The 71,926-nt window shown below is 39.4% G+C and overlaps 4 protein-coding genes across 5 annotated transcripts in view; all 4 read left to right on the top strand.

Moving 5' to 3' along the window:
• The first annotated feature begins 1,466 nt into the window (after positions 1 to 1,466).
• On the top strand, positions 1,467 to 22,996 carry gab3 (GRB2 associated binding protein 3). Its single transcript, XM_037687494.1, has 10 exons — positions 1,467 to 1,615; positions 5,087 to 5,387; positions 10,486 to 10,642; positions 10,730 to 11,169; positions 11,336 to 11,385; positions 13,996 to 14,242; positions 16,055 to 16,145; positions 16,531 to 16,615; positions 17,353 to 17,472; positions 22,701 to 22,996. The coding sequence occupies exons 1-10, from the start codon at positions 1,544 to 1,546 to the stop codon at positions 22,815 to 22,817; spliced, it is 1,680 nt and encodes a 559-aa protein (XP_037543422.1). The 5' UTR covers positions 1,467 to 1,543; the 3' UTR covers positions 22,818 to 22,996.
• A 768-nt stretch (positions 22,997 to 23,764) lies between these two features.
• On the top strand, positions 23,765 to 31,538 carry amer1 (APC membrane recruitment protein 1). Its single transcript, XM_037687495.1, has 2 exons — positions 23,765 to 23,796; positions 28,027 to 31,538. Exon 2 carries the CDS (start codon positions 28,123 to 28,125, stop codon positions 31,069 to 31,071), a length of 2,949 nt encoding a protein of 982 aa, XP_037543423.1. The 5' UTR covers positions 23,765 to 23,796; positions 28,027 to 28,122; the 3' UTR covers positions 31,072 to 31,538.
• Positions 31,539 to 36,872: 5,334 nt separating this feature from the next.
• zc3h12b (zinc finger CCCH-type containing 12B) lies at positions 36,873 to 40,210 on the top strand. Its single transcript, XM_037687497.1, has 5 exons — positions 36,873 to 37,637; positions 37,744 to 37,883; positions 38,024 to 38,258; positions 38,583 to 38,689; positions 38,770 to 40,210. Exons 1-5 carry the CDS (start codon positions 37,006 to 37,008, stop codon positions 40,191 to 40,193), a joined length of 2,538 nt encoding a protein of 845 aa, XP_037543425.1. The 5' UTR covers positions 36,873 to 37,005; the 3' UTR covers positions 40,194 to 40,210.
• Positions 40,211 to 56,150: 15,940 nt separating this feature from the next.
• msna (moesin a) overlaps positions 56,151 to 71,926 on the top strand; it is a 26,279-nt gene continuing 10,503 nt past the window's right edge. The window contains exons 1-2 of one of the 2 annotated variants that reach the window (XM_037687498.1): positions 56,151 to 56,403; positions 69,529 to 69,612. In XM_037687498.1, coding sequence (XP_037543426.1) covers positions 56,392 to 56,403; positions 69,529 to 69,612 — 96 coding nt within the window. In that variant the 5' untranslated portion in view covers positions 56,151 to 56,391. Of the gene's footprint in view, positions 56,404 to 69,528; positions 69,613 to 71,926 lie in introns of those variants that run through there. The other variant, XM_037687499.1, reaches the window with a different exon arrangement.

A 71,926-nucleotide genomic window follows, 5' to 3' on the forward strand; every position in this document is an offset into this window, starting at 1 on the left:
AGCTGCTGTTCAACTAGCCAAACATGGCCAACAAAGAGCCAGAGAAAACTTTTGTTTTTAATGCTGCGATGTGAGCGAGAGGAGGAAAGAGCATGAGAAGTGGCACAAGCTGAAGGAATAAGCCAAGCAGATGTGGATGATGAGGTTCTGGGGGGGTGGGGGGTGCTACACTGGAGACTTTGTACAATGACCACTCAGGAAGTGGCTGAGGGATCCATTCAGAGAAATCAGCTACTAAGATTTGGAGAAAAAAAACCTTCAGCACAATTGCTGAGGTACCTGTTTCGTTATAAGTCGTTGGTATGTTGCAAGTTAATCAAATCACACGATTTACTATGGCAGCAGCCATCTTGGATTTTGATCTGGCAACCCAATCTTCAAAAGGAAGCTTTCTCATGCTTAAATGTTGCCACACACCAAAATGGAAGCTGGCACCTCACTTATTTTTCAAGTTATCATGCTCATCAAAGCATGCAGGCCGGATGGAAGGACACAGATGGAAAAACGGAAGGACAGACGTATGGACGAAGGGTATTTCCAATTCCCCCTTTTCACCCTGACATGGTAAACTAACTGCAGCATGAGCTGTTTGAGGACAGCAGCAAACCACTTTAATCAGTCAGAACACAACTCTACTTGTTCAAACTGTCTAAAGAGCTATCTACAACAGGTAAGATATTGTTCGATGGGAATATCCATAGAACCCAACTTTTGAAGATAAGAACTATCCTTTTAATCATAAAGCCACTTTCTGAAACCCTCAGAAAAATAATAAAAGAGTTTCCTCTGGTGGAAGATGAATATTTAAATAATATTAAACAACATATGAACATAATGCAGACATTAGACACACTCTGACTTACTGAAGCTACTTTTTAAAATTTGATTACATGCATAAACCTGCAGCATTAATGCAAACAGTCTCCGAGGAGTTTAACGAGCGCTTTTGTTTTGTCACCTGTTTACACAGGAGCGAGATATTTTACTCTGGAAATCTGCTCAGTAAATAATTCAATCGTGCGTTATCTTTTAACAAGGGTCAAGCAAAGGAACGAAATAAAGCAGATCTACTGAGACTGTCCTAAAGCTCCAGCCACTTCGCCTTTTTCTTTTTTTTCAGTTAATATTTAAGCATGGCCCGAGAAGCCGTCTGACATTTAAATCAGCAAGAAAACCACTTCTTTTTTTCTGCAGAGCTTGAAGAACTGCAGTGAGTGTGCAGAGGACAGTGTCTGAACAGAAAAGTGTCGTCCTCATAATGCAGCATGGCTTCAGATGACACGCGAGCCTCTAAATCTATCAAAACTGAACATCTGTATCTGTTTCTCCTCTCCCTCAGGCTCCATCTAAACACTTCTCTTTCTCTCCCCCCTCCTCTCTCAGTCTCTCTCTCTCTCTCTCCTCCTCTCTGTCAGTGCGTTGTTTCTTTTACTTCCTTCTTTCTGTCTGTGCTGAATACCAGAACACACAGGATGTGCTTCACAGTGCTCTCAGTTTCACAGCAGCAGCAGCAGCAGCTGGACTGAGGACACTCTGCAGCAACATGAGCGCCGGGGTGGTGGTGTGCACCGGCTGGCTCGTCAAATCCCCCCCGGAGAAGAAACTCAAGAGATTTGTGAGTATAAGCAGACATCAGACACTTGTTTTGTGGACCCTCTGTTAGGACGGTGAGGCAGATTGAGGGTTTAGGGTTCTCCAGATTATTATTCTGGGATTATTTACCTCCCAGAACTGAAACTGCGTTAGAACCATGATTAGAGCTGAGGGCTCCAACTCAAGGAGCAAGTATGAAGAGCATCAGGCCCTCATTGTTGTGTGTGGTAGTTGTTGTGTGTGTGTGTGTGGGGGGGGGGGGGTGTCATGTGATAATGTGAGGCTGCTCTGTCCATCCCTACGTGTGATGAGTGCATGGATTGTGAAACATGGGAAGTAATGTCAGCAGCAGGCAGACGCTGCAGCAGCTTTATGACGGCTGTTTGCACTTCCTCTGCACGACTGAAGGAGGTGTGTGCGTGCGTGTGTGCGTGCATGGGGAGGGGGGTTGTGTTCTAACAGGCAGTGCAAGGAAAAGAGTGGGTGTTTGTGTTAATGAAGGTTATGCTGTAGGTTCAGGGCTGGAAGTAGAAACTTATTCTAGCAGACTATGCAAATCCTGCTGATGTGTGTGGGTGTGTGTGTGGGGGGTTGCCTCATTCAAATGTGAGCTGCTGGCACATGAGGGCATGAAAATGTGAATTTTCCTCATCAGAGCAACACTTGTGCGCTGCTTTACGTTCCAACTCCACCCTCTGTTGAACGTTTCGGTTTCTGGGATGAAGATTTTAAATTAGTTGGAGGCGTGATGTCAGATTTGATCCAAACGAGACGGTTTTAGGATTAAATGGGACTAGCATTTCCTGTCCGAGATTTAAACTTGTGATGAGAAAAGGAAACATGATGTGAACTCTCACCTTCAGGGTGTGTGTCATGTGTGACTCTCAGTTACCACCACAGCCAATTTGAGCTCATCGGTTATAAACCTGACTGGATTATGACTGTGTGCTTGTTGTTGGTCTGGGCTGACTCCAACAGCTGTAGATGTACATCTAATCGTTACTTTCATTGAATTTCACCAAGCTGATCACAAGATATTTTGCTAACAGACAAGCCTTGAGCTTGAACAGAATCAGTTTGCTCGCAGCAGAGGTTCAACCTGCGCTCAGATGTTTTAATCCGTCGGTGAGTGAGTCATTTGTGCTAATGTATAAATGACTGGTCACCACGGACGACCAGACGTTATAATTTTAACCGACTGGTCACGTGACGGCAGCACAGAAGACGCAGGTGTGTCAGAATCACCAGCTGTGGGTGAAACTCTTAAAGTTCAACATCTTTTTGTTTTAATGGAACAAATATGAGCTTTGTTTTTATTAAAGTAAACTTTGAACATTCAATAAAAGATATGTTCTCCTTGGCTCTATTTTCTGAGAAAGCAAAACTCTTCTTAACCTTAACTTCTCTGACACACAGAACAATGTTTGTTTGTTGGCGTTAAACTTTGCATGATGGGAACACCTATAGGAGGTGACAGCTGTAGTTTTGTTTTCCTCTCAGACCTGTGGAGGGTTTTATCAGCAGAAGTCTGGCAGGTCTACACATTTCCTGGTTTAAAAAATGACTGGCTTGTGGAGCAGATCAGCAACATGCTGCTAAAAAACAGCAAGATTTCACACAAGACACACAAAGATGATGCTTCTGTTAAGCTCGCCCACATTACTTGCTTGATTTTAATATTGCTGATAATTAATGTGAAAGTTTTTAAATCATTCTCACTATCGAGAAAGTTTTTCTTCCATACGTTGTTCAGCACGTAACTCATTCAGCAGTTTTTGTTGTACGTCAACAATTCACCAATCAAAACCTTCAGCTCATTCAGGACTTTCACGCTGTGACTGAGTTTTTGTGTTTGTGCAGCTTTTACTTTTTGAAATATTTATCTTCGTCGTCCATGTTTTCCTCATTGAAAATGAATGGAGCTCTCTCCACATCCTTCAAACACTTCAAGCTGTTAGAAACCTTTTACTGCTCATTTTAGCTTTTGTTCTGGTTCAGCTTCTTTCAGCTAATTTCAGCTAATTTCTTTGTTTTATGCTCTATTCCAAAGGTGGGCAAGACTTTTTTTCCCAAAGGGCCACATCAAGACGTTTAAAGCAATCAAAGGGCCACATAGAGAATTGGAAAACAAATTTTCTTTATGACAAATAATCTAGATTTTTCAGTCTTTGTCTCATTGTAGCATAGTTAGCATGCTTTATAAAACATGTCTTTCCAATATCTTTTAGGAATACAGTATAAGATATATTCTGTAAAATGGCTCTTGTGACAATATTATACACGTTAACTTAACATGTTATACATGTTAGCAGAAATATGCAAAACAAACATATATATTTGTATTTCTGTCTTTAAGGTTCAGTGTAGTTCTGGAAACATGGTGACTTAAAAATGTTATTTTTGTAAAGTTTTGCATAAAATGTTTACATTTCTTTAAGTCTTGTTGATAAATTGATGTTTTTTTTTTTTTAATCAATCTCTTTTCTTCTTTTTTTTTAACTAAGGGTATTGGGGGCCTGATGGAAATTGTCCAAGCACCACTTTTGGCCCTGGGCCCTTAGTTGCCTATGTCTGCTCTGTTCGGTATCTTTCAGAAAAATGTAGTGTTGTTCTGTTTTTTCAGCTGCTTTTGTAATGTTTTTCTGCTAATTTTAGCCTTTTTTGTTGTGCTGGTTTCACCTTTTGTGCATCTTTCTAATAATTTCAACATTTCATGCTTCTTTCAGACTCTTTCTACTAATTTCAGCAATTTTTTTTCTTTTTCAGCTACTTTTTTGTAATTTCAACTTTTTTCTGTTGATTTCATTTTTTTGTTTTGCAATTTTCATTACTTTTGTAACCTGTTCAGGCTCTCATTTCCTATTTCAGCTTATTCTGCTACATTTATGCTCTATTCATCTTTTTTCTACACATTTTTGCTGTTTTTCTGCTGCTTTCAGCAAATGTCAGCTGTTTAAATTCAACTGGCGTTAACAGTTCAGCGCTGAAAACTTTTCAGCAGCTTTCAGCAATATTCACTCAGAAATAAGCGTTTGCGCTGCATTTTCACAGGAAATACAATTTCTCTGTTTAAATCTTGAACTGTCTTTCTGTGACTTGGACGACCCCTTGGAGGTTTTATGAAGTATTTATTACGAGGTGATCTTTCAAAGTGTAAACAGAGCAAGTGTTGTGTTTTTCAGCTTGTTTTCAGTGTAAGGCTGTGACCAAAAGTTGTATAAATAACTCTTTCGTTAGACATTTTCTGCTAAATACAGTGAACTTCCTCTTCTCTGTACTTCTGGGAAACAGAAGTTGAGGTTCCTCTTAGTGACCAAAACAAAAGCCAAAAAAAAAAAAGTTTGCTGTTTGGTTCCAGAGTTTTAATCTGTCAGTTTACGACCTCCAGCTTAATTGGGTGTTTTAATTAGTTCTACAAAAAGCCGTCCAGTTCACGAAGTTGTAATGTGTTTAAATAAACCTGAAACAATAAAACGGACTCTGTCACCTGCAGGCATGGCGCAAACGTTGGTTTGTTCTCCGAACCGGTCGCATGTGTGGGAATCCAGATGTGCTGGAGTACTACCAGAGCAAGAACTCCAAGAAGCCCATCCGAACCATCGACCTGAAGGAGTGCGAGGTGGAGATGCTCAACGGGCAGCTCCGGATCAAACGGGACTTTCACGGGAAGCACCTCTTTGTAGTGAAAACGTCCTCTCGGATCTTCTACCTGGTGGCCAAAACCGAGGAGGAGATGAACAGCTGGATCAGGAACATCAGTCAAATCTGCCATTTTAGGAGTCTGGAGGAGGCAGGTAGAGACACACGTTTAGCTCTTTTCTGCTTTGAAACGGCACAGAAGACATTTATTGTGTGAACGTTTATGAAGTATCACAATATTGTGATCCATGTTTCTTCTGTACATTTTTCAGCATCTTTCTCGTTCCACAGTTTTTGTGCTATTTCAACAAATCAAATGTCAAAACATTCAGCTTGTTCACGAGAAGGGTGCTATGACTTTTGGTATTGGTGCAGCTTTAGCTGTTTGAAATATTTAGTGTTCTTTTCTGACACTTTTCCTCATAGAAAATGAATTGAGCTCATTTTACATCCTTCAAATCTTTAAACATTTTTTTCAGCTACTTTCATCTAATTTTGGCTGTTTTTTCTGTTGTTTTGTGCTCCATTCTGATTCTTTCTGCTAACTACAACATTTTTGTGCTTCTTCCAACTTCTGCTCATTTAAGCTTGTTCCTTTTCAGCTAACTTTTTAGCATTTTTTAGCTAATGTCAGCTGTTTTCAGATAAACTCAAGATTTTTGTGGTAATTTCTGTGACTTTCAGCCTAATTAACTTCTTTCTAGTAATTTCAGCTTGTTATGCTTTCAGCTTGCTAGTTTCAGTTTTTCTGCTATTTTAGCTACTATTTAGCTATTTTGTACTAAATTTAGATTTTTCAGCTAATTCCACATTTTTTAAGCTTCTTCCACTTCCTTCTAGTAGTTTAAGCATCTTTCTGCCTTTGCAGCTAATTTTAGATAATTTCAGCTTTTTAGTGAATTTCCAAATTTTTGTGACAATTTCTGCTTATTTAAACCAAATTCAGCAAATATGTGTTCTTCCTGCTTTCGTCTGCTAACTTGCTCTTCAATTTCAGCTACATTTCAGCATGTTTTAGCTCATTTCAGCTGTTTTTCAGCAAGTTCTTCAACAATAAACACAATTTCTCTAGTTCTGCTTTGTTTGTGTCCAAGTAAAAAAATAATAACTGGGGCACCTTCTGAAGTTGAGCCATGCTCATGAAAAATGGTGACAGATACACAAATAAACCTTTTATTTTCAAATCTGTCAGTTTATATCGTATTCAGTCAGTCGCAGTTTTAGTTTGTTTTAACTTTTATTTAAAAAAAGATGTTTCTATGCACAAAGTGCAGAGGAAATTAGTGAGCCTGCTCTCTGAGTACAACCATTAGAACATGGTGCTGTTTTTTATTTTTTCAACTGGAACAACATTATAAGTTAAGTTCTTTGGTATATCGTTAGTTGCTAAATACACTTGTTCAAAAAAAAAAAAAAAAAAAAGCTCCGGCACTCTAACAACTTTGTTTCAACAAAGGAAGTGATGCACGAGGTCAGAACGGCTCATCTGCTGATTTTGTTGGTTTGTTTTTCAGCTTACAGCTAAAAGGGCTGGTCATGTTTCCACTGTAGTTCAAACATATTAGACGTGCAGCTTTAAATGAAACACCCGTGCCCACAGCTGCAGTGATCACTGCAGACTTATTTGTTCAAGATGTGTTCACACAAGTACCAGCTTTGGTCAACATTCAGACGACTACAAGGGCACAGAGTTCAGGCCTGCGCCAAGGTTAGCTTTCTGATTCGCAGAAAGATCCAGACCTGCAGCAAGTCGTGACTTCTACTCCAAGTTTCACCAAATTCATCTGGGTGTCGTCGTACAATCATGCCGAAAACAAAGAGACGCACGGACTGACCAATGGGGTCTAGATGTGCAGTAAAATAATTTAAAAAATTGCCTCAACACTGAAAATAAAACTGAAAAGTCTAAAAGTATTGCAAAGCCATGAAGACTGGTTTAAAGAAAATGTATAAAGACACAAAATATGCACAATAGTTTCCTCAAATCAGTGGTTAATGTGTCTTAAAATTAAAAATGATGTGTTTACTTACAGAAACAGTCAAATTGACTGAAAACAGTTTAACAGTGGTGGCATCCACGGAAGAGCCATTTGCGATAGAGAAGTCCAACAATGTTGCTGTGTTAGTACATATTTATACTTAGATTTGTTGAGTAAAGTATACAGATTATAAAAAACCAGCAAACTCACTGGTTTGAAGACATTTTGCAAAAACTGAGTTTGAGTGTCGAGCTCTCTCTTCATGGCGCTCCACTGCCCTGCTTGATCCCAGATATTTATTCTTCATTTCTTTTCCTTTATTTAACCACGTTAAATCCATACTGAGATCACCAGCTCATTTACGAGGGGGATCTGGAGAAAACGTGAATAACGCACATCATAAAAGTTACAGAAATCAAACATAATTAAAGGACAATTTGAACAATTCAAACATTCATAAAATACAGAAACTATAAGAACAAAATAACATTATTTAAATTAAAAACACTGGCACTGAATGGATTCATGATGCTTTTGTCTGTTCTAAATAATTAAAAAAAAAACATTAGATCTGATATATCTTTAAATATTCTTGGCCCCCTTCTTCTCCCTTTTTTGCATTTAGCAGCAGATTCACTTTTTATTTCTGTTTCTATTTGCTCAGTTTCTGCACTTGTCTCGTTCCGCCATGATTGTTTATCTATTCTGCAGGGAGCTTTTTTGCCCTCCATCACAGCGTGAAGAGGGGACTTGGAAACTCCCTCCGTCCATCCGTTCATCTTGTGAACTGGATAGATTAACAAATAAGTGAGGCGCTGACTTTCATTTTGCTGTGTGGCTGCATCTAAGTGTAAAAAAAGGTCCTTATAAAAAAGATTGGTTCACATCAAAATCCAAGATGGCCACCACCATAAATAGATGTAAAAACCGGCCACCCTGATCATTTGAGGAAACTATGCGTTCTACTTTTTATATTGCTTAAATATATAATTTTTTTAATGATTGGGGTGGTCGCTGGGGTGGTCGAAGATTACGCTATGGCGGGCAAGGCCACCATCGGCCACCCCCCGGCTCCACCATTGCGCCTGGGTGCGGAAAAATGCGTCCCTCTGTGCCGCTTCAGACAACAACAAAAATCTACCTCTGTTCTTCTCCACAGTGTAACTCCTACCCACTTGAATATCTTGCACCAAAAACATTAAGGTCAAATTCTCTGTTCAATTCCTGTCCAAAAAAACCACTCATCTCAAAACCTACAAACATTCACTACTCAAATCCCTCAGCGACGGGGGGAGTTCGTACCCACATTTCAGAATTGCATGTCTGGAAAACTCCTGCTGACTCTTTCAAACTGCACCATATAATTCAGTATAAACTCTTGTTAATGTTTTATTTTATAGATTGCATCGAGTAGCTTTAATTCAAGAAAGATCTGCAGACCTGAGCCGTGTGTCACCTGGTTAATTTTACCACATCGAGCCGACCACAGCGCTGATATCAGATCTGTAAAACAGGATTTCCCTCGATATGAGCTCTTAAACTTTCATGCAGTTGTGGGTAAAAACCGCAAGATGCATATCACGCCTCTCTGCAGCGACATTTTGTTCTATGTTAAAACTAACCTTTAACTATTTCCAACGACTTGTTTTTATTTCTCAGCACAGTATTTATTTATTCATTTACTGAACTAAATTTAAATGCGTGAAGCAGAGAAGCAAAACTTAATTGACGAAGCGCGGCCTCACATTATCAGCTGGTTGTTTGTGTAAAGATGTTCCCAACAGTTAAAAATGATTTACAAGTTGCAAGATGACAGAGAGACAAACTTATGTGTAAATTTATTTCTAAATGCCTCTGATGCATGGCTATTCAAATGGCGCCCCGGAGGCCAAATCAGGCTCACTGGTGACCTCAGTTTGGCCCACCAATGGCAGTGTTGTATAAAGTACCTAAAAGTGGTATTTCAGTGAAAGTACCTTACCATAAAACCATGTACTTAAAGTAAGAGTATTAAGTAAAAGTGATTGGTTAGAGTTTCCAAAACAACATTTATTGGTGCAGTATCCAATTACAAAACTTGGACAGTTTGAAGTGAACAATGAAAGATTTCCTCTCTAATAGTCTGTCACTGTTAGAAACCTCCATCATGGTGGTCACGTCCATAATGAGACTAGCCTCGGCAGCGCTTGCTCTATGGTTGGCTTGGCGGAACGATCTAGACTGCTACTTCCGTTGGTTGCCCTTGACAACAAACATGCAATTTTCTTCTAATTCTATATTGTAGGAACAAGTAACAAAGATAGTTAAGGGAGATGCATCAGAGTAAAAGTACACATTTTACTGAGTAAACATAGTGGAGTAAAAGTGAAAGTCGCTAGAAACGTCAATAACGAAGTAAAGATACGTCAAAATTCTAATTAAGTACAGTAACAAAGTATTTCTACTTTTTTACATTACACTGACCAATGGGTTCATTTTTAAATAAAACTAGATTTTAAACCATAAACAAAGTTGCTTATTGACAATAACTGGTGGATGTCCGGCCCCTGAGCAGTTGAGTTAAATAGTCCTGATCTAATGCACCGTGGGGTAAACGCTTGAATCTATAGCCGCTTCACCGTTTCCTTAAGTGAAAGTTCAACGAGTGCATTTTTATAAAAAGAGATCTTAAGGCCAGTCTGTTAGAACTGTTCGTCTGCATGAAAGAGATACAACAACAGCACCAAGCTGCTGATACTCTGCTTTTTATGTCCCCGTGAGTCCCGAGCAGAATCAGAAAAGTCGACAGTTGTAGCGTGAACTGATAATGCTGAACACAGATATGTGTTTGTCTTTTATCTGTTGCTGCAGCTTTTTTCTCCCAACAGTGTGAAGCACAAAAAGATTACATCTAAATTTCAAGTTTTAACTTTTGCAAAGAGTTGTTGTTTTTTTTTTACCCATAAGAAAACATAAAACATCAATGCTTCCTGAGGACATTTAGGAGATTTTTTTTTTTCTTTTTGGTGATAGGAGGCTGTGCAGAGACGGCCTTGACTCGAAGGTCTGGAGTGAAATGGAATGAAAGAAATTTCTGATGGAGAGCCAAACTGACTAAAACAGAGACAGAATATCCAAACAAAGGAGAAGAAAAGGGACGTAGAAGTGTGTCTGCCTTCAGTGCCTGTTTAAAAAAAAACACTTAAAGCAAAGCGAGCTGAAGTGTTTTTGAGTACAGATTGATTTGATACGTTAAATACCTTCTATATGTCTGTGTCTGCTTGTTTGGGATCAGAGAGCACCGAGGAGGGATTCTCTTTGACGCCCACCTCAAACCAGCCGTCAGTGGACAGCTCTGACCGAGCGTCCGTAGCAAGCCAGCCAGATTCAGGCCACCCACGAGATTACCTCTTCCTGTCACAGTGTGAGACGGGGAGCGTAAGCACCAGTAGGTATGTGCAGCCTGATCTGTAAAGCGTTTGACCCATTGCAGCCAGCTGGTTGTGTTGATCTAACGTGTTCCCTTTACGTATCCGTAGACACGACAGCTTCTCAACCTCTGACATCTCTTTGGAGCAGAGGTTATCAGACGATGCAGCCAAAGACCTCCTCCTCGAGTCCTCCTCATCTTCCGTCTCTTACCCGAGTCCATCTCTTATACCCCACGTGCTGCTGAGCAACCCTCCCTTCAGCGCTCCCTACACCTTCACGGCCTTACCCTCGTCCGCCTCCTCGCCGTTGCGCCACTGCGTCGCCAACGTCTTCCAGTTCGACAAACCCTACCCTTCCAGCTTGTTCGAGGCAACTGGCGATGCGCAAACGCCACCTCCACTACCGCCCAAACCGAATCACCTGGCAGAGCTGCTGAATGAAGACAGAGGTCAAAGGTCGAGGACACTGTGCGCTCAGCATTTTCAAGCCGGGGCGCCGTTATTCTCCCGGAGAACCTCACTGTCGAGCTTGGACCATTTCAGCATAGGTCAGTGTTTAATGTAATGTCCACAACGCACAAAAATGGATAAATCTGCTATTATCAAGATAAAATACACACCTGCTGGTTATTATTTTAGGGCTACATGTGGATTCAAACCTAAACCAGCTGTGACAGCTGAAAAAAATTATGATAATCTGTGTGTGTTTTTTAGGCAACACTGACAGCAGATTAACAAGAAACAGAAGACAAAGTGTCAATCTGGTAAGAGTTGCTGAAAATGGACACGTTTCAAGTCTTTTATTTGAACAGTTTGAAAGTAAGATGACTCTTGTGTTTGTGCAGTAAAAGGGTTAACTTTGTAGCCTTAGAATTAGCTGCAGGTTTTCTCAGCGTAGCACAAAACCCCCTACAGCAAACTGTTAGCCTGGCTTTGTCCCCATACGATAAAAATCTGCTAACATCATGTTCAGAGTTTGTTGATTATAATCTTTATTTAGGGAAAACAAACAGAAAAAAGATCTGAATGTTGTCATTTTTCAGAGATCCTTAGTCTGCACTTTTTAAATGTCCAAACGTATTCACAATGAATAAAGAGTTGGGTTATTTTAGAGCAGATTTACCTACAAACCTCATATTATCTTATGTAGCAGAACAACTACCAGCAAACCCAGTGTTTTTTAGTACAAACACACCAAAAAGTAGCTGTATGCGAACTTTGTGGTGTGTTAACATTCTTTGGATTGTATGAAAAGAAAAAGTCCTTTCTAGCTCAATCCCTGTGTGGTCATTAAATGTGTGAATTTAAATAAAATCTAAAATTTTAACTGGACTTTTCAGCCACGTCTTCCTCTGACAAACCAATCAGGAAGTAAATAAATATATGAAGGTAAACAATGTTGCTAATTTAGCAACAACACTGTTAGTAAAACTGTACAGAGAAGACCGTGTACACAACTCGAAGACAAATTCAGTTTCAAACGTAAACTTTTTAAAAACTCAGAAATTGTCACAAGGACAAAGCCTAGCTAGATGTTAGTTAGCTAAATGGAGCTAACTAGCTTCTGTTAACAGAGAGGTAGAGGATAGATGTCCAAGTGTTCCTGAAAGCAATAGTTCAGATGTTTAAAATCAAGGTTCTGTCAAAAGGTTATACATACAAAAAAAACACTTTCTGTTTAACAAAAAGGGGGGTTTCGTTCTGACCAGACAAAGAAGCTAAGTGCTAATCTGACCAAAATATTGCTGTTGTCTTAAAATAGCTACAATAAAATGATAAAAACTGCATAGCCATCATGCAAAAGAGTTATTTTATAAATCCTTACATTCCTGTTGATTTGCTTTTGCATGTTTTTCCCAGCAGAAATATGATGCTCGTGTTTTAGGAGCCCAAGATGCTCCAGAAGTGCTACAGCTAGCTGCTTCTGCTTTTTGTGCTCGTGAGTTACCACAGAATTCTGGGTAAAAAGAAAGTTTGATCAAGATACTCGTCCAAGTATTTGCACAATGACAAGTTGAAAACAAAAGACGGCACGTCGTGGGAAGTGAATTTACACGCATAACCGTGCAATGGCATTTAATGTTATTTTATGTTTTTATTTTTTAGCTTTAACCTAAAAAACAAAGTACCACATAGCCATAAGATTCTCCTTATAAGTTAGATAATCCAATCAATTATATATCATTAAATAGATCTAACAATATTTATTTTATATTGGTACACACGAAGAGCAATGTAACTACGTTTTGGAGCCTTTTTTCTCAAGTATGTTGTGTTTACTAATTCACATTTTACTCCTGGCCAAGGTTGCACAAAATTGTAAAACAGTGCAATTGCTAATTGATGAATATTGCAACAACAATAAATCCACATATTCCTCGTTCAGTTTTTTTTCTAGTGCCATTGTGGCCCATAACACGCTTTAGTGTTGCTTTAGCATTGCTTTAGCATTTAGCTTTAGCATTTCAGCCACGCTCTTCTAAATCAGCCGTGGGCATTTAAGATAGTGAGGATGGTGGCTGTTCTTGCAATGTGTTGTGTGTCGTTTGAGATGTCCTGATGGTGACGTAAAGGTTTTTTAAAACAGTGTTTGCATGAACCACTCTGATTTTTTTAGAATGAAATTGTTTTAAGATGGCAGCAATCCACTTTAGCTGTATTTTGACCTCATGCTAACCATTAGCTTATAAATCAGATCAGAACTCAACTTGTTTTTTCAAACTAAGGTTTAAAATACTATTTACGTACATAAAGGTGCATAAGTTATTTTTGCCGTACAGCACTTTGATTGACCTTGTTGTTGTTTTAAGTGCTTTATAAATAAAGTGGTATGGTATGGTATAATAAATAAGGTATTTTTAGTTTGTAGCCTTTCCACAGAAACCAACTACAAAATGTCTGAACTACAGCTCCTGTAATTTTTTTTTACAAACGCAGAGATAAAAAATATTAAAAGGTTAGCAAAGCCATGTGAAATCAACCACAAGGCAGCCCTGCAAAAAAACTTTATGTTTTTTCTCTAAATGCAGACAGAGTTTGTAATAAAGCGATAAAATTATGAGTGTTGTTATTTTATCACTGACTCTTATGCGGTCAGACCTCATGAATAGTTTCTTGTTTAGCACCAGATCCTGTGGAATGCAGGTTTTAACCCCGAGGAGTGTATGTACTGTATATTTCAGATACAATCATGTTGTTTTGCTCAAACTATTTGTGCCCCAAAGTGGGGGGAAGTTTTCTTTTCATAAAACAAACCAAGGAATTGTGATTTTTTTTTAAAAATGTAGCAAACATTAGCTTTATAAACTCTTTCAGCTGGACATTAGATCTGCTTTAATTCACCTGTGTGATCACGTGGTACTTTGGTCTTGCAGCCTTGTTTAAACAACAGACAAGTTCAAAGCTACCAGGATGACTCGTATGTCCCCATGGCATCGCCCTCTCCCTCTGGAACGTCTGTCCAGTGTGACAGTTATATCCCCATGAGCCCCAGGACCTTCAGCTTCCTCGGTACGAACGGCAGCGCTGAGTCTTCCTCATCGCTCAGCTCGCCAACGTGCCAAACTGGAGATCCTGCACCGCCTCCAATTCATCGGCACCTCAAGCCACGCTTAAGGAGAGGTGAGATTCCTATCAGTCCTGAGCAGCTTGTTAGAACTTTTCTAAAAGTGGGGTTGTGTGGAGTTGTTGTACGTAGTATCTTACCTGCAACATGACAAAGTCAGACTAACAGCTAGTCATGGTGTATGTGCATCATCTAAAGCCACTCATATGTTTTTAATTGTTGAGCAAAGTAAGTTTGTTAGCATGTTAGCATAGCATGTCTAAAAATATCTCACCAATCACTGACTGGACTTCAATGAAAATCTCAGAAATTGATCTACAACTGATTCACTTTCGGAGTCAAACCAATTCAAGATGGCTGCCTCAGCTAACTGAGGCCGTAGCAAACACAAAAATTGCTATGACTGTCAGTTTTAGAAATACTGAGGTAAAACTTGGTGTGGTAGTAGCTAAGAGTTACCCCAAACACATAGTCTGAGCACTAAGTGATTGTTTAAGCTTTGCCATTACGGGAGTCAACTGTTAGCCAAATATCTCATGAGCCAGAGGCCAGATTTCAAGGAAACTCAGAAAGTATTCACTTGACATGCATCTAAAACTTATAAACCTTTAACCAAGTCAACATTGCCACCACAGCCATTACTGTAGCAAACACAAACGTTGCTGTAATGCAGGCAGTTTTACAGATGATGAGCTGAAAGTTAGTGTGGTAGTAGCTGAGCCATCCCCAACTCATACTCTAAAGGCACTAGATGTTTATATATTTTGCAGTAACTATTAAAAGCAACTTTTGTTGGCCAAACACCTCATGAATCCTGAAGATCTACAACTGACTGACTCTTAGAATCAACCCAATTCAAGATGTCCGCCACAGCTAAGTGACCTTAGCCAACAGAAAATGCCTAGAAGTTTTACAAATATTGGGCTGAAATGGAATGTGGTAGTAACTGAGTCATTCATAACATCCTCCGAGTGCCAGCGGAAATCCTGTACAATGTTGTATTCATGGTTTGACCAAATGTCTGTAACTCCATCCCTTCACAACATTGAGTGATGCGAGTTGAAAACTCAAATATTTCATCGAGGAATGCTCAGCCTTCAACTAAACTTTGTTCCTTTTGCATCAGACAAGTGTTTGCATTGTTGCTATTTTTCTAACGTTTGTGTTGCTATGTGCAACTGCGTGCACATTGGCTGCTGAACTTTTCACGTCACCGATCAGCTGAGTTGATCTGAGTCTCTGTATGAACGGGCTCGTACAGATGGCCTCTTATCCTCTGAGACAAAGGCAACGGAGCTTTTAAAAACTCTCACGTTCGCTGATTGAGTTTTGAGTTGAAACGGGCAGCAATTTGAGACATATCTACCGGTAATTCGTGAACGCAGCACATAGCAACACGGACGTTTGAGTATGAAAATAGTGTCAACATAAACAACAGCTTAATGTAAAAATACTTCATGATGCACTTCCCTCTGTTTGGAAAAATTTGAGTTGGAGTTAGTTCAGACAGCAGATGTTTGCTTCTGAATGGCTCTGATTAGCCGTTAGCTCGGCTCCCCTTTAAGAATTTCTTCCTGTTTCTTCAAACCAAGTCTAATCTGATATTTACTTACGCATAACTCGACACTACCCCCTAATTCCAACTAACTCTGATATTATCTTTAACTGGAAGCTGTCAGTCTGTTGCACGTATGTAATCTGTAATGTATCTTATACACAAAAACTCACACATGCACTGTTGATTTATGAAAAACGTCAGTTCATGATTTGAATAGATGTTTGATACACATTTTATATCTCTTATCTGACTTTCTTGTGCAAAGTTTCCAAATTTCCAAGCAATACATTTCCTTTATCTTGATCCACAGCTCGGCCCCCACCTCTGGACTTGAGAGGCCTCTCTACAATCACCGAATGTCCCACTCATATTCCTTTAAGCAAAGCAATTACTGAATTATGGTGAGAAGAAACACATTGATGCACTTTAAACCATGAATGACACAACCACCTTGATTAGATTCAAACAAGGCTTCCATTCTTATTTTGTATGATTCAAATATAGTGTTAAAATTATAACTTAAACCTTGTTTTAGAAGGTTTATATTGAAAAAATTATAAACAGTATCTTACCTGTTGTAGATAGCTTTTGACAGCATTTTTGATAGTCAGTTTCTGGTCTAGAAGTGGAAGCAGTCGCAGGATTGTTGCAAGATTATACATTTGTTAGGGTCGTATGGAATAATTAAAATGTTCTTTGCTTTTTTAAGACATTCAGTTGTTTATCACGTGTACATTTTACATTTAGATTCCTTTGTAACTTCAGTGTGTCTTTGTGTCCCTGTAGCTTCCCAGCAAACCCCTCACCTCTTGACAGAAGGCTTGAGAATGGGGACAGTTCAAGCAATGAAGTGACAAACTGCTCTGCTTTGGTAAGATCTGAAATTAAAGACGTTTTTGTACAATATATTTGTAGTTTACAGACTGTGACTCAACCAGGCAATTAAACAAAAGATATCAGCTCACACCTTGAGTGTTTAATTCAGGGGTTCCCAACCATGGTCCTTGAGGAACGCCATCCTGCATGTTTTAGTTGTTTCCCTGTTCCAACACACCTAATCAGCGATTTTATTATTTCCTGAAGTTCTGCCAAAGCCTGTTAAGCACCCATTCATTCAAATCAGGTGTGTCAAAGCAGGGAAACAACTAAAACATGCAGGACTGGGCTCCTCGAGGACCAGGGTTGGGAACCACTGATTTGATTTATACATCAAAATATGATGCCACCTGATCTGAAAAGTTAAACTTAACTTTAGGTCAAAGTAAAATAAAGTTAGTTTGTACAATCTTATATTATGAGCCAGATTCAGGTCAATATAAACTTCAGTTTTTCTTCTTTTTTTGTATAAAACAAGAATCTATGACCATCTGTTAATGGATAGTGTTCTGAAATGTCACATACCTTGACAAAAACATGAAAAGGAACAAATAAATTTGTAATGACTCTTTTAGTCTAAATTTATTTGTGTATTTATAAAAGTGGGATGTTATTTTGCAATTGATTTTGTCCACATTTGTCAAATCTTTTAATGAAATAATCAATAATTGGACATTTTGTTCATCCCCTAAAGAGAAAAGCTCAGTAACACCTATTTGCTTTCTCTGGCAGGAATCGAGGCCCTTGTCCTGTCTCACCTTTGATGGAACCGTTCAGCCCTGGACCAGAAGCTCGAACTTGGATTATTTGTCACTGGATTTCAACTCTGCATCCCCCTCGCCTGTACAAAAGGTATGCTTTGGTGAACAATGCATGAGAAGAAGTAATCAAATAACATTTTAATTTTTTTAAAACGGCAAACTATACAGCATATATGTTTTCTTTTGGCAATGAAAAATGCATATTCTGCAAAGAAAGCCAGATCCAGTGAGTCAGAATCAGAGGTCAAAACATTTTGTGCACAGGCATCATTTTATCTGAGAACAGTCAGTTGTTTAGTTTCAATAAAGTTGAACAAATTCTTAATTTCAGGATCAATAACTTCTAAATAGACTCTCAGCTCACTGTAAAATCACAATCACCTCACCTCTATGACAGAAAAGTGGATTATCATTCAACAGTTTAATATAAATCAAAACAAGTTTAGCACCAAGAATGGCGAATGTTTAGGGACCGTCAACAAAAGTCACGAGGATTAAAATTCACTAGAATGAAACAAACGCTCATATTTCTAACCGTTAGTATGACTTTAACAGGAAACAAATGGGTGATTCAGAAGGGATTTACATGACACCACAAACAACATTACTGTTATTAGTGAATATTTTAACTTACTGTTGATGTATAGACAGTCCCTAAACTCGTTTTTCCTCTTGTGGTGTGTTTGTTTAAGCCAGTTTTGCACTGATCTGTGATAGTTGGCAACAAATTTGGAAGTGAATTTTCAAAATATTGACAATTCTCAGTTTCCTGTAGTGAGTTGCAGGGCCTTGCTCTTGTGCTGTCTCAAACTTTGTGAGTCAGAGAGGACAAGTAATTTGAGATTACTTTGTGAGGAGTTGGTTAAATTGTGATAAAAATCAATTACTGATAGTAGCAACAGGAAAAAAAGATGTGCTGCAGGTGAGCCTGATCTTCATCCATCAGCTTTAACACTTCTTCTCATTCATGATAAAGTGATTGCTGAACTAGGAAGAGGTCCAGTATTCATAATACCCAGACTTTTCAGAACAGTCGTGTCACTGTTGTGTGACATTCTTGCAACTGTCGAGCAGTACTTGTGACAAAAATTTGTAGTTTGGTTTGGTTGCAAAGATGCCAAAAACCAGTCACTAAGGAGTACAAGTCAGTCTTGTGCCGGTTCCAAGCCTGGGTAAATGGTGAGGGTTGTGTCAGGAAGGGTATCTGGCAAATTAGTTTTAGCAAAAGTGTTTTACGTCAGTTTATCAAATGACACCATTACAGATCGGTCGAGGCCCGGGTTAACAACAACCACCACTGGTGCTGATGACAAACAGGGTGCCGGTGGAAATTGTGCCACTGTTTGTTGAAGACAATGAGGAGGGAAGTGTGTCGGGAGACAAAGGAAGAAGAGGAAAGTCAGGAATGTAGGACTGAAGGTGGCAACTCTAAATGTGGGGGCAATAACAGGCAAAGGTAGAGAGTTGGCTGACATGATGCAGAGAAGGAAGGTAGATGTTTTGTGTGTCCAAGAGACTAAGTGAAAGGGCAGCAAGGCTCGCAGCATTGGAGCAGGGTTTAAACTGTTTCACCATGGTGTGAATAGAAAGAAAAATGAAGTAGGGATGATCCTGAAGGAGGAGTTGGCAAAGAATGTAGTAGAGGAGAAGAGGGGGTGATGTGCCTGAAGGTAGAAGTAGAAGGTCTGATGCTAAACATGTCAGTGGTTTTGCGCCACATGTTGGATGTGATATAGAGGATAAAGAGAAATTTTTGAAGGATCTGGATGAAGTGATAGAGTATTCCCAAGAAAGGGAAAGTGGTAATAAGAACAGACCTGAATAGACATGTAGGTGAAGGAAACAGAGGGGATGAGGAAGTAATGGGTAGGTTTGGTGTCAAAAAAAGAAACCAGGAAGGACAGATGGTGGTGGATTTTGCCAAGAGAATGGAAATGACTGTAGTCAACACATTTTCAAAAGAGGGAGGAACACAGAGTGACCTATAAGAGTGGAGGCAGGAGAACGCATGTCGACTACATTCTGTGTAGAAGAGGAAACCTGAGGGAGATCGGGGACTGTGGCATCAGGTTGTGGCAGGGGAGAATGTGGCCAGATAGCATTGGATGGTTGTGTGTAGCATGACTGTTGTTGTGAAGAAGAGAAAAAGAGAAAAATCAGAGAAGACCAAATGGTGGATGCTGAGGAAGGAAGTGTGATAGAACGTAAAAATGTATTTAATAAGCAAACTTTTATAGTCACATGGGAAAATGAAGGGTTCACTGGAAGCTCAGGTTGATAAGAGTTTCTTCACGAACCTCCTTTACTCCTTAAGAGTACTGACTGACCTTAGGTATCTCGAATCCTTCATCCTCCCTGTTCATTAAAAATAATGATGACTTGGCTGTTTTCCTGATTTAAACCTTAAATCTCAGGCTGCATCTTTTCACCTGTTTTCTTAAGAACTCCTGTACCAATGCAGACATGTTCCTGTTTTTAGTTTTCTACATTCGCCTTAGAATCTAGCTGTTTTTTTGTTGTTGTTGTTGCCTTTTCCTTTTAGCCATCCTATTTGTAAAAAAAAAAACAAAAAAAAAAACTGCAGTATGACTTTTTATAATTGTTTATTGTTGTTGCTGTTGTCCATTGTTGTCATCTTTCTTTGTTGAAATCAGGTCTCTCTTGTAAATGAGTCCTCGAGGCTCAATGGGATTTAACTGTCTAAATAAAGGTTGATTGATTGATATTAGGAAATGTGTGTGTGTAACTGAAAGGTCTATAAAAGGTCAGTTAATTGTTCGTTCGGGGCTTCACTTTTGCACTGCAGGCAGACGGAGCCTTCGGATGCTTGTTTAAGCCTCTGAAATAAAGACACTTGCAAGATCAGATCTGATCTCTTGATTTAGCTCAGCAACTTACTTCTCACTGTTTGTTAAAGTTTCCACAACAGAAGACTGTTGTGAGGAGTTTAGAGAGGAGCTGTTAAAGGCTCTGGATGGTAAGAAAGCGCTTCCAGATGACTGGACTAGTACAGCAACAGTAATTACTGTAGAGAGAGAAGTAGAAAGGTACTTGGTGTGTCATCTGGACAAAGAATGGATGATAAGGAAGCCTAGTGGTGGAATAGTGAAGTGCAGGAAGCTATTCAAAGAAAGCGGTTAGCCAAGAAGAAATATGACAGTGAGAGGACTGAAGAGAGGAGACAGGAATATAAGGAGATGGAATGTAGAGTAAAGAGGGAGGTAGCTACGGCTAAGCAGAAAGCATATGATGAGTTGTATGGGAGGCTGGATACTAAAGTGGGCAGGAAGGACTTGTAGCGATTGGCAAGACAGAGGGATCAGGCTGGAAAGGATGTGCAGCAGGTTAGGCTTGTTAAAGATAGGACTGTAATGTTCTAACAAGTGAGGAGAGTGTGATATGAAGCTAGAAGGAGTACTTTGAGGAGCTAATGAATGAAGAGAATGAAAGAGAAAGAAGAGTAGAGGTCATAGAGACTGTGGACCAGGAAATGGAAAAGATTGGAGAGGGTTAAATTCGGAAAGCTCTGAAAAGACGGAAGAAGGGAAAAGCAGTAGAACCTGATGACATACCAGTGGAGGTTTGGAAATGTCTTAGACAGATGGCAGTGAGCTTTTTGACTCATATATTCAATGGCATATTTGAGGGCGAGAAAAAGCCTGAGGAATGGAGAAGTGCGCTGGTGCCCATTTTTAAGAACAAGGGTGGTGTACAGAGTTGTAGCAACTACAGGGGAATTAAGTTGATGAGCCACACGATGAAGATCTGGGAGAGAATTGTGGAAGCTAGAGCTAGACAAGAGGTGAATATTTGTGAGCAGCAGTATGGTTTCATGCCAAGAAAGAGCACAACAGACACCATCTTTGTTTTGAGGATGCTGATGAAGTACAGAGGGTGTCAGAAAGAACTCCATTGTGTCTTTGTGGATTTAGAAAAAGCATATGACAGGACGCCAAAGGAGGAGGTGTAGTGTTGCATGAGGAACACTGGAGTGGCAGAGAAGTATGTTAGACTGGTACAGGACATGTATGAAGACAGCAGGATAGTGGTTAAATGTGTTGTAGGAGTGACAGATAGCTTCAAGGTGGTGGTGGGATTGCATCAAGGATCAACTCCGAGTCCCTTCTTATTTGCTCTGGTGATGGACAAACTAACCTGCTCTTCATTCTCACCACAGATCACAATGTCATCTACAAACATCATAGTCCGCGAGGATTCCTGCCTGACCTCATCTGTTTGCAGATGACATTGTGATCTGTGGTGAGAACAAAGAGCAGGTGGAAGAGAATTTGGAGAGGTGCAGGTATGCACTTGAAAGAAGAAAGTCAGCCTTAGTGAGACAGAGTTCATATGTGTGAATGAGAGGAAGGCTGGTGGAACAGTGAGGCTACAAGAAGCAGATGTCACAAAGGTGCAGGACTTCAAGTACTTGGGGTCCACTGTTCAGGAAACGGGGAGTGTGGTAAAGAGGTGAAAAATAGAGTCCAGGCAGGATGGAGTGGATGGAGAAAGGTTTCAGGAGTAATTGTGATAAAAGAGTGGCAGCAAAGGTCAAAGGAAACGTTTACAAGACATTTTGTGAAACCAGCTATGTTGTATGGTCTGGAGACAGAGGCATGGACAAAAAGACAGGAGAAAGAACTGGAAGTGGCAGAAATGAAGATGTTGAGGTTCTCCTTAGGGGTGACAAGGATGGATAATATTAAGAATGAGATCATCAGAGGTACAGCACAAGTTGAAAAACTGGGAGATAAAGTTAAAGAGACTAGACTGAGATGGTTTGGACATGTCCAGAGGAGGAACAGTGGGTATATTGGTAGAAGGATGTTAGAAATGCAGCTGCCAGGAAAAAGACAGAGGAGATACATGGATGCAGATAGAGAGGACATGGAGGTAGATGGAGTGAAGACAGAGAATGCAGAGGACAGAGTGAGATGGAGGAGTGTGGCACTGTGGCAACCCCTGAAGAAGTAGAAGTTTGCATAAATGCCAGATATAGCGGTGTAAAATACATGCAAACTGGCAGTTTTTGGCTCAAAGTTGTACTTTAGTTTAAACATGAATGTTAGATTTACTGCCTCAGCTTTACGTTTAAACAACACAACATGTGCTGCACAAAGACCCCAGTATCATTACAAAATCTATGCACAACTTTAATAAACAGAAGGAAGAATTTTTTTTAGTACCTCTGATACCTCTGGATAGCTCTTTGAACAACCTCGGTTTTTCAGTTTATTTCTGACATGATTGACAAGCTAACAAATCTGAATTAATTCTCACAGTATTGTCTTCTGTTCTGTGACTCCTCGTGTCTCCCAGAAGCCATTCCTGTCTGACGAGTACAAGGTGGACTACGTGCAGGTGGACGAGAAGAAGACTCAGGCCCTTCAAAACACCAAGATGGAGTGGACAGATGTGCGTCAGTCAAAAACATAAACACAACACATCTGATTGCACAAATATGGGTAAAGAAAAACAATAACGAACGCTCACGGAGGATCAACCGCCATGTGAAAGCACTTTGAAGGACAACACTGAAGTAAAACAGCAAGAGCAAAGAAGCAATTAGATGTTTTTTTATTTGTTTGTTTTGTTTTTTGTAGAGAACACACAACATTTGCACTGGTTAAGAGCTGAACTGTATATACTACTCAGTTATGCAACAATCACTGTGATTTTTCTGCTCATTGTAGCCCAAAAGGTTCAATCAGTTTTATTAAGATAGAAAAAAAACCTGTAAATATTTGTATAAACAAATGTAATATAAAACTTTAAATCTGGGTGTTTGAGTTTCATTATGAGCATTCATTGCAGTATACTTCAGTTGAACATTTTGTACATTTTATTAGCATGTTTGTAACTTTTTTTTTTCTGGGCTCCATGGTTACACACGTGTTGCGTCACGGACATGCGCAGAGCGGAGTTAGGGAATGGCGGCTAGTGAGAAGTACAGAGAGGGAAGTCATCGCCGTATTTATGTTTACATGATCATCACCTCCTATTTGAACGCTGTGACCACCTGAGAGAGGCAGAGGACAGGGTGGAGAGGGAGGAAGACATTTTGCTAAAATAGATAAAAAACAGTCGACTCACATCGCTCCCGCAGACCTCCGCGTTTCTTCTTCTACGGTTTTGCTGCGGTGCACCGACAATTAACTCACAAACTGGATGGCGAGGAGGGGAACCACAGTGTGTTTTCAACAGTCTTTCGGGGGGGACACTGGTGTGTGTGAGACTTAACGGTGATAGCAAACACCACGGCTAGCTTAACGGCAGCTGGAGACAAATGAAGGCGGCCAAAGCTGCTCCGCGGCCTGCCTCGACCTCCAGCCAGCCCGAGTAAAGAAGTTAAAGCCAAGTTAGCTCCGAGGCACAGCTCGGCTGGACCCGGGCCGTGTGGCCAGGCGGTGTGCGGGTAAGTCCCTTCACTCCAACACTCTGAGGTGGTTTTAAACTGTTTTTTTGGTGTGTGTGTGTGTGAACAAATCCAGACTGCGTGTCTTTGTTTGCCCCCATGAAAAGACTCCACCACCGCAGAGCTAATGCCATGTAGCCTGTTGCTTCACCTGAAAACCTTTGCTTGACGTTTAAGTTAAATACATTAATGTAGCAAACACACTGGTATCAAAAGTAGATTCATAAAGCTCAATGTGCATTCTATGGATTTTTAATGCAGGGATATTCCACACAAAATGGTCCTAAATAAAAAGTTGAATGTATTTTTTATGTAGACACCAAACAACAATGATGTGGTAGCTCCCCCGGTTGTATCTGTGATAGGGCATCAAATAGAAAAGAAAAGAGCATCTAGTTTCTAAACTTTATTATCAAATGCAACATACAAATCCACAGTTGCACAAAGTTTTGAAAGTCTACACAAGGTACATATTTGTGGTTTACAGTTTTTTATTCACCCAATTACAACTGAAGGAAAAAAAAAACGTAACTACAATCTTTTAATTGTTTTTGTAAAATGAAAAGTTGATCATAAAACAGCCTAACATTTCTGATTCAAAGGTGAAACAAGTGTACAAATATAATGCAGCAAAGTGCATCAAAATTGATCAAATTTCACCTTGAACTTGTGGAACATGTTACGTACGTTACATAAAAACTGACCTGTATCAAACAACATACAGCTTTCAGGTATTGCTATAGTCAAACTGCATTGCAGAAAGAGCACAATATGATGACACTGCATTATATAATATATAACATTAATACTGGATGGTAACCCTTAATATTTTCCAGATAAAATTAATAAAATAACATCTTCACCACCAGTGTCGAGCCTACTGTGCCAACCATGCTGCTGATGTCATGCTGCTGATTTATTTCATGCTGATGTGTTCATTCGTACTCATCTACTCACAGATTCATGTTCGTGCTGTTGTTGTTCGGCGTTTTGTTTTTGCACTATTAAGTGTTTAGCGTATTTCTTAGTTCATATCTTAGATCTTATTACAGTTTTACCTTTACAATTTATACTTTTGTTGGATGTAACTGGGACCCTGTGTACACAATTTTGTTCCACCACATGTACCACATGTGATGTGAATGACAATAAAGAAACCTTAACTTGAGCAACTGGTGCAGATGGGTCCAATCTGCCAAGTACATTGTACTTGTAGTGCAAAACATGAACTTACATAGGCCAGTACCATTTTGCTTTTCTAGCTGACTGCATGATAATTCAATTCAGTTTATTTATAATAGCACCAAGTCACAACACAAGTTGTCTCAGGGCCCAGAACAGAAACATTCACATACATAAAAAGCCTATTTACCGGTAGTAAAGTTATCTTTCTAAGGAAGTACCAATGACAGAAACAATTGTCTTAACATCGTATTTAACCAAAGCTCTGTCACCATCCCTAAATAAAATCATGCATACATAGCACTTAGTAAATTCAATATCATATCTGTTTATAATAAATGGAGTGAATTGACTAATTGGATTTAAATCTGGATCCATGATTCAGACTTCTTGTTGTGAATTGGTGCTTTATAAATGCTGAATCATGTACACTTCATTTCAGAAGTATTCAGCCCTAAATTATCCTAACAAGTTTAATAGTTGCTGCTTTTTATGACAACAAAATGTCATTGTGTTGGTTTGATCAAAGGTTAGTATTTCTGAGTGACTTTTGGGAGGAATTTCTCTTGTGCCAATATCGCCGCTCAGAAATGCATCTGCTGTTCTAGAAGTGCCATAGTACAATTATGTTTAAAAAGAGGAAACTAAAAGATTTGTTTTCTTGACAGACTTATCCAACTTAACTACTGGTAATCATTTGACATGACTGCTGCCTGTAATTTATAATTTTTATATATTAAAGACTACTCCCAAGATTTCACTCCACTTTTTATCAATATCAAATATTTCTACTGACAGAGCCTTACCTGTAGAAAATACATTAAGAGTGTTTAGGGAGTCAAACTTCAAAATTCAGAAGAACTTTATCTACAGAACTGCATCTAAAAATGGAAGACGTTAATAAAATAAAAGTTAAAGTTCCTGACTGATAGATGCATAGACGAGCGGTTCATTAGTTCTATGATGGGATATAATTTTGGAAGAATAGATGATTGTGCTCGAGCATCCTGTGCTCGAGCATCAATGTGTGGCATGGAGGCTGCACAGCTGCAGAAAGAAAAGCTTTGCAGAGAGTGGTGAAGGCTGCACAGAAATCTGTTGGAATCAGCCTCCCCACCATCACAGACATCTACACCTCCAGATGCAGGAAGAGGGCCACCTGCATCATGAAGGACCCCACTCACCCAGCACACATACTTTTTGCCCCACTCCCCTCAGGAAGGAGGTTAAGGAGCATTAAATGTAGAACCACTAGACTGAGGAACAGCTTCTACCCTGAGGCTGTTAGACTCATGAATCTCCAACTAGAATAATCACTGTGAAAAACCATATCATGTTGCTGCTGATCTGTTTCATGTTGCTGCTGATCTGTTTCAATGTTGATGTGTTCATGCGTGCACATCTGCTCACAGACTCATGTTCATGTTTGTGCTGATGTTCAATGTTTTATGTTATGAGTGCTTAGTGTATATTTAGTTGATGTTTTTCTTAGTTCATATCTTAGATGTTATTACTGTTTTTCTTATACATTTTATTGTTGGATGTAACTGGGACCCTGTGTACATAATTTCGCTCCACCACATGTACCACATGAGGTGCGAATGACAATAAAGAAACTCTGACTCTGACTCTGACTCTGATAAAATTAATATTAAAACAAATTAGAACAACAGATTAGAAATAAATATTTGTGCAAAAAACAGTAGTGCAATGCAAACAGGCATATTCATTCTACTTACGAACAGGATGGCAGGACAAGACAGACTTTAGCCATTAGAAAATATACCGTATTTTCCGCCGTACACGTCGCACCGCCCTATAAGTTGCGTCAGTGCAAATATGTCTAATAAAGTGGAAAAAAACATAAATAAGTTGCTTCCCCATGTACGTTGCATCTATTATGCGTCACCGCTGACAACCTGTAAATGTGTGCCGGTGTTGTGCCAAAAATTGATTAGCTGCCAAATGGTGTGGGAGCGTGCTGGGAGGACACACTGTGCATTTCTTCGAAATCTAACAAGATAACCACCTAAAAACAATTATTTGTTTGCTCGACTTTATAATAAAGGTGTGTCTCAGTTGAACTTTTACTTAATAAATGCACTTTAATGGACAGATCAGCTGCATATTGCCGGTTCGGCATAGTGAAACAACGCTGATTTGACGGTTGCTCCAGGCGAGCTGGACGAAGGTGGCAGGCTGTGGCAAGCTGATTGTGTCACGGTTGTGTCATTAATAGCCACTTTAACCTATTACATGACACAACGGCATGCCATACTACTCGAGTGCCATCTAGTGGCTGAAATTGGTAGTGTTCTATATTTTCAGTGTCGGAATGAATGAAAACGGTCATATCTCAGCCAAAACTTAGTTTATAAATATAAGAAAAAATACATAAATACGTTGCTTTGTGGTATACATCTCAGTGTATGTAAATTATGCAAAAAACTGTGACTTATAGGCCGAAAAATACAGTATGTATGCATGTATATATGTATGTCTCTATATTCGTATAAGCAAAAGTCAGCATGGTAAATTTACTATTTCCCAAACTTATTTTATTCTTTAAGAAAATATAAACTATTTTTAAAATAACCTTTTGAGAGTTTTTTTTTTTTAATATATATTTATCAAATAAGAGTTACAGAGTCACAGTTATGGTTGCCATTCTGAAAACTATTTGTGAACCTAAAGTTTTAAAATATGCTACATAAATGCAGTTCACCATAACACGACATTCACAAGTTCAGCCCTGAAGTGTATTCAGCGTTTACAGTTTTACTGAAATGAAGGAATTTAACAAAATTAATCTCGTAATGTTTTGAAGAAGACTTGAACTGTTTAGGGTCATGAATTTAAATGTAAATGTTTAGGACTATAAATCAAAAACGGTTCAAATGCATGGAGTTTTCTTGTGCAAGTGTTGCTTAATTTAAAGTAAATATTTATTCTTAACCAAAAATAGATATAAATTTGTACATTTGAGTGTGTGTAAGTGTTGTTGGAACCCTGTAAATGTGATTTAAATTTTTTTCTTCTTCACTACAGGGTTCAGATGGAGGAAACGCTCTTACCATCAGCTGATCTTTAAACCTCAACCATTATGACTTCTTTCCGACTCTTGCTTTTCTAAACGTAGCAGCCATGACTTCTCATAAAAGAGAAGAGCTGCTGAGTGATGGCAAGGACTCGTCCTCGGTCCCTGGTCAGCTTTACCGTCGCGGTCCCGATGGCGCCACAGAGGAGCTTCAGTCAGATCCGGTGAACACAACATCAAAATCTCAAAAAACCTGGAAATTAAGAAGGACTGCCTTGACTTTCTTTGGTGTTAGAAGTATCTGTATTTTACCCAGCTTTTTCAGAGGGAGGATCAAAAATCAGGGCAAGAAAGAAATCTGCAGAAGCAAAACGCATGACGGGCTGAGTAAGGTCGGTCATGACGACAGTCCCAGGAGCGAGTACGTCTCGACTGGAGATTTGGAGTACCACAGCCAGAGGGATGCAGCAGGAGAGCTCCACGGTAGCTGTCACAGTGAATGTAGTCACCCTGCCGCCGACCAGAAATCACTGACTCTCGGCCGGCAGAGAAAAGGTTTGAGGAGTCTTTTTCAAAGTTTTAAGCAGCACAGAGCTCAGAGAAATGCTGAACCAGGGAAGACTGCTGAATCCTCCCCTCAGTGCAAGAAAGATGTGCCTGTTGTCCAGCGCAACCCCATCCTGTATGCCACCGAGTGCCTGGGATCTGAACCCGATGTGCCTGATTTTGCAGCTGTGTTGTGCAATGTTTCCCACGGTCTCCGTTGTAGTCATGAAGATGTGGTGGCATTAGAAAACTGTGCAGAACGGGAGAGTCCAAACTCTGAGCTTGATGTTCAGGCACGTAATGATCAACTTGAGGACGTGAATTCAAACGTCGGAGTTTCTTGTAAATATGAGACTTCTAGGCGTTCCAGCGAGCCATGTCTGAAAATGCAGGTGGCTCCTGAGCCCATGTTGAAGTCTCAAACTGCTGCCAGCTCATCCGATCAGCTGAATATGATTTTTGGAGACGTGGCATCTTTAAAGAGTTTCGATTCGCTCACCGGATGCGGGGACATAATCGCAGATCAGGAGGACGACAGCTTCACGGAGAGCACCGTTTCTGGAGAGCGGAGCAGAAACGGAGGGAAGAGGGCCTCTTGTTATCTTACCTATCAGGGTGGGGGGGAAGAAATGGCCTCGCCTGAGGATTTGAATGACACGGGTCTTCGGGACTTCTGGGCAAACAACACATCGGAGGAGGTCTGCTGTACTTGTGATCCAGAGCTGGCAGATGTGACTGAGCTGACGAGTTCTAACAATATGGACGTGCTGAACAGCAGCAGCACACAGCAGGCTGGTGGCATGGACACCTCCTCTATTGCCGATGATTTAACCCCTCAAAGTGAACATCAGGAGTCCGTTCCAAACAGTGATGAGGGCTATTATGATTCTACCACCCCTGGGCCAGATGAGGGGCAGGAAAAAAGGGACCGGTTAAGAGCAGCCAGTCTACCCAGGGACAGTTATAGTGGTGATGCTCTCTATGAACTGTTCGCACCTGATGAGAGCCTGATCAGTCCTCGTTACGAGAGCAAATCGCAGCTTCCCAGTTTGAAACACTGTGACTATTTCACTGAGCCAGTCGGCGCGACGGATCCCGCCTTTGTTCCCGAAATGAGTGGCTTACAAATAAGTGCCGAGTTGTACAAAGACAGTTTTTTCGAAATGCCAAGCATGTGCGGAAAATCCTCGCTGTTGACGCAAAATAGGGTGGGTCTGCAGGAAATAAGAGGGAATAAAAACTGCAACTTGAATTCCAAACCTGAAACTTCAGTCGGCGTGAATAAGATGAAACAAGATGTATTTAATGAAAAGAGAAATGTTGCTTCCGCTGAGAAAATAAAATCCACAAAGAACAGCTGTGAGAGTAGGCAAAGAAGTTTATCGTTTGGAAGCACGTCTGACCCAGATTTTGAGACTTTTTGTGAACCCAAAGAAGAGCATCTTGAGGAAAACAAACCGGTGGCTTTGCCGTATAAAAACATCAGCCCTCAGTCTGAAGACTCTAATAGTTACTCTGAAGACGGGCAGGCGGTGTGTTTCTCTCAAGCACTTGTGGACTACACCAAACACGCTGAAATGCTGAGCGACTTGGAGACGAACTCTGCCCTCACTCCAAATATGGAGGCCTTACCTACCATCGTCACGTTTGACGTCGTAGATCTGCATAACGAGGGGGAATACGACGAGCAGATCCACATGAATCTGGAAGAGGACACGTCGCTGCCCTTTCAGGAGTTTGGAGAAAGCTACCTACAAAAAGATGCGTTTGCTGAGTGCGATTATCAGATGTTGGAATTGTACGACCAGAGCCTGATCAGCAACACATGGGCTGTTGCCAGTCTCCCACGGCACTTAGGCCTTACGAGAGTTAGCCAGTCCACTCTGAGCCCGCTGTCCTCGGACAGAAGTAGGTCTTTAGACACAGAAAGCCTTGACACCTACGGAGAAAACAGAGCTGCTGTAGTTTCTTGTCCTCAAGCTGAAGAGGACTTTGAGAGAGACTGTTCACTGTATTATACGAATAATGTATCTGCATCAGAGGTCAGGGACGCTAACAGCACCTCAGCCTTAGCGTGGCAGACAATGTCAGAGGTGGCTTTGAGCCTTCCTTTGACAACTGGAGAAATCACAGAAAAGGTCCAGAGTCTTGGCCAACCCCAAGCAGAACACAAGCTGTTCCCCTGCTCCTCGAACCATAATTTTCTAAAGTCTACATCACAGCATCAAGACTCTAACCCTTCGGACAACGTGAGCGATTTGGTTTCGCAGAGTGCAGAACTTTACGGTAGACAGCGTCACCTTCCTTTGCCGTCTGATTCTCGTTTACCGCAAAGCTCCTTGGTTTACTCGGGGCTCATGGAGGTAGACTCGGATATCAGTGATGATGTTTTTTACAAGGCTTCTGCTGGTTTGCAGTCCTGTAACCAGAGCAGACCCTCGGCTGGTAGGGACGGTCTGTCGTACGGTAGGAGTCCACTGAATGCAGCTGTGTTTACGGATGAAACATAAATGGATGTGATGATCCCTGTGGCCTGCAGTGAGCACCCTGAAGCTACGAGCAATGAGAGGCGCTTTATCACATCAATATGAGTTAGTGGTTTTCATCTAAAGTTTTTTTCTCTTGCACAGTCATGATTTTTAATTTTCTGTGATGGAAATTGATATTGAATTTAGAAACAACCTTAAATGTAGAGTTTAAATCTCACTTCCATCAAGGCCTAGACAACTTTTTTTTTTCTTTCTGTTTTTTCATATCTGTTACTTCGCACACGTTACACAGATCTTGGTTAAAGGTATTTATAGAAACAAATGTTTAATTTGCTGTATAACTGCCCACGGTGTATAATGACATTAATTTTTACTAGAATGTTAGTCCCACGTGTAGCCTCAGTGTGCAGGTCTCAGCTGTAACGCTTCACTTTGCTTCAAGGGTTTTGATCATTTGTTCATTTGTTGCCTTTGAACACATGAGTGCTTAATGTTTTTAAATGTTTACAACTTCTCGCTGCTGTATTCATGTCCATTTTTACTGGTTTTACTGAATTTCTGACATGTTTTGCGTTTTGAAAGCAACAGATAAATATCTCAGTCCTTGATCACAGAAGCTCCAACACCTTCAGTCTCAGATTTCTGTAACTTGTTGCTATTTTGGGTTTGGTCTTGTCATGTCAGCTGGTTTGACTTCTTAACCCAACACAAGATAAGCCGATATAGGAAATGCACTGATAGTGATAGTATATGATCATGATAGGATTTTAACGACAGCCGTCATTTCATTTACATACAGTAGACAGCTTTGCAAGGCAAAACTCCCAACATTTGTGTAGCTCATTTCACATGCAAATAAAAAAGATGGAGCAGATTCACATAAAGCACCAAGGAACCTGTGCTGGAGCACGTTAAGGAAAAGTTAAATTGGAGAAGTAACTAATTTGGAGAGGGAAAAGTACAGAATAAGTTCATGTTTGCTTTTAGCCCGACAAAACAGCCTGACTTCCTTTTTTTTTTATTTAATTTTTTTAATATTTTTTTTTTTTGTGGTAATTTTTAGCAGCTTGACAAAGTGCAAAATTCTTACTGCAATTATGCACTCTGTCTTTTACTATTGGAAGTGTCTGGATGGAAGTTACATGTTTAGGTAAACATCTTGTGAAACCATTTTATAGCATAATATTAAATATCAATGAATTTGTATTTATATTTTCAGCTGTTTTTAGACTGTTGTGTACAGAATGGTTGTTACAAATTGTCTAAATGTTTTTTTCCCCCCTCTGAAAACCTGTTTTTGTTATGTCTAAATAGAACATTGCCTTACACAAAAATAAACCTGACGAATACAATTTATTTTGTCTTATCTTGTTCTTGTTACTGTCATTGTGGATCTGAGGTACTATATGTTCCCATCCAGCAGTCTGTCTGACAAGGTGGTTAGAAGAGAAGGGATGCCCTGGCACAAAAAGGCCATTATGCAAGTTTACATTAACCAACACCTAAAGTGAAATTGTCACACACAAAATAAACCCCATCATTTAAATGCTGGGCTGCTTTAATGGAGGTCAACACTAATGCTGAACTTCCCCTGATCAGTATGTGGTTGGAAATCAGAGACTTGTGTATGCATGCAAATTTAAATAACCTGTTATCCTACAGGAGTGCCTTTACGGTTGTCTGATCAGACTTGGTGTAAAAATTAACAAATTGGCTTGATGGGATTCAAAACCCAATAAAGTCTAAAACGTTTTTTCGGTTTGTAGCACTTGGCCTATGCTAAATGTATTTAGTTGTTTTCCAAAAGTAGTGTTTGCACATGTGTGGAATAGTGGCATTTATCAAATCACAGATTAGATCAAATAAAATTGGTTCGTGAAGGTTTTTTTGCCCATGTGTCACATTTACTCGTTTCCCTCGCCTTATCTGGCAACCCTGAGCAAACTGCGACAGCGCCAATGGCAGCAAAACAGAACTGTTCCAGGCGAGGAGGATGACAGCAACAAGGTGAGAGGAGATGAGCGCCGTTTGAAGAAGTCACCCGTGCCACTGATGTGCGTGCACAGTAGGTAAGAGAGTCGTGATGCGTTGCCGTCATTTCAGCATCGTCTGAAATATTACATGACCCGTCAACTTTATCTCTAGTTACGGTAATATTTTGGCTAAATTGTTAGCAGATGCTCAGCAGCTGAGGCTAACGTTAGCAGCTAGGCGTTTTAAGTTGACCGTTAACTAGTGGTGTTGTGTCGTGCTACGTTCCCACGGTCGAATGTGTTCCCCCACCAGGCTCCGCCCAGCCCAGCCATCGAAAAAGGCGCGTATTTGCTGAAAAGTTGACGTCGCCGTTTGGACGGGGCGGAGCTGTCGGAGAAGCATCTTGACGGGACGAACGCAATTCGACAGAACACCAACTTGCCTGACAAGCTATACTAGGTTAGCGATAGCTTGAAATAAACTTGAAATAAACGTTATATTATCAATTTCTTCACATTTGACCAGCTAGTTACCTCGAATTAGTCAGAAATGATTCATCCGAGACGTTGACACCGTATTGTTCAGTTAGCTAAGCCATGTTAAAATAGCTTCCTAGCGTATGCTAACAGCATCTCGGGCCTGAAGGTGCCAAAGCAGTTATTTTCTGATAAATGGTGTCTCAAAGATGGTGTTTTGTGCAACACTTGTGACATTTGTTTTAAAAAAAGTTTCATTAATTGAACTTGTCACGTGCTGTCACACTGTACATCAGTGGCATCCTGAAGTCAAGACGCTGTTAAGGAGCTGCTAAACATCAGTTTGGGATTGACGTGTCAACTTGTTGGATATTTCTGAACAAGAACTTAAAAAACGAAACATATATTTGCTTTAAATGTCTGCTTTCATTAGCGTTCTCCTAATGGGGTTATGTATTTGGCTATAATTTAAGTAATACTGTATTTTTAATCTCAGTGTTTTATCACGTTCAAAAGAGCTAAAATAATTTCGTTAAAGTTCACAGATTTCAGCGGAAATCAGAATTAGCGGAGACAAGTTGTTTCAGGGGTGATATTATGGACATGATATACTGCATAAAGTTTGATAAAAGTTCAGTTTATTCGTGCTTTTTTTTTATCCAAACAGGTGCAGCTTTAACATGTGATTAACACAAATGTGACAGAAAATTTCCCCAGCAAGTGATTGTCTGCTGAAATATTATAAAGCTTCATCATAAGTTAATGATTTGGACATAATGTACACTTGAGGTGCCTGCATGATTAAAAAAAGCATGTTTTTCTCAGTGGCAACAGTTTTTCCTTTACTTGGAAGGGCTACTTTGATTCACTTGACAAATGGGGAAATTCTTTGTTTTGTTTGTGCACAAGAGATGGCCTGTAAACAAATCCCGTCATCAGTTTAGTGGAATGAATCCAAGCCAACATTCAGCCTCTAGATGCAGCAGCACAAATGTCACTGGTCTAATGAGTCAGATGATGGGAGCATAGTGCCATCATCTGATCAAAGCCAAAAAGGTAATAAGATCACAACGTTTTGCTTGGCTCTGAGCCCTGGATGACAGTTTTTCTGTAACTTTTCTTTGTTTTTGTTTGTTTTATTGAAACCTATCAAAAATCAAAATGCATACCTCTAATTGAAAAATACGTTAGCAGTGGTCTTCATGCTTGTAGGAGTAGCAGATTAACAACAACAAAGCGGTTTCATTGGAACGCGTTGATTATTTGCTGCTGGAGTCTCGGTTCAATAACGTTTATGTTGTGTAGTTTGGAACTGGTTTAGTTATTTCACATGCTGGAAAATGCATAATGTTGGCATCAACATCATGAAAAGTAGTCGTCCTCTTCTGTATGTATTTTTTATATATATATATATATATATATATATATGTATTATATATATATATATATATATATGTATTATATATATATATATATATATAACTTTTTTATTTAGATTGAAAAACAGTAAAATTAGGAGGTTGTCTAACCCTGTAATGAGTTTTGCAAGGTGAAAATGACAACTCTTTCTCACTTCTTTGTGCACCTTCCCTTTAATTCTGCCAAAATTGTATTATAACAGTTTCTTTCCTCATCTCAAAGCATTTGCGTTTCTCTGTAAATCCCTGCAAAGTACTGAAACTGAAACTGATCTGAATCGATGGAAACGCCACAATACTGATTCCTTGTAATGCTGCAAAGCTACCTGTTAGCTTTATCTCAAACTAAAAAGTATACCAAATTGTTAAATGGACCAATAACAGCCTTCAGTGTAGTTCATCATGCCGTTACTTTATTCTGTGTCGGGTCAGCAGTGTAAAAAGACATCTTACTTCACTTGTTGCTATGCAGGAGATGGTGAGTGTGCAGAGATGGTCCAGAGGCCTTGCTGAGAGTAAAGCTTGTGAATCTGGAGGTGGACTGGAAAGGACTGAAAGAGCTCTGCCACGTTGAGCATGTATTGATATGCTCATAAAATGACTCAAATGGCAGTAGGCAGTGTGAGCTGTTCCATGGGATCTGTCACTAATTCTCAAGGCGTCACAACAGTCCTGTTTAGCTTTTTTACTTTAGATATTCAAGCTAAAACTTGTTCCTCATACAAATTTTAATCAGTGCGAACCCATAAAGGTATATTTATTTAGCTGTTGGCTGGCTATAAAAAATATTTGTCCACCTTTTGTAGCATTAGTGTCTGCCTTTGGGATTGTTGTTAGTGACGTACTGAAACAGGATCCCAGTCACTGCAGTGGAGGTGGACTTGTCTTGTTTTTTTTTTAGTGGTCAGGACTGAAAATAAAGAGACCATGTAAAATATTATTGTCACGTTTTGCTTCAGAATTCACTTTCTCAAGATTTTCGGAGTGGACTTTGAGCGCAGCTGAAAGTGTTCTGCATTTACTGGCTGCATGAACAGAGATGATGAGCCGTGTTTGTGTTAGTCGTGACTGGTAAAAGGAGTTAGCTGATGACAAGGCTGTGTTGCTAAGCAACCCACATCATGGGCTGTGCCTCTTGAAGCTTGAAGCTCGCCGTACTCCACTTTATGCAAGACGAGAGGAGAGTGAATCCTAACGTGTCTTCCAAATCTTTGGAATAGTTTTGATTATCAGTATTTGTGTGTGTGTGTGTGTGGGGGGGGGGGGGGGGGAGATAAGCGGTGTTGCCTCCTGCAGGCTCCTCTGCAGTCCCCGTGCTGCTTTATCACACAACAGTCGTGCTCCCGGTGGAGTTCTGTTCAGTTCTGATTATCTGTCAGAGGGCTGGAGGCGCAGGGATACACTGCTCAGCCCACACTATCTCAGGTTTTGCTAACTCGTGCGCTCACTCCATGTGTGAATGGGCTCAAACGTTGCTTGTGTGAGACCTGTAAGTTGGTTTTTTTGCGCACGCAGAAAGAGCAGCAGCATTGTTCTGTGGTTGCATTAGCACATTTTGTACCAGACTGTGATTTTGATTTTAAAGTCAGTCAGCTGAAGAGACAGCCAAACTGTTATTTGGTAATGTCTGTGCTTTTCCACAAGGTCCAAACGTGGTGCTGGAGAAATTCAGTGATTTGATTAGTGATTTAATATCTAACCTTTGCACACATGCAGTATTACTGCTGCTGTTCTGGTGTTGAAGCTTTACTGTAGTTTTCACAAGTTTAGCCTTTATAATCCACATAGACTGTACAATTTTACCTTTTCATTACATACTTTAAATGCACCAAAGAATCAAAGTAATTTCTTTCAGAATAGTTCTGAAGTTTAGGTTTAGCAGCATATCACCTGTACTGACCTTTGTGTTTTTGCTCTTTTACAGGATTATGTAGTTCCACTTTCCCTCCTCGAGTAGGAGAAACCACATTACTTTGGCCCTATATAAAGAATTTGAAGTGTTAAGGTCCAACAGTGAGGATGATTCCCTGGCTGCGTCGGAGGTGAGGAAGCATGGAGCGGAAAGCTGAGGTGTCGAGACTAACGTGATGGCAACATGGTCCGTGGTGGAGAAGCTCAAAATGGAGAAACGCCCATGCAGGGAGGAGAACACTGACTCAAGAGAGGCCCGGCATGCCGCCGACGAGTCTGAGAATGGAAGCAGCTCGGAGAGCGAGTCGGAGGAGCAGCAGCACCGGAGGGTTCCGGTGAGCACCAGCGGCTGCAAGAGGAGAGAGCCCTTGGCTATCACCAAACCCCACCGTCAGCTCTGCCGCTCGCCGTGCCTCGACCGGCCCAGTTTTTCCCAGAGCAGCACCGTGCAGGATTTTCGCGACGATGACACCAGCGCAGCACCGGGGATCAAACTTGCCAGTGGAAGAGAGTACCAGTCAAAGATGGAGTTTGCTCTGAAGTTAGGCTATTCGGGAGAGCAGGTGGAGGTGGTGCTCAACAAGCTGGGAGCCACGGCGCTGATCAACGACGTTCTTGCCGAGTTGGTTCGACTCGGAAACAAAGTGGAGCCTGAACTTCAACCTTGCAGCAGCACGTTCACATCAATATCACGGTCCCCTTGTGTTAAAGAAGCTGTTAGTCCTGAAGTTTCAGTGGAAGAGGATCCTGTGGAAGTGTATGATAACCTCAGACCTATTGTCATTGATGGTTCAAATGTGGCGATGAGGTAAGACACTCCTAAAGACGATCATACACACATATTTAAGGTTGTTTTAGTTGGATGTCTGTTCCTTTAGTCATTGGGAAGCCTTGCGCTATCGTGTGTTTTCTAGCCATGGGAACAAAGAGGTATTCTCTTGCCGTGGTATCCAGCTTGCTGTTGAGTGGTTTTTGGAGAAAGGGCATAAAGACATCACTGTGTTTGTCCCAGCCTGGAGAAAGGAGCAATCAAGACCTGACGCCCTCATCACAGGTACTACAAGTGTTTATACAGCTGCTGACCATTCACAGGACATAAAATATTACATTGATGTTACCTGAATAAAAAGTTGAAACGAATATGTGGCTGTTTTATATAAAAGTATCCAGGTATTAAATCACTTCCTCTTACAGATCAGGAAATCCTGCGCAAGCTAGAGAAAGAGAAAATCCTGGTTTTCACCCCGTCTCGAAGAGTTCAGGGCAGAAGAGTGGTGTGCTATGATGATCGCTTCATAGTGAAGCTGGCTTATGATTCTGATGGAATTATTGTGTCAAACGACAACTACAGGGACTTGCAGAACGAGAAGCCAGAGTGGAAGAAGTTTATAGAAGAGCGCCTCCTGATGTATTCATTTGTTAATGACAAGTGAGAAAACCTGATTGTATTTTTTTATTATTACTAATTATGTAAAATACTTATACTGATTTAGCCAGTGGCCATAACAATACATTTTAGCTGAGATACTCTTTGTTAGAAATGTCACATTTGTTTTAAAGCAAAGTATTTTATGTACTTGGGTTTTTTTTTAAGCAGTTTAAGATTATCTGCCTATGGCATACGCCGACTGGGTTAGTGTGTCATGATTTTTTTTTTTTTAGGAAATTGGGAGTGACAGTTTTTTCTATTTTTTGGTAAAAACACTTTGTGCTGGCTGTAATTCTGTTGCTTTTGGTTGGCTGTTTTTAATAGGTTCATGCCACCTGATGATCCATTGGGAAGACATGGGCCAAGCTTAGAAAATTTTCTTCGCAAGAGACCTGTTGTTCCAGAGCACAAAAAACAGCCTTGCCCCTATGGTAAGTTTCTGTTGTTAAGCAGTTTCTAATTTCTAAACAGATCATGTTCAACCCTTGGGTTGTTCTTTCTTTTAAACCAGGAAAAAAGTGCACATATGGACATAAGTGCAAATACTACCATCCCGAGCGTGTCAACCAACCGCTGCGCTCTGTGGCTGATGAGCTGCGAGCCTTTGCCAAATTGTCTGCAGTAAAAACAATGAGTGAGGGGGCTTTAGCTAAATGTGGCACTGGCCCAGCAGCTGTAAAGGGCGACAGCAGTTCTGAAGCCAAACGCGTGGCACCCAAACGTCAGTCCGATCCCAGCATTCGCTCAGTGGCCTGTGAACCTCCAGAGGCGCTCTCTGTTGTTCGGAAGTCTGAGACAAATTCAGTGCCTTCCCTCGTGTCTGCTCTCAGTGTGCCCACCATGCAGCCTGCCAAGAGCCACGCAGCTGGAGCCTTGAACACACGATCTGCCAGCAGCCCGGTTCCAGGTTCTCTGCAGTTTGCTCACAATTCCCTGGAGCACATGTCCAGTGTACAATACCCTCCTATTTTAGTCACTAACAGTCACGGCGCCTCTGTAACGTACGGTGAACAGTTCCCCAAGTATGACTCAGTTAGCGACCACGGATACTATTCACTCCACAGTGATTTTTCAAACATGAGCATGAGCAGCATGCAAAACGTTGACAGTTTCTGTAGCATGGAGCACGAGCATGTGTATCAGAGAAATCCTAGCCACTGCCCTGAATCCTGCCTCAGCCACTCCAACAGTGACTCGTTCTCCTCGTACGGTGACATGTACCCAAGCTCTGTTGACAGCAGCCTGGAGGAGAGCATCAAAGGGCAGCAGCAAGCTCCTGCCCAAAATAGGATGCAGGCCTTCTCCCGTGGGTTTCGTCATGAAGCGCTGTCGAGAGTACAGAGTTATGGACCAGAGGAGCCGAAACAGGGTTCCCGCAAACAGTCCGAAGCTCACCTGGCACCACATATCCAGCATGCTGCAGTGGGAGCTCGATCTAGCTGTCCCGGAGACTACCCACTCACTCAGAATGTCCTCCCGCCTTTATCCTCGCAGCCAACCAGGTCTCTAGGTATGACTCGAATGGACAGCATATCGGACTCGAGGCTGTATGACAGCAACCCAATGAGACAGAGGCGACCGCCGCTGTGCCGCGAGCAGCACGCAAGCTGGGACCCTCTGCCTTGTGGGAACGAGTCCTTTGGATATCATTCATATCCACTCAGTAACAGCTTGATGCCATGTTGCGAACGGGTGATGGTCCGCAGCATGCCAGACAAAATGGAACAAATCTGGAACTCGCCGTGGGAGACCCCATCTGCAGTCGAACACCAAGAGCGTTACGTTATTCCAGATCACCAGTATCAGACGTACAGGAACCTTTGTAATATCTTTCCTGCTTACATAGTCCACTCAGTCATGGAGAAGAACCCTCATTTGACAGATCCACAACAGCTGGCTGCTGTCATTGTTACAAAACTGAGGTCGGGACACTGAGCAGCTATAAAAGATAAGGTAATGAGTAATTTGATTACCAATTAGGCATTTGTTAAATGTTGCTACAAAGTGCAACATCTGCCCTCAGGAGCTACTAATTTTGTTTTGGTTCTCTGGTGAGAACCGTAGCGATCAGAGTAAATATTGCTAAGATGGCACTAATCAAAATGTTTTACATGAAGTGTGGTGTAACCTACATGATGCAAAGGCACACCTTTTATTAATGACACATTCATACTACTTGACCAGGAGCAGCTTAGTTGCATTTGTTTGACAGTTCATTTAAAAATTGACTAAAGTACATTTTATAACAAATAGCAGGAATGCAAAATTCTGCGAAAAGTGTCACTGAAATAAAAGCTCTTAAAACAACTGACATTGAGTTGTGTCAAAAGCAATATGTCCATTTTAAAAATCAATCCAGTAATGAGACAGGTGTTCTGTAAATTAAATGGAAAAAAGGAAATACATTTTATTAATGAAATTCAAAACATTTTATATTACTTCATATACTGATCGTTTCTACATTATGAAGTTATTCAGATGTATTTTATGCATTGTATTTCCTCAGTACATATTTCATATTATATCCAATTTATGATGATCAGCAGAATACATCCCAGCCTTGTATTTCTAAATAATATATATTTCTCATGAAAGGCCCCCTTCACTCGGTACGATGACCTCACTCATTTCCACAACTTACAGAAACTATTAGAACTAGAGGTCGACTGAGACGAGTTTTTCTATGGCAGAGACCGATCTTTAGAAACCAGGGCAGCAGAGAGCCAATTTTCAACAATTTTTTAAACTATTATTATTATTATTATTATTATAACATGTTTCAAGTAACAAAACAACAATATGCACATATGCATATTTTAAATAAATGTCTATTTCACAACCATTCGAAGAACTTGTACAGTTAATATAAAAGCCTTTTCGCTTAAAAAACTAATTTGGGTTACAGGAAGCTGGTAATTTCTCTACACATGGTCCAATGAATTCAGTTCAATTCAGTTTATTTATATAGCGCCAAATCACAACAAAGTTGTTTCAGGGCACTTTACAGAAACATTCACACATAGAAAAGCCAATTAGTAAAGTTCTCTATCTAAGGAAGCCAGAATTCAGTCAGCCAATTACAGTAGTCCCTCGCTACTTCACTTAACTCGCTCTTTCATGGTTTTTCAAAGTAAGATTGGACATGACACACAACTGGCTGATTGATGGATGAGACACACGATCAGAATGTATTTTTTACTTTAAATAAATTTAAAATTATTTAGCACCTGCCGCATCTGTGTGCAGCCCACATGTGCAGGGAGAAGCTCCCTGCAGCCTGTCATGACCTCCGCATCAGAGAAGTGGGCGTGGCCAAGAGCGCTGGCAGGTGGCAAAGAGCAGCCGGAGGCAGAGAGCAGAGATCATGACATGCTGTGACCTTTTAGAGCGTTTTTAGAGTTTAGAAACCTTGTTTAGAATATCGCAAGAGTGTGGGAAGGGTTTTTCACTTATCGCGGGGGTGCTGAGAACAGAACACCCTGCGATAAACGAGGGACTACTATAATCCATCTATCAAATTAAAATGTTGCTGGATTGATTCAGATTTGGAAAACCTCCAACAATCTTGACGTTACTATGCTCACTAAATAGGTTTTTTAATTCTAGTAGTAATAGTAGTAGGACTTACTCTTTCATGGATTTTCAACGTAATATTGTTTATATTGTTTTCCCGGTGGCCTGGCCTGCTCAGTGATCGCCGAGTGGCCCCCTCCTTTCTCTTCACAACAGGTGGGCGCACAACCTGTTTGTGTGGCTCTGCTCTGCTGTGACTGCCTCAGAAAGAGAAAGGCAGGGGGTGGGGTCTGTCTTTCCCCATGCTGCTGTGGGAGCTTCAGTGAGGCGGACACCAGAATGAGCAGCATGGGTTGTTCATTTAAAATAATCAAGCGCGACCCGAACGGAGCCTTAACCCAAACCGACCCGAATGGAGCCGGGACATTTCCGGTTCTGGAAATGTCCCTGTGCTCACGATGGCCAGTCTGCCCCCAAGCGCTGATTGGCTCAGTAACCATAGCATCAGTCTGTCTGTTCTCTCTCGCTGTGCTCTTTTAGAGCATTAGAGAGTTTAGAACATTGTTAAGAACATTGCAAGAACATGGGAAGGGTTTATAAAACCTTAAAATATATATAAATACTAAGATAAATATAACATCCCTACTTCGTGGATTTTCACCTATCATGGGGCTGTCTGGAACGTAACCCCTGTGATAAGTGAGGGACTACTGTATTCTTTTGCTTTTCAGTTGATCTACTATCCTCTGAAAAGCTCTCCTCTACCTCATCATGCTATGTATATGCCGGCCCTAGCATAACTTTCTCAGACGTGCCAAGAAGCAAATATGCAGTAGAGGAACACGCTACATTAGCACAATACCATGGGTATCACATCAGAGCCACGTAGTTTCCTTGACCGTGTTACAATCATGAGCAGAGCTCAAGTATAAGACTAGCATGGTTGGTCCTGCTTCAAGGTCTCATTGACAAATTCACACCGATGTTCATGGTCCACAGATCATGGCTCCAACCAAGACCTCAGTACACTACCACGATGATAAAACACCACAACCTTTGTGAACCTATCAGATTCTGTTATGTGTAAGAGGAATCTAACTGGCTTTTTAATTTTTTTAAATTTTATATCATAGTGAGGTCATCATAGTGAGGTCATCATCCAGTGAGAAGGGGGCCTACAACTGAGCTCGTTGGTTAATGCCAGCCAAGAGATCATCAACAAAAAACCTGCATAGCAACAGAGTCAAATTAACAAGCAACATCTCCAACATTTATTTTTTCCAAGTGACACGTGTCAATATTTTATATCGCAGCTTTTCTGAAGCTCCTGATCAGGTCTTGTGAATGTGTTCTGAAAGGCATCTAAAGTGTTCGTAGTACAGTTGAAGTATAAATAACTTTGCTTTAGATCTGCCTCCGCTGTAGATATTTGTTGCAATATACATATAAATATATATATTTTTTTCTTTTTTGTGCATTTATTTTAAAAGTTAAGAGGGAGGTAGATGAATACCTCACAGCATGAACTATGACATAATGGCCTTATATCTGAATGACCTCATGCTTTAGTCATCGTCTGATTGGTTCCAGTGGATGTTTGTGTCATCAAAGCCTCCTAGTTTTAAATGTTAAGCACTATCACAATATCTAAAAAAAGATATATTTTCTCAGCGTCACTTAAGAAAGCTACTATTTTGGTAGAATTTGACTGTGCACTAAGCAAGCCAAAAGAAGGTTTGACTTGTACACATGTGCACAGATTTATGTACATAATATGTCACAAAAGCCATTATTTTAAAGTTATTTATAAGCTGCTAAATAATGCCAAAAAAATAATTTTATTAGTGTTACTAGTAATATAAATATTTACTTAGTATTTTGTTTGTTTTATTTAGATTAATTGGATTATAGTTTAAAGTAACATCAGCATTTGGAAAATTTTCTCGTATATGTATATATAGTTTACTGATCTTAAATGCTGCGTCCAAGATTTTGCTTATTTATCTACTTGTCAAATCTGCTGTGCTGACTGTTTTCAGTGTAGAAATAATCCTAGTATCTTTGTTTAGACCAGTAGTTCTGCAGGACCAGAAGTTGTAAGAGCAGGTTTAATTGAGTTTTACATATGAAAAGAAATGGATGCTCTGATTTCTTTTAAAAACCCAATTGCTGATGACACGTTAATTTATCCAACAGCACTGCTGGAAGGTAGTGTTGCTACATTCAAAGTCAAGACCTAAACTGTTTTCACACAAAACCTCCAGAGAATTTCAGATTTCTCTTTTACGAGCAGTTCATTTAATTACGGTAACTTATTTATAATATGTCTCCAATTTATCTAGAATTCATTTGTTTAACCAGGAATACACAATAATTAATGTTCAACCAGTGCCGGAGTTACAGTTCTGTTAAAAACTATTTACTTTAGTAGGACCTAAATAACATAAAGTTGGTAATTTCATGCCTTAACCGAAGCTGGTTTCCTTATGTGCATGTAAATCTGGTCAAAAAATAACAAAAAAAGAATTCCCCAGGCTTCGGAGTAACTTCAGCAGGAACAGATTGATGAAACTTACCAGACTGAAACAGTATTTGTCATCCCAGTTAAATGTTTGCACAAGTTTCCATTTGTCAAATGTCAGAATCTGGCTGGATCAGTTGCACTTGGTGCATGCTAATATTGATATTCTGCGAAATAATAGCTTTCAAAACAAAACAAAAAAGTTTTTCATGCCCCAGAAAGCATATCAGAGTTAACTTTTCCTGTTGGGCTTTTGGGAGAGTTCAGACTGCCAAAATATACGTGTACAATAATACAATGCACACATACAGCGTGTAGAAGTACCATGGAAATGTTTGGCTATGGCTTGCTGCACATTGCTCTCAGGATGCTTTCAATTTTCTAATTTTGACTTTATTCATGCCAGGAACTCATCACTGGCTATAGTGCACTCTGATCTAGAAGTGATATACAGTATTTTGTGAAAATCCTACATGTAACATGTAGTACGTAAAGTTAGCTCTGTAAATTTGACACGTGGCGTCTGCACACTTTGTACTTCTTGTTTTTCCATTCTTTGCACCTTGAGATTTTTTAGCAGTGAGCTACGAAGGGGGAACTTGTATGTGGTTCAACTTCACTTTGACAAATTCTCTGCGGGGGGGTCCAAGTTTGGCGCTGCTGTTACCAAACCAGATTGGATCTTTAAACTTGCCCTATAAGGGCACATCGGTTTCATTAAGCACATTGATGTTCCAAGGAGGTCAAACGACTCTTAATTAACGAGCTGCCACCCTCAAGACATGAAACATGCATCTAAAACTAGAAGGTTGCACCCTGCAAGCAAACCCCTTATCACAGGTTTAGACTTGGAATGCTTTTAAAGGGAAATGCCACTTATTTCCACAAGTCAGAAATGTTAAAGTGCATGATTTGGTATATTAAAAACCCCTTACTGAATTGATCTTAAAGAAAAAAACATGAGTCCGCTAGCAAAAATGCTTTGACAGACAACATATTGCGGCATTTTTATTATCTTACAGAATAATTTATTATATAACAGTGCAGTAAATGAAGCAACATTAGAGAACGTTTTTTTGATGCTGCAAAACTATATTTGTGTTTGTGAGAAAATAAATTGTGCACATTTTTAAAGTAAGTGGTATTACTCTTTATTGGGCTAACTATGGGCGCCTGACTGTCTCATTGGTGGTGCTTTAAAATCAATTTCTTTATAATATTTGGATCTAAATGTGGTAAATGAGCAGACATTAAGACGTGGGGAAAAAAGCTGAATGTGTTTCGCCCAAATGAGTTTTGGGCTTTGCTGACTTTGTTTTTTCATGAAAAAGGACAAGGCCACTTTAGGCCGTTTGTCTGTTCATGAGAAGGTGAAACAAACTGCCTAAATGTTTCTTCATGTGAAACAATCAGATTGCAAGGCTGCTGTCAAGGTTGTTTCTGGCATTTGGCTCAAAGTTTGCGTGCCATCCCCCTTTTCCTTGAGATAGGTGAGTTAACAAAAACACGTTCTCAGTAGACACAAGACTGAACGGATGTCTGCTGTCACTAAAAACTTGAATTAAAAGTTATTTATAATGGCTTATTTGAAAACCAAATGACATCAAATTGGTTATGATTTACATTTAACTGATATTAATTATTTTAATCTGACCACTGTAGTTGTCCATTGCCTACAATACAGCACCAGCACTTCGAGTGATAGTTGAGATTGTTTTAAGTAGGGTTCTATGGAAAGGTTGTGAACAATTAATATCTTACCTGTTGTGGATAGTTCTTTGAAGTATCTCAGTATGGAAAAGTAAATTTAAATTGAGACCAGATCGACAGTCTAGCAACTTGTATTTATTTATGTTATTTATTTATTTTTGTGTGTATGTTTTCAACATGTCAAGTTATTTCCTAACGTTGCTTTTCTGGTCAGTCTCCCCCCCCCCCCCCCCCCCCAACACTTCTAACACCCATTCTAATAAAATTAAAACTCAGTTCCTTCGTTTGTTTCTGCCATCACATTTTATTTTGAAAGGAATATAAAGTGGAAACAAATGTTATGGGTGAGCTCAGCTTTACTGCCAGAATATGTGCAGCCCACCTGCACATTGATGCAGATGGGACTGGTTCAAGTCCCTGGCTAGCAGGATTAGTAGCAGCACCACTTCCTGTGCCCAAAGCCTCAGTTTAATTAGAAAATGTTTTTAGCAGCAAAACTTATGAAGCAAACTTTAATTTACTGCAAGCCCCACCTGTGTGGGCATGGTGATTTAAAAAAAAAAAGCAAAAACATGAATATTTAAAAATCTGAATATTTAAAGAATAATTTACCATTACCCACTAATTTGAAGCGTTTTTTACTTAAAACGCCTCCAATCTATTAAAATTCATTGCGTTCATGTAAACACTGTGTTTTATAAACTTTTACATAAATGTCAAATCTGCATTACCTGATGATTCAAAGAATACTTGTGGTTATTTACAAATTGTTGTGTAAACTGTTTAAGTACAAACATAAATCGCAGTGAAATTTTAGGATTGAAGTTGTTTTAAAACGCAGCAGTTCCGTTTGTTTTTGAGTCCATGTGGACTAGCCATCAGCTCATCAGTCCTGTCAGAATCGAGCACTGTTTTTCCAGACTGTGGTGTTTTAAACAAATAGCTTCAAAATGTTAGATATTACTCTAAGGACTTAGTGTCTTTAATTTAGACCACAAATAGTTGTTTTAATAGTGTAGAAATCATTTAATTCAAAATGTGTTTTTTACACCAAGGTTAAAAAAATCGTCTTAGACTTTTTGCTCTAATCCTAAATTATTTATTGGACAAAATCCAAACAGGAACTGTATTTTTCAGGGCAATGGACGACTTCCACATAAAAAAAAACAAAAAACTCACTATCACTGCAAAACGTCTTCAGTCAAGTATTTTAGTGTCTAATCAGGAAGTTGAAGTAAAGAACAGAATAATGCCGCCTTTTATTCCCTTTCTGTGTGCCGCAAACAACTAAGCCACAAATGTCTAGAACTGACTTTTGCTTGTTGATACAAATTGTATCTATACCTTGAATGTAACAAAATATGAAATGTATATTATGAATATAGTTTTATTTTAAATAAAGGGGGGGGGATCAATGCCATAATGTTTGTGACACCGTGTGTCACTGGGAGTAGCCCATTGGTATGTACTAACTCTTACTGGGTACAGTTGTTAATTTGCAGGGACATTTACGTGCTACATAAAAGTGCACAGATGCCCTGTGTACAGCAGTAAGCATCATGTCCTCTCTGTATATAGTCACACGTGTGTGTGTATACAGTATATATAGAACTACAACACTTGAGTTGTTTATATATTTAGATAATTTGTGTTGTAACCCGTGCATCTTGGTTAAGTGCATCTATTCTGATCTGTCTGCTTTATGCTATTTTAATGGGAATTTCAGTATTTTTGGATATATTTTTGCCTAATAAATCATGCCAAAGTTGTTCTTGGGCGGCTTCGTCAGATGTGGTTTTCAAATGATTCAGCACACGGGTTGTCATCAATGACTTATATATTTACAAAGGATTTTTTTTTTTTTAATTCACACACTAAGCTGTGAGCAGCTAAACAACAAACACAAACCTGTGTCTGGTCTGGGGGGGTGTTAAAAACCTGTTCCAGGAACTTCTGTCTGTTATTTGCTGTTTTCTGCGTCCCATCAACCGGATGCAGACGGCCCGATCGGTGCCGTAGCGACACTGATGGAATCTATCACCAGATTTGATTTGTGCTTGTTTGTTGCTCTTTTAAAGGAATAGTCTGATCATTTGTTAAAAGATCTTCTGTCTAATAATTCTCAGTAGTTAGTACCTTATCAATCAGTCCTAGAGCAAAGTATGGAGAAAGCGGCAGGCTATGCTAATGGTTAGCTAAACAGAGGCCCATTCTTGTTATCGTTTGTCAGGCAACAACCTTTTCTCAAAAGCAACATCCCAGCGTTAGCTAATAATAAACCTCTGCACATTTGCACATTGCTGTCTGTTTATTTTGTCGCCATTTTTTCAACTGAACGTCTACGTAATTTTGTGCCTCTTGGCACTATCATCGGCCCATGTACATTTGTGTAGAGACGCAGACGTTGTTTGGTTGAGAAAACGGCGACAAACTAAACTAAAGTTTAGTTTTTAGTGTAAGTTTAACATTAGCTTTGTTAATATTAGTATTAGCTAAAATGTGTCTTTATTTTTTTTTTTTTTTTAGAAACAGTTGTTTTATAAGCCTGATAAACGATATGAAATGGACCCTCATTTGGCTAGCTGTTAGCCTAGCCTGAAAGACAACTTTAGTTTCTTACTTTATACTTCATGCTCTCTGACTAATAACTTTGACGAGGAGCTAACTATTGATAACTATTTGACAGTGTGGTAATTTCTTAAGTGATGTTCTACTCTTTTATGATACGGGGAAATTTTAACACTGGCTTTTTCTGGAGCGTTGGGCAGTTGATTTAATGACCGACGCTTAATGTTCATGAAGCACTGGTGTGTTGAATTGTGATCTGTTTTATTATATAATCACTCACTCTGTAAATGAATAACTTTGGTATCTGAGGCCAGTTTGCATTAAACCAGTGTTTGTTTCAAAATGTTAAGATCTTTATTGTCAGTATAAAATTACGCTCAAATGCGCTGTTGTTGGCTAAGGTCAAAACCAAAGTGATTTTTTTGATGTGTGCACATTTTGTACCTGTCATAAAAACTGGTAAAGAAAAAATAAGTGTCTTGCAGTTTGTGCCACCGTATAGAATTAAGGGAGTACAAAATGCAGAAACAAGACAGGTACACGTATTTTAACATGACTGTACATATACAGTACACAGTGTAATACTCAGGTTTAGTCATACAAACATTTGAAATGACAGACTTTGTTTTCTAATATGGAGAAAGGTTCACCTCTGAAGTGTGTAGGTCTCCTGTTTGAGTACACTAATGTGACTGCTCATGTAAAAAAAAGGGAGAACTGTACAGCAAGTTTTTTTTTTTTTTTTTTTGTTGTTGTTGTGATGATCTGAAGTATTGTAATCCACACTGACTGGAAAGCATAGATTTTCTAGACCAAAATATGCTAAAATAGACTGTTTGGGTCTGAGGACTCAAACAAAATGTAAGTCTTAATGACAAACTGTGTTTCTCTCCGTAAATAAAGTAAAATTCTGTTCAAACTGTGTTCTGATGTTCTTTTTTGACGACCGAAATTTCAATTTTGAATTATCAAAAATGTATTAAACTGCCTAGCATGGTTATTTCCATGAAATTATATGGGTAGCAGCTAGCTGTAGCACTTCTGGCAAGTACATCCTCGTATTTCTGCCAGAACAACTATATAACGTTCAACTTACCGTGTTTGTATGAACCGCTAGGAAAGTTTTAAGATGGAGGCAATCCATTTTGGTCCTAGCTCGGCTCAATCTTGTCAAGATTAAACTCAGTTTCTTGAACTTGAGTCTGTAGTGAGTACTCATTCATACGTTCTTGCTGCTGTTTAATACAGTAGTCCCTCGTTTATCTCGGGGATCCGTACCGTGAAGCCCTGTGATTAGTGAAAATCCACCAAGTAGGAATAGTAATACTACTAAACCTACTACTAATAGTAGTAAGTTTATTTTAGTATATATATATATATATATATATATATATATATATATATATATATATCTCAAGGTGTATTAAACCCTTCCCACACTCTTGCAATATTCTAAACAATGTTTCTAAACTCTAAGCGCTCTAAAAGAGCACAGAATGTCGTGATTTCAGTTCTCTGCCTCCGCTGCGTTTTGCCACCTGCAAGCGCTTGACCACGCCCACTTCCTCGCTCTGCATAGAGAACAGCTGATCAGCTGCAGCAGGAAGTTTATCCTGCAGTGTGGGCTACACAAAACTATAGCAGGTGCTAAATAATTTAAAACAATTTATTTTAAGTAAAAATTCCATGTCGATTGTGCGGCTCCTCCATCAATCAGCCAATTGTGTGTCATGTCCAATCTTATTTTGAAAAACCGCGATAGAGCGAGTCCACGATAAATGAACTGAGAAGTAGTGAGGGACTACTGCATACTGTATTATTTTATGTTATTAGTGTTTAGCATATTTCTTACTATACCATTTTATTTATAGAGCACTTAAAACAGCTATAAGGCCAACCAAAGTGCTGTACAGACAGAACAACAGACAACACACGAAGCAACATACAAAATGAAGTAAATCAGAATATAGACATAAAAACGATGCAGATAATAAATATGACGACAAACCAGTGTGGAGCATACAGGTTCACAACACACATCATCTGGTGTTGAAAGCTACTGAATAGTAGTGAGTTTTTAAACGGGATTTGAAAACCGAGAGGGAGGGGCCCTGTCTGACAAGCAGAGGTAACTCGTTCCAAAGTCTTGGTCCTGCTACAGAGAAGGCCCTGTCACCTCTGCGCTTAAGACGAGTTCTTGAATCTGTTAGTGCATCATTAACATTTGTTTAGTGCATATCTTATTGTATATCTTAGATCCTTATACTGTATACTGCTTCTTTTATACTTTGTTTTATTGGTATAACTGGGACCTTGCATACACAATTTTGTCCCACCTCACGTACCACATGTGATGTGAATGACAATAATGATACTTGAACTTGGTCATTCGAAGAACTATACAGCAGGTAAGATATGAATTGTTCATGAACTTTCTACAGAGCTTACAAAAATATAAGTAAAAGTACTATACAAGACTCGTTTCTGTAGTTCTAAACCACTACAAAAAGCAAACATTCCACTAGAGCAATGACTTATTCACAATTTTGTTCATGTCAACATTGCTGAAAAACTTTTTTAATCCTTTCAATACATAAACTTCAAAGAGAGAATGATCAGATGATAACAAATATCTTGTCCACTTCCTGGCATCATTGTCACGAGATAAATTGAGTGGTTTATTCAGCTGTCAGTGGTTATAATGTTATGGCTGATGAGTATTTTTCATAGATTTGACAGTCATTTTAAATTAACAAGTAATGTGGAATAAAACTAATTTCTGCATCTTATAAAAGATAAAAATGTTTGCTGTCAGGATACAGTGGTAGTTTACTGTAGTTTTGGGACGTGACTCAGTTTTAGAACACACCTGAAAAGATGAGAAATCATTAGAATAGGAATTTAATTTCACTTTTATACTATTAGATCAGGGTTCTGCAATCTGTGGATCTGGAAAATCTTTATTTTGTAGGAAAAGAGGCAGGAATGATTGTTCAGATTAAAAAAGTTGCAGACCCTGTACTGGAACAAGCCTTTCAGCTGCTGCACACGTGCGCCCTCTGCTGGCTGAATAGTCTAATAGCTTCTTACTTGAATGAATTTGGGCACAAAAACTTTAATGATTTTATAACTAGTTACAATAAAATGATGAATTTAAGTAAATAAAAATGTGATCTATGCTTTGCATATTAATATAAAATTACTACTGTGCCTAACAGATATTTTATAAGTAACTTTTTTTAAATCAAACATAGTTATTTAGCTCCAAAGTGACATGTACAGAGAGACATGACTGAACCCCTCATAAGGCATGGTATTTATGGATGTAGTCCTGCGTCAGAAAACAATTAAAATGTATCAGTACTTGCATTTAAAAAATGACTTGAGACAAATTAAAAAAAATAAAATTAGGATTTCATCCATCCATTATCTCTACCCACTACTTCACCGGTTGCGGGGGTCAAGGATGCCTGTGTCCATCAGTTATTGTAGAGAGGTGAGGGACACCATGGACAGGTCAAAGTCCATCAGAGGAACACACAAAGACAAATGAGACAACCATTCACATGCTCACTCACACCTGAACAATTTAGAGTTACCAATTAGCCTAACATTTAATGTTTCTGGTCCATGGGGGGATTGTTTTAACTTGACTTAATAAGAAGTGTGTTTTTAAAAATGAAGAGCAGTTCAGCTTCTTTTAAATTAAATTTTAGGATTGTTACACATGTTTTAATATTGTTTTGTTCACCTTAGTGGGAGATAATGACACAATTGTGTAGGTCCGTCCGTTCACCATTAGCCGTGCCTTCAGAGAACATGACCTTATCTTGCTTTTGAATGGAGAGCACCCATGCTGCTGCTTCTCTGAACCGAGACCGTGGGAGGTCGTTCTGCCCTGGAAGAGACGGACGTGAGTCAGCATTCGAACACAATGATGCCTCAGTGCTGTTAACCAGCCAGTCTGCTGTGACTTCTTCATGAAGCCACCGGTGATTTTACTTTCAAAACACAAAACGCGAGTGAGCACTGTCTTCGTTCCTGTCTGTGTTTTGCCCAAGTCCTCCTGCAAAGATCTAAAATCACTGATACATGTACCGGAAAGGCCCTGGTCGTCAGTGAAAGACTCAAGTTTCACATCTCATTCCTGTACTTTCAGGCACACCCTTAAAAATCAAGTGGTCTCAAGTCTTGTCCTTTGTGATTCACCGTTTTATGGCACACTTTAAGCCAACTGATCCAGATACTATTTACTTCAGTTTAGGGTTTTGACTGCCTTATAAGATGTGGAGGTAAAAACAAGGAGAGTAAAATCAGAGAAGAATACCAAATGGTGGAAGTTGAAGAAGGACGAATGTTGTGAGGAGTTCAGAGAGGAGCTGTTAAAGAGCTTCAAGATGACTGGGCTACTACACAACAGTAATTAGAGAGACAGGTAGGAAAGTACTTGGTGTGTCATCTGGACAGAGAATGGATGATAAGGAAGCCTAGTGGTGGAATAGTGAAGTGCAGGAAGCTATTCAAAGAAAGAGGTTAGCCAAGAAGAAATATGACAGTGAGAGGACTGAAGAGAAATACAAGGAGATGCAAGGTAGAGCAAAAGGAAAGATAAGTGAGGCTGAAGTTCAGAAAGCTCTGAAAATAATGAAGAAAGGGAAGGCAGTAGGACCTGATGGCCAGTGGAGGTTTGGAAAGGTCTCGGAGAGGTGAGGTTTTTGACTCAAATATTCAATGGCATATTTGAGGGCGAGAATATGCTTGAGGAATTTAGAAGAAGTGTGCTGGAGACCATTTTTAACAACAAGGGTGATGTACAGACTTGTAACTGCTGATGGAGAAGTACAGAGAGGGTCAGAAAGAACTTTGTGGTGTCCGTGGATTTAGAGAAATGACAGGGTGCCAAGGGAGGGGGTGTGGTGTTGCATGAGTAACTCTGGAGTGGCAGAGAAGTATGTTAGACTGGTACAGGACATGTTTGAGGACAACGGGACAGTGGTGAGATGTGCTGTAGGAGTGACAGATAGCTTCAAGGTGGAGGTGGGAGTGCATCAAGGATCAACTCTGAGCCCCTTCTTGTTTGCTCTGGTGATGGACAGACTAACAGATGACGTCAGGCAGGAATCCCCGTGGACGATGATGTTTGCAGATGATGGGATCTGTGGTGAGGAGAACTTGGAGAGGTGGAGGTATGCACTTGAAAGAAGAAGGATGAAAGTCAGTCATACAGCCGGACAGAGTACACGTGTGTGAATGAGAGGGTGGCAGATGGAACAGTGCGGCTACCAGGAGTTAAGTTTAATGTTATAACCCCAGTCAGTGGGACAGGTGGGTTCATGCATGGCTCAGCTTCCAGTGATCAAATGTCACAAATTGCACTTATAGTATTTATTAAATAGAACATAGGAATTTATTAAACTCTTATTCTGAGCAATTTTCATGATAATCTGTTGACCTGAAAGTTGTTTTTGAAGCACTAGAATCAAGATGATTTGATCCAATCATTAGTTGAAATTTGCTTTTTTAATTCCTCTAAAATTGCATAACGTATTTATTTGTCAATTAATTTTACAGAAAATGTGTATTTTCTTTTTCATTTTTAAGCTGAATCCAATAAAATGAGTTTTAATTCAATTTGGGAGCTTAATATTTGTTAGTCATTGCTAGTATGAAAACCTGTCTGGGCCTGTCCAGGGCTTAATTGGAGCCGGATCCTGTGGGAACAGGATCTGGGACCTCTCTTATTTTGACAGGGTGCGTTCCGGTAACTGTCTGCTTGGATCCGGTAACTCTCAGGCTTACTAATAAAGTTATGAACAAATATGTCTTCCTTGAACGAAAAAAACTTATACTGAATATGTAAACCCAAACTCATTACATAAACACTCATTTTAAACACAACAGCCACTTACAAGGATCTTAATATCACGAGCTGCTCATTTAAGTAAACATTTCTGCTTCTACCCTTAAAATAATCTCTGCCCCCTAAAAATCCAAAGTCATCGTGAAATTTTGTTGAAAAAAACTCAAAAATATAATTAAACAGCCCAACTAAATTGCAAATCAGTTTGACAGTTTAAGTGGGTCATTAATAAAATTTTGATTATTTATTAATAATACGATAGAAATGATTGATGTGTATTATTCGGTGCTAATTTATCAAAATAACAGCAATCAAAATGTTGAAAAGACAGTCTTCTCACTGTCCTTAGTTGGACAATTAAGAACTGAAGCACTTTAAGGCATTGGCAATCGAGATTGGAGCATGAGCGAGCAAGTGGTGCATGGGGGTGAGTGACGAGCTAACCAGGCAGTCGTACGCGGGCAAGAGCCCACAGACAGCTGCCAGGAACAGATGGAGGAGGCGCCTGGAGGTTTCACATGTGGAGTCATACATTAAGGAGCAGGAGAGTGAATTCAGCTGAGGAGAGTCAGGCATCAAGTAAGGGGTGGGGGGTAGGATGCTTGACAGAAGCATGTGTTTACAAATGTAGGTAAACATAGATGTTTAACAACCCGTTAAAATACACCAAAATGCAGGACATCATCTAAATATTCAGAATGTTATAGGGAATAACCCCCAGACCCCCCCCACCCCCACCCCACCTGTCTATTTGCGTTCCAGCATAGATCTGTTTACAAATTAAGCCATGGGCCTGTCCCCCAAAGTTTCATGATCTTAGCTACGCCTCTGAACATAAACTCGTTTGAAGTGAGCACTGGTTTGTCCTCAAAAGGAACCTAAATGTAAAAGACTGGAGTCTGGATGTTTGTGTCTGCTGAAAGTGGGCTATGGGGTGCCATTTGTAAAGTTGCTCAGTCAAAAATTAACATCAATATTTTGGTTTATTTAGCTTTTAATATGAAAAAAAAATAGAGGTTATTATTTTCAAAGTCATATTTTCACCATGTTATTAATGGGGGGAGTGGTGGCGCAGAGGCTACAAGATGGGCCTGTAATCAGAAAGTTTCAGGATCAACTCCTGGTACCGTCAACATCAAAATGTGGATGGAAAAGGTGGAGCACACACACCTCCCTCCACCCTCATTTGCCCCACTCTGGGCCCGTGTGCAAGGCCCTTAACACCCACCATCTGCTCCCTAAAAAATGTGTTCTCGTGGCTCAATGAGACTACCTGTATAAATAAAGGGTAAATTAAAAACAATAATAATAATAATACATTTATAAATGTCATCCCAACTAAATATTTAATTTACACCTAAATATTTAGTTTACTAACTAAATATTTAACTTGCAAGTTAATATTTAGTTGGGAACTATGACATTTATAAATGTATGAAAAACATGGTAAAACTATGACTTTGAAAATAATAACCCCTATTTTTTTTCTTATTAAAAGCTAAATAAACCAAAATATTGATGTTAATTTTTGAATGGGAACTTTACAAACGGCACCCCATACAGGGGGGACCTTTTTGTTTGTTTGTTTGTTTGTTTGTGTAGACTCGGACCCAGGCTGGTGACGCACCGGCGGCAGGCGGAGTCAGTCAGGAGCCGGCCTGAATCCTCCCTCCCTCCCTCCCTCCGCCCGGCTGCTGTCCTGTCATCGGTCTCTGGGTGTGGTTTTTCGGCAGCAGCGGGGGTACCGTACCGTTAGCAGTCCGACTTCAAGACGAAACAAAGAGCGACTCTCCCTGGAGCTCAGGCTTTAAAACACTCGAGCTTTCCTTTAAGAGTACGGTCTGAGTCCTCGAACCGGGAGGGCGTTTGTTCTGATGGGAGAAAGTTTTCTGCCGAACTAGTCGTTTACGAACTTTTTTAAATTTTTTTTAACATAAAAGCCGGACTAAAAGAAGGGAAAGATGCCGAAAACGGTAAGACTGGCTGAATATCAGCGTTCTGTTTTGTCCCGGGCCTTTGTTTCACCTCCTTTCAAGCTCTAACGGCCGCTGCTGCTGAATATTAAAGCTAACGGTGTTTGAATCGCATCCTAACTGCTACTTTCCGTTAAGTGTGTGCGCGTGCGCGCTACCGCCCGTTGCCTTTGGTTCACTCAAATTAGCGCCTTTTTTTAAACAAACCCTTAATCCAAACTCAAGGCTTAAAAAAAACGAATTTAAACGCGTCATTATGAAGGTAAATCCGCAGCCTTGAAATGTCGCTTTTTATTTTTTTAAGGGAGGAGGGGTTCAGCGGAAGTGTGGCCTGCAGTAGCCACTAAGCTAGCACTGTTTTTACAACCAGGCCTCCTTTCTTAACAAGAAGGGGTTTAAACCCTCATTCAGGCCAGCTGTGCTGCCCGAACCACTGGGAAACCCAGGGCCCAGTTTACTCTCGGTGTAATAATCTGAGCTGTGGATGAAAAGGTCCAAAAGATCCAAACTTTACTGAAATTCTGCAGGGGTCTGGTCATGTTCTGCACAAAGGGGCCAACACAAAGACTAGTCTGTTGTGCAGACAGCTGTAAAAGGAAAAAGAGACAAAGCTGTCATTTCTGCTCACATCTTCACTGGATGAAGGTGGGTTCAAACCCACCCTTATAAATTTCCACCGATGAAGACTTTTGCCCACCTTTTGTAAATTACAACAATTTTCTGCACATTTTCGTACAAGATAACTACACGCACAATCTGACTTAAAAGGAAAGTGCACAGCTTTGGAAATAGGTTTTAAATAGTAAATATCTTACCTGTTTCACACAGCTCTCTGAATTACCTCATCTTGGAAACTTAATTTAATTCTGACCAGATCAGACTGATGAGCTAATGGCTAGTCAGAGCAGTGCCAGGTCCAAAGTGGATCGCTGAAAACTCAAATCTGGGATGGTTCATGGCACTGCTGTTTTCTAAATTTTACTTTGTTGTCAGTTTTGCACCCTGGAAGATATATATATATATATAAATATACATATATAATTTATTAGGGGTGCACCAATAAATTGGCCGACCAATTTATCGGCCCCGATTTTCTTAATTTTGGGATATCGGAAATCGTCCGATACTTACATGAGAAACCCATTTTACTCATTTTTTTGTTTTAACAACAATTGTCTGAACTTCATTTTTATTTCAGAGCACTACGTCATGGCCAGTTAAAACAAGTTTTTATTGTTTCTAGGATATTGTTCAAGTGTATGTTTTTCAACAAAATAATATTGGAAAATATTGAAGGTGCATTGTGACCTGACAGTGTCACTTATATAACAAAATCGGTATTGGCCAAAATCGGAATCGGCAGGTCAGACTTTTTAGAAATCAGTGATTGGTGATCAGCCAGAAAACTGCAATCGGTGCACCCCTAATAGGACTGCGATGCGATTACAAAAGATTATTGATGAATTTTGATTGTCTGGGAACTTTAATAACCATGACACTCTTTTACATAAATAAACACAGATTTATATATTTTCACGCCCAATATAGAAAACACAATAACACATGTCATTAAGCCTTTTTATTAAACAGGCTGCTCCAACAATTGGCATAGATGCTAACTTAACATTGAAAACACCATAGAAAAGCTAATATGATTAGCATTGTGTTTAAGACTTGATATTTTTTGCACTAACAAAATGTCTTGAAATCATTACTAATGACATGTTATATTAACTTCAACTCTGATTGACAGACATTTGTCAGGTTTCTGTGAGGACAAGATGAAAAAGATGATAAATGCAGCTTTACTGCAACATGTTTTCTCTACAGGAAGCTACTGGAACTTGATTAGGATAAATGACACCACGCTTCAACTACTCTGTTTTTTCTAAAAGCAGCAGCACAGATTAACAATGACAAAATCAATTTTTAATATTGGTTAATCGATTCAGAATCTTGCATGTCCGTAATGTGACGCAACAAAAAATTAATTTTACCCCCCCCAACTCTACCAATGATGACCTATGCATTTCTAAGTAAAGGCTTTGAATCACCGCATGAAATTGTTGTTAATGTAAATTTTTATAAGATGGTAAAACATTTGATTGTCTTTGAATGAGACTGTGCTAAATAGATGTCACACTTACAACAGTGTTTTTGTTTAAATCACTATTATTGGCTACATTTATTGTGTAGTTTTCTATGCAAACCATGTAGAACATAAAACTTTAGTTGAAACGGTTCCCAGTTCTGTACCTGCTCCCTTCCTGTAGTATTGTTTCTGCCCATACTTCCTCCACATTTTTTCCGTCTGTCACCCGGAATAAAATGTTAGGCATTGTTATCGCTGACATAAACGTTACACACCTATTTGTTGGTCGGCTATGAAAAGAATTTACTGCTGGGCCATTTAATGTCTGTGAACTTTAACTCTAGGAACCATCATGTTTGAAGTATAGTGTGTACATTTAAGCTTTCATATATTATTTATTAGACTTGAACAAGCCTTAATCCTCTTACAAGTGTTTTCCAGGCTGATGTCAGGCATTTTTACATTTTGCTATAAGGCTGGTGGGCTGTTGATCTCAGCAGCATTTCTGCAGTAACAGGAACCTCAAACACCTCAGGACTTGCTGTTTGATCGGTGTAGAGAAGGTGCAGATGTGTTGAGACTGTAGCCAGCTTGTTATAAAGAGGGAACTAATGGTGGACTGAATAGATGGTAAAGCGGAAGCAGCAGGTTTCGGAGGTGTATTAATAACCATTGTGTGATTTGTGGCCATTGTGTTTCATTTACACGGATGAATTAAAGCTCAAGAAATAGATTCACCTGACGAAGGTGACGTTTCTCCAGATTCAACCCCTGCTTCTACACCCGGTGGTCGGTTTCCTTTTCTTAAACTCTTGGCGCCGTGCTCAAGCAGCAGACGAAAGGCAACGACACAGGGAAGTGAGATGAACTTTTTCAGCTGGACCAGAATTCACTCCACGGTCAGTGAAGGTTAAGCTTCTCCGCTATAGCTGACTCAAAAAACAGGAAGTTCACGGCTTATTAAAAGTTTTTCAGGGCGCTGCTTCAGTTCTCTAGTTTTTCCAAAACAAGTTTCTTTTTTCTTTTTTTTTATCCTGTTCTTATACATTTCACAGTTTCTAAAACTTAGTCTTTGCTGGGCTGCTCTTGGCCGTGCTTCAGTTTCCCAAGGAAGTCATGTAGTGACTCAAGGTTTCTGCACTTACATCAGTTCCTTTCCGGTAATTTCCTCTCCCTGCAGCCTTATAAGGACTTTCACATCACAGGCTGGCTGGTCTCCTCCCTGCTTCCCCCAGCGAGCTCCTCAGAAGCCATGCTCCTCTTCAGATTACATTAGAGCAGCACGACACATACAGAACTCACTGTATTCATGTGTTCATCAGCCTAATCATTGACTTTACAACAGTTGCATTGTTGTATTTAAATTAGTTATCTATGATTACATTTTGTTCACCTACTTCTACAGAAATTATTACTAAAATACTTCCATTTAAAAATAACTTTAGCCTTCAAACGTTAAAAAAAGAGAAATGCATTTACTGTAAAAATGCAGTGTGAAATGCTTATCGTTGAATGATTTTTATTGAAAGCTGCTGAAACCAGCTGAAAAGGTTTCATTGCTAAAACTGTAAATACAAATTGAATTTGAACAGCTGACATTTGCTGAAAGCAAAAGCTGAATAGAGCAGAAATGTAGCTGAAAGGAGCATAATACGATGCGTAACTAGGCAGAGAAAGGCTGAATAGATTACAAAAAATAATGTGAAATTATTAGAAATATGGTCTAAAGGCAGAAGAAATGGCAGGAAAAAGGCTAAGAATAGCGGAAATAATACCTAAAAAGTAGCTGAAAAACAGAAAAAAGCTTAATTTAGCAATAGGAGCCGAAATTAGCAGAAAGAAGTGGAAAATAACAGAATTAAAACAAAAATTGAAATGAGCAGTAAAAGATTTCAAACAGCACAAAGTGTTTGAAGGATGTGAAGAGCGCTCCATTCATTTTCAATGACAAAAACATGGCCGACAAAGATAAATATATCAAAAAGTAAAAGTTGCACAAACACCAAAACTTACAGCAGGAATGTCCTGAATGAGCTGAACCTTTTGATGCATGAATTGTTGAAATAGAACAAAACTGCTGAATGAGTTGCGTGCCAAAATATGTACGGAAGAAAAACGGATCTCAGTGGTGAGAATGATTGATTTAAAAACATTCACATGATGAAAAGCCTAGGATTCATGGGACAGATGCACATCATCTGCTGTTGACAAATTTCTAAATTGTAGCCGTTTTGGTCAAACCATTTTCAGTCTCGTGCTGTGTTGTGCATGACTCTCAGCTACTACCACATCAATTTTTATCTTGATATCTAAAATTGACTGAATTGTAGCAATGTTTATGATGGCTAATTTGGATTAGCTGTCACTGGCATAACAAACTGGACGGCCATTGTAGATGTACATCCAGTGATGCCTTTCTAAGGTTTCATCAAAATTTGCCCAGTCAGTCAGGAGATATTTTGCCAACAGGCAAACATTGTTGACTCTAGCAGATAATGTTAATGTTATAACGGTAAGCAGACATTTTGAGTGGAGTGTGTGAAAGAGCTACCACTTTATTTATAGAGCACTTTAAACAGCGACAAGGCCAACCAAAGTGCTGTACAGACAAAACAACAGGCAACACAAAGCAATATACAAAATGAGGTAAATCAGAATATAGACATAAAAACGATGCAGATAATGACAACAAACCAGTGTGGAGCATACAGGATCAAAACACAGATCATCTGGTGTTGAAAGCCACCGAATAGTAGTGGGTTTTTAAATGGGACTTGAAAACCGAGAGGGAGGGGGACTGTCTGACAAGCAGAGGTAACTCGTTCCAAAGTCTTGGTCCTGCTACAGAGAAGGCCCTGTCACCTCTGCGCTTAAGACAAGATCCTGGAACTGTGAGGAGCAACTGGTCCGCTGACCTCAGGGAACGCGGTGGGACATACGGTTGTTATGTAAATATTGTATATTTGACTTTAATACTAAAAGCCTTGTATAATTTCCAACTCATTTAGCCAGGGCTGCAGTTTTGCTTTCTTACTTTCCATCTTCCTGTTTGGGCTCATGTCAGTGTTGATGCAGCAGGTTGTTTTAGGTTCAGAAGAAGCCACTTATCAAAACTCACCAGCTCTGCCCAGTGCAGGACGGGAGTTGTGTTTGTCATTGGAAGCACTGGACTTTTTAACGAGTGTGTCTATGGAGACGTGGTGAATGAAAAGAGCTGGAGGTATGCAGGCAGCAGATTAAATGGGTCTGCGGGATACATAGCACAGCAGATTAGGCTCGAGAGGAGCTGAAGGTGGTGGAAAAACTTCAATCAAAACTTGTGGCGTTTTTACTAAAATAGCTTTTTTTTAAATTATTTCTGCTTCAAAACTGTGAACACATAACAATTCAAGAAGTAAGTACTACTTTTACTGATCATTTTTAACTATTTTTATAAGCTTGTGTTGATCTATTGCAATCTAATTCATATAATCTAATCATTATCTGTATAAATAAAGGTTGAATGAAAATCACACCATGTTCCAGTGTGGTAGAGTCTAAATACCGAAGAATATGAGCCTATTATTTTAATTAGTCTCTTCTTATAATCAAAGTGGGCGACAAAATCAGTCAAATTCAAACTCTAATCTTCATAAAGGAATGAAACTGTTGAGCCGGAGTTGATGTAGTTTCTGTGCGACCAAAGTGTGGGTTTAGTTTGTTTTCCAACCTCTATACTTTGACCTGCTAAAATATGAGCCACCTTGGTTCTACGTGGAGGAACAGAAGTCATAAAACCACACGAGTATCAGAAGTAGCGTCTGTTCTGTACGACCGAACACTAGGCTCGGCTTTGAAAGGAAGTGTGTTAGGTAGGATGCCTTTTTAAAATTAATGTTTGGAGAGTATTTATTTCAGTTCAGTTCATTTATATAGCACTATGTCACAACAGAAGTTGTCTCAGGGCACTGTACAAAAACTATCAAGTACATTATAAAAGCCAATTAGTAAAAGTTCTCTATCTGAGGAAGCCAGCAGATTATGTTGAATCTTCAATTAGTTGCAGTCTCCCATCCTGAGCAAGCATACTGGCAACAGTGGAAAGGAAAAACTCCCTTTTTAACAGGAAGAAACCTCCAGCAGAACCAGGCTCAGGATGAGCGGCCATCTGCTTCAACTGGGGTTTGAAAGAACAGAAAGGAGAAATGGTCAAAAACAGAATGACAGGTCCAGATGTGCTTTCTATAGGAAAAAAGACAACAAAAAAATGCATTTTAAGGATCGAAATGAATACAAATACAAACCAGTAGAGTAGAGCAAATAAAGACAACAGCAGAGTTAGGAAATTACCAATAGGTCAATTTGTCCTTCAGCAGTCTAAACCTATAGCAGCATAACTAAGGGATAGCTAAGGAAAGACTTAAGCCTAATCTTAAAAGTAGACGATGTGTCAGCCTTACGGACAGAAACTGGAAGAGATGTGTGTCTTTTACCTTCAGTTATCAGGCTTCACAAGAGAGGAGTCTGATAACTGAAAGCTCTGCCTCCCATTCTGTTTTGGAAACTCTAGGAACCAGAAGTAAGCCTGCAGTCCAAGAGTGAAGTGCTCTGTTGGGAAAATATGGAACAATAAGATCTGTAATATAAGATGGAGCTAGGTTGTTGAGGGCTTTGTAGGTTAGAAGTAAGAATTTGAATTCTATTCTGAATTTGACAGGGAGCCAATGGAGAGAAGCTAAAACTGGAGAGATATAATCTCTCCTACTAACTCTCATTAAAACTCTGGCAGCAGCATTTTAGATCATCTGAAGACCTTTTAAATAATTTTTTGGACACCCGGATAATAAACCATCACAATATTCCAGCCTAGACATGATAAACGCATGAACCAGTTTTTCTGCATTTTTTTGTATTTGCATTTGTGAACGAGCTGTAATTTATAGGTATCTGTAAGTTCAATCACGGGTATACTAAACAACAAAAAATCATCACTTGTCGCTTAAAGGCGAAGTGGACAATTATGATTTTGCTTGTGTCTGTTAGCAAAATATCTAAAAACATTGGACTGATGTCCTTCAAGGAGTACCCTGTCTCTAATTTGGTGACATTTTAAAAGAACAAGCTGCTTAAAGAGTTGACCTTTTTTGGTGTGTGGTCCTCTGCTCTGACAGGAACCTCATCCTCTCCTCACACTTCCTGTCACTCAGTTTGAACTTGGTCATGAGGTTTCTACAGTGCACAAAGGTGCACGGACAGACACTGCAGCCAAATTAACATAAAGCAGAAACCGAGACCAAAAATCAGAGTGGTGCTACTCATGTCTAAACTGACAAACTCCGTCGGTTTTTGTTGCAGCGATACATTTTTGTTGGTATATTGCAATTATAATACACCAGTGTTGGATAATAATACAAACCGGATTACAAAAAAGTTGGGACACTAAACAAATTGTGAATAAAAACTGAATGCAATGATGTGGAGGTGCCAACATCTAATATTTTGTTCAGAATAGAACACAAATCACAGATCAAAAGTTTAAACTGAGAGAATGTATCATTTTAAGGGAAAAATCTGTTTTTTCCAAATTTCATGGCGTCAACAAATCCCAAAAAAGTTGGGACAAGTCCATTTTTACCACTGTGTGGCATCATCCCCCCTTCTTCTTACAACACTCAACAGATGTCTGGGGACAGAGGAGACCAGTTTCTCAAGTTTAGAAATAGGAATGCTCTCCCATTCATGTCTAATACAGGCCTCTAACTGTTCAATCGTCTTGGGCCTTCTTTGTCGCACCTTCCTCTTTATGATGCGCCAAATGTTCTCTATAGGTGAAAGATCTGGACTGCAGGCTGGCCATTTCAGTACCCGGATCCTTCTTCTACAAAGCCATGATGTTGTGATTGCTGCAGAATGTGGTCTGGCATTATCATGTTGAAAAATGCAGGGTCTTCCCTGAAAGAGATGACGTCTAGATGGGAGCATATGTTGTTCTAGAACCTGAACATAGTTCTCTGCATTAATGGTGCCTTTCCAGACATGCAAGCTGCCCATGCCACAAGTGCTCATGCAACCCCATACCATCAGTGATGCAGGCTTCTGAACGGAGCGTTGATAACAACTTGGGCTATCCTTGTCCTCTCTGGTCCGGATGACATGGTGTCCCAGTGTTCCATACAGAACTTCAAATCGTGACTCATCTGACCACAGAACAGTCTTCCATTTTGCCACACTCCATTTTAAATGACCCCTGGCCCAGTGCAAACGTCTGAGCTTGTGGAGCTTGCTTAGAAATGGCTTCCTCTTTGCACTGTAGAGTTTCAGCTGGCAACGGCGGATGGCACGGTAGATTGTGTTCACTGACAAATGCTTTCTGGAAGTATTCCTAAGCCCATTCTGTTATTTCCTTGACAGTGGCATTCCTGTTTGAGGTGCAGTGACGTTTAAGGGCCCGGAGATCACGAGCATCCAGTAGAGTTTTACGGCCTTGACCCTTACGCACAGTAATTGTTCCAGATTCTCTGAATCTTTTGATGATGTTATGCACGGTTGATGATGATAACTTAAAAGTCATTGCTATTTTACGCTGGGTAACACCATTCTGGTATTGCTGCACTATCTGTCTGTGCAACAATGGTGGAATTGGTGATCCTCTTACCATCTTGGCTTCTGAGAGACACTGACACTCTGAGAAGCTCTTTTTATTCCCAATCATATTGTCAATTGACCTAATTATTATTAATTGTTCTTCCAGCTGTTCGTTATATGCTCAATTTCCCTTTTCCAGCCACTTATTGCTACTTGTCCCAACATTTTTGGGATTTGTTGACACTGTGAAATTTTGAATCAACATATTTTTCCTTTAAAATGTTACATTTACTCAGATTAAACTTTTGATCTGTCATCTATGTTATATTACGAATAAAATATTGACATTTGCCATCTCCACATCATTGCATTCAGTTTTTATTCACAATTTGTTTAGTGTCCAAACTTTTTTGGAATCCGTTTTGTAGTTTATTTCTTATTTAGAGCACAACATGCTTGTTGTCTTGTTCACATGTCTAGTCACATGATTTACCCTTAGGTTATTTGACAGGATGAAGCATTAGAGCAGGATTTGTTGACTGTGCCTCACATTTCTCATTTATATTAAAACTATCTAAACTGTTTAATGTTCACAATTTAGCTTAAATCACACAAATACCTTTTATTAATCACATTGTTTCTCTTGTTAAGGAATCAAGGTGAACTTGATTTAAAAATTATTTTTGATGACTCAGATGTACGACCAGATCTATCAGCCGTTAAGCGTTTGTGTATTAGTACAACAAACCACGCGTATCGTACTCGGTGTTGGGGACGTGCTGCTCTGTCGTCCTAAAGAAATGTCAGTCCACAGTTTGCTTCTTTTGTGTTACTAAGAGATTTATCTTTGTCGTCTTGGCTCGAGTTAAAAGGACTGTGGTTGTGAATCACACACACACTGAGATAACACCAGGTTGAGAATGTAAGAACAGGACAAGTGCCAGTCTCTTAAATATTTAGAACATATTAATCTTTGTTAAATATACTGTTTGATCAAAGCGTACCATTGTATAAATAAGCTTTACTTATTTAGTAGTTTTGCTTCCTGTTTCTGGTGGTGTAACCTGGGCGTTTTCCTCTGTTCACCTCTGCATGAACTTGTCTATTGAGTTTTTATTTCCTTTAATCTTTTAGTGAAGTTTATGTAATTCTGTGTTTTGTGACAAGCACAACTTTTAAAAAAAATTCTTTATATGCCAGAGTTTTCATCTTACCAGAACATTTCTAGATTTCCTGTGGATTTGCAGCCATGTGGTATTTATGATAATGATGGTTTGACTTCTACATAGTACTGTAATGTACATTTTTAAAGTAGTTAGTGTAGTTTATTAAAAACTGGTGGGGTAAAATCAACAGAAATTATGTGTTTAACATGACTTTCTTTTGGTTTGAGATGCACCCAAACCAGGCTGAATATCACAGGGTATTCTTTAAATTTGTTAAATTGTTTAAAGTGCACCCATGTTACGCGCACCAGAATAAGGAAAATATCTAAAACTTAGTTTCAATGGCAGCTGTCATTTATACACATGCTGCATGCATATAATTATTATTATTATTATTGTTGTTGTTATTATTCATATACTTCTAAATAAATTGATACAATTTTGTGGTGTAAATGTTTATGCTGCTGTTGCTTCAATAGCTCTGATATAAAAAAAAGTTTAACTTTATTTTAAAAGTCTTTCAGAAGATTTTAACAATATTTTTCACTGCATTCTGCTCAAATTTAAAAACTAAAGCTTTGACTGTCTTTAAATTTGCTGGCATCAAGGAAACCAAAGAAAAACTATAAACTTTAAGCAATAAATTAGAAATAAAACTATCAGTAATATTAAAATTCCATAATCGGACTTTATATTTTGTAGAAAATATTTATTTGCATATTTTCCATTATCGATTACTATATTAATTCCCCTTTATGTTATGACTAAATTTATGCTGTTGCTTTTTTTTGTTACTATATTTATTTCAGATAAGTGTCTTTTAATAAAGTCTTTCAGCAACACAATAATTATAAGAATAATAAATAAACACTTTCTAATGAGCTCCTGTTAAACTTTGTTTGTGGTTAGGTCACAAAACGTTAAGACGAAGTCGTGGAAACTTCACACATGGTGTCAAAGTGGTGTTTTTTTTCTGTGTGCTAAAAATAGAACCTGAAGCACTTTTGACTGCTGGCTGTGAGACACACCCAAACCAGGCAGAAAATTGAGAAGCGTAGTTCCCTTTTCATGCAAGACGAACCATTCTGACTCCAGAAATAAAACCGCTTAATCACAGGCAGGGTGATGGTGCTGGTGAGCTGAACTCTATCTGCACAGTTCCTCTCCGTTCAGATGTTCCGCCTTAATTCTTCCTTAAATAAAAATAACTTTTTTTAGCTACACTGGACTCCTCACTGCTGGGGGTGGCAGGAAGTGACGGAGAGGCGAGTGTCCTGAGCTGTAAATGGGGGTCTGCTGACAGGGATGGGAAAGAACGCAGCTCTATCAGCCCCACTACTGGGAAATAATGCATCGCATTGTTGGGGAGGGCAGGCGAGGGCCTCCGCCTGCTCAGTTATTTCCCGATAGGCACGCTGTTTGCATCAGCTCTTAAAGAGAAAGTGGGAAATTCCTGTCCAGTCAGCTTTCTAACCACAAGATCACGGTTAACTCCGAGTAACCTCTTTGAGTATTAACGGTTAAATGAATACATCAACTTTTGATAAATAGGTTTGGATGACTCAATGACTGTGACCGTTTTCAAATAAAAAGCTCTCTGGCTGTAACGAACTGTTGAGGCTTCATGAAGAGAAAACCAACCCTATTTTCAGATATTGTTGCCAAAATCCAGAGTTGAACTGCATGCAGGTTTTCTCGATTCATGACAGGATATAGACAACTCTCATGAGAGAGCGCTGTTTAGCTGTCTCGCCTCGCAAGGCCCAGCCTCCAGAGGATATGGTTACTTCCTGTAGATAAGTTCTGAGCTCAGACCGGGACAGACTGGCACAGTTTTTACAGCACAGTGTGGAGCCATGGGGCAGGGTCTTTAGTTAATTCTGATTTTCTTTTCCTCAAAAACAATAAGATGATGGGTTTCAGGGGGGTAGATGTTCACTTATTGAACCTATTTTGAGTAAATGGATATGTGTAGTCTTCTGCTTAGGGCTGGATGATATGGCCAATACTTTTATCACAATATATTTCTTAATTTTGATCAATAACAATATAATTCCAATATCGATATAAACAATATAAAAGCCTCAGAAAAACTGTACAGATAAATTAATGTTCACCTTTTATTTGTAGCCTTCACAAAAAATTGAAATCACTGTCAAATAAACATAAAACTCTCAACTTTGTCAATATTAATAGTTTTAACTTTAAACAACAACATAACCTAACCCATGCAGCAAACATCTGCGTTTGCTGCATGGGTTTCTCTTTTGATAAAGATGGGGGAGTTGTTTCAGGGACACATTGGCTCAAACTTTTGTGCTTCATCTACTGATTCTCAGCATATTCTATCAAGAGGAACAAGTTAGATTTGTTCCCACCGCTAATTGGAACGACTCTCCGTCACATTTTGCAGCACACTGACTGAAACCTGCAGTTTATTGGATCTTAGATAGCTGAACCACTTCTGCACCACCGGATTAGTCTTTCCTCTCTTATCAGTGATGTCATCTGCTTTCTCTTCGCTTGTGAAAGCTTGTTCAGTCACATTCTGACGGTCATGGGTGCTCATTTCGAAGTGAAAACTTTACGCGCGTTGGAGATTAGCCTAGCCTGCTACCGCTAACGCCTTCTGGACTCGAGCTCTGCGTAACATCTACGTCACCACGCATTTGCGTAGTTGTGTCGCAGTTTTTCTGTTCGGGTTGAAACTGAAGCGGCCACTTCAAACCGAACAGAAAAAGAAATGTCAGTGAAACGCTGCAATCATATCGAATTATCGAAAATGTGCTTAAAACTCATATCACCATTATTGAATAAAAATATATTTTGACATATATCGATATCCATTGTCCAGCCCTACTTGCACTTGTAACATATTTTTTATTTGACGTTACATTTGTTTTTGATTAAAGGTTTTAAAGTGTAGAGAATTGTTTACAACTCAAGAAACAAATTTGTCGTTTCTTATCAAAGCATTTGTTCAAACTTTTCCAGCTTGTTGAAATGCTCTAAATGTACTCGGTGTTTCCCCTAACATTATCCAAGGAGGGCGCCCCACACGGTCAACAGAACTGAGTGCCCTGCTTACCAAAACACGCCCCGCCACTGCAAGTTCTGCTAACAGTCATGGAGCAGAGATTGTTCGAAGTGGCTTCAACCTAGCATTAGTAACGTAGCGCTCCGCTAACCCCCGGCCAACACTCACACGCTGTCTGACAAGCGCCTTGCCAAAGCCAGTAATGTAGGGGAAACACTGCTCTCTGTGTCTCGTCTGTTAATTTCCCTATTTTCTTTGTTTCTCAGATCAGTGTCAGAGTCACCACCATGGATGCTGAGCTGGAGTTCGCCATTCAGCCCAACACGACAGGAAAGCAGCTCTTTGACCAGGTAGGGGAGACTCCCCCCTCTGACTGTTCATCAAACCCTCATGTCTGCACTTAAATACATCTGAACCTAAACGTTTTACCTTAAAGCCAAGATTCTTAATGGTTTTACACACATTTGACATTATTTTGAAGCCAGTCTAATTCAAGATGGCTGTCACAGCCAGCAGTCATAGAAAACACAAAAATGACTAACTTTTAAAGTATTATAGATATTAACCTAAAATGGTGCAGTAGAAGCTGAGATTGCTCCACAACACATGCTGTATTACTTAGAATCAGCTTTGTATGTCTGTTAGCGAACTACTTCGTGATCCACTAGACTGTTTATAATGGAGCTTTCAGGAAGATTGTGTGGACGTGAATCTTCAACTGATTATCCTTTTGCGCTAACCCAATTCATGATGGCCGCCACAGCCAACTGACCTTAGAAAATGCAAAAATAGCTTTAGTGCAGTCATGTTTTACAGATGTGCTAAAACTTGGTGTGGTTCTAGCTCACATTCATTCACAACACATGCTCAGATTTTAGCATCAAGTGTTAACCCTGTTTGTCTGTTAGCATAATGTCCCATGAACCAGATTTTTTAAAATAAAGTAACCATTGGCTATTCATCTACAACAGAGCAATTTTTGCAGTCAGTCAAATTCAAGATGGCCTCCATAGCTAAATTATATAAGCCAACACAAAAATTGCTCTAACTAAACCAGTTTTACTCGTACTGAGCTAAAATCTGGTGTGGTAGTAGCTGAGAGTCATTCTCACAACTGGCACTCTGGACATGATGTATTGCACTCATCTCATTTCTTTAAAGTTTTGAACAAAACAGTTACAACGTTGCTGTTTCTCAACTTAAAATGGTTTTACTTTAAAACTCATGGAGTGTGGCGGGCGATATGCATTCCTTCAAGAAGACTTGGCCTTTAACGTTTTACTGCATTGCATTGTGTTATTCAGTAAACTACTCATTATTTTCTTACAAGAGTGATAATCACCTGGCTAACTAATTTCTGTTTGAACAGAAAATGTGTCTGTCTAAAAGAAAAGAAAAAAGAAAGGCTAGTAGGCTCAATCATCCCGGTAGATAACAAAATAAACACGGTTAAGTCATGTCATCTGGACCATTTACAGAAACTAAACTTAAATGTTCTCTGAAGCAGCGCTGGGTTACAGAGCTTTTTCTGTGACTGGAAATCCATAAATAATATAAAAATAGAATTCCCCGAAGGAACAAATATTAACTGTTGCCTCACAAAGTTTCAAACAAAGATGAAGCTCAATTTTAGATGTTTAGAGGATGTGTTGGGGATGACTCTCAGCTACTACCACACCATATTTTACCTCAGTATTTGTTGTAGTTATAGTTAGTCATTTTATGTTGGCTAAGTATGATTAGTTCAAATGTTAATCAATATTAGATGTATTTTCAATGATTGTGAGTTTAAAATTCCTCCATTGGTTCAAGAGATATTTTATTAACAGACGAACAGACAGGCTTATACAGTACATGATCGCTCATAGCAACAAACGTTAATCTTCCAGGTGATTAGACAAGAGTTTGTACAAATACAAAACAACTTTTTTCTAGAAACAAACATTTTTAACTTTTTACACGCCTCAAAACAAAAATATATTGATATTATCAGTTTTACTGACAGCTGCTATATCGAAGAAAAGCTTGACATATTCTTTATTTTTTTAATTTAGTGTCTTTACTCCACTTGTGTTTCCTCTGACTTCATTTTTAAACACCTTCACAGATCATTACAACAGGCTCACTTTGAATTTTCTTCACTCATTAAACTTTAAACAGAAAATTTGTTCTTGTCAGAGTGAACCTAGGGATGTGGCGTTCACTGACAGCAGGAAAAAAATCAGATCTTGTAGCTGGTCTCTTGTCAAGTAAAAACCTGACTGGTGCACCCCCTCTATAAAATCAAACGGGCAGATGTGATGAAAGTTGCAACTGAAGAAACAAAGACAGCAGACAAATGGAGTCAAAATGTTTCTGCTTCCACTGTTTGTAGAATAGCTGTAAAGTAGCAGATTTCCACGAGGCATTAATAAGCAGCATAAAAGTCATTAAATGGATTAAGCCCATTTTAAGGCCTTAAATGGCATTAAAAAGCATTACATTTTAATCTCAGTGTCAATAAATATTTTTCATTAATTTTCAAGAAAAATGAGCAATTTTGGAAACCTCTCAGCCGAACTCGCTCATTGGGGTGATATATAGAGTAAAACGCAGAACCATTGTTACTGCTTATTGTTTTTGACCGGGCTGTATTCAAATGTCAGAAGATCGCAGGTTAGAGGG

Source organism: Nematolebias whitei, chromosome 14 (genome assembly GCF_014905685.2).
Source record: "Nematolebias whitei isolate Nwh7 chromosome 14, NemWhi1, whole genome shotgun sequence".
Classification (NCBI taxonomy): Eukaryota; Metazoa; Chordata; class Actinopteri; order Cyprinodontiformes; family Rivulidae; genus Nematolebias; species Nematolebias whitei.

Bases quoted from the DNA above. Each gene is read 5' to 3' on its own strand.
- gab3 (XM_037687494.1), top strand. From the start codon at position 1,544: ATGAGCGCCGGGGTGGTGGTGTGCACCGGCTGGCTCGTCAAATCCCCC. The intron at 16,616-17,352 runs GTAAGATCTGAA...TTTCTCTGGCAG, and splicing joins TGACAAACTGCTCTGCTTTG to GAATCGAGGCCCTTGTCCTG. The intron at 17,473-22,700 runs GTATGCTTTGGT...CGTGTCTCCCAG, and splicing joins CCCCCTCGCCTGTACAAAAG to AAGCCATTCCTGTCTGACGA.
- amer1 (XM_037687495.1), top strand. From the start codon at position 28,123: ATGACTTCTCATAAAAGAGAAGAGCTGCTGAGTGATGGCAAGGACTCG.
- zc3h12b (XM_037687497.1), top strand. From the start codon at position 37,006: ATGGCAACATGGTCCGTGGTGGAGAAGCTCAAAATGGAGAAACGCCCA. The intron at 37,884-38,023 runs GTACTACAAGTG...TTCCTCTTACAG, and splicing joins ACCTGACGCCCTCATCACAG to ATCAGGAAATCCTGCGCAAG. The intron at 38,259-38,582 runs GTGAGAAAACCT...TGTTTTTAATAG, and splicing joins TATTCATTTGTTAATGACAA to GTTCATGCCACCTGATGATC.